The sequence below is a fragment of the Liolophura sinensis genome, chromosome 2 (assembly GCF_032854445.1).
Source record: "Liolophura sinensis isolate JHLJ2023 chromosome 2, CUHK_Ljap_v2, whole genome shotgun sequence".
Lineage (NCBI taxonomy): Eukaryota > Metazoa > Mollusca > Polyplacophora > Chitonida > Chitonidae > Liolophura > Liolophura sinensis.
Window position 1 is genome coordinate 25,084,050 of NC_088296.1, and position 60,948 is coordinate 25,144,997.

The 60,948-nt window shown below is 40.3% G+C and overlaps 2 protein-coding genes across 2 annotated transcripts; both read right to left on the reverse strand.

Moving 5' to 3' along the window:
* Positions 1–12,777: 12,777 nt before the first annotated feature.
* LOC135462719 (uncharacterized) lies at positions 12,778–44,862 on the reverse strand. The gene is made up of 6 exons (XM_064739940.1): positions 43,478–44,862; positions 36,941–37,255; positions 26,201–26,674; positions 25,511–25,611; positions 19,771–19,871; positions 12,778–16,915 (listed from the first exon to the last, which is right to left on the reverse strand). Exons 1-6 carry the CDS (start codon positions 43,908–43,910, stop codon positions 16,729–16,731), a joined length of 1,611 nt encoding a protein of 536 aa, XP_064596010.1. The 5' UTR covers positions 43,911–44,862; the 3' UTR covers positions 12,778–16,728.
* Positions 44,863–48,562: 3,700 nt separating this feature from the next.
* Positions 48,563–55,743, reverse strand: LOC135463187 (uncharacterized). The gene is made up of 6 exons (XM_064740503.1): positions 55,537–55,743; positions 53,760–53,771; positions 51,309–51,407; positions 50,082–50,177; positions 49,493–49,578; positions 48,563–49,116 (listed from the first exon to the last, which is right to left on the reverse strand). Exons 1-6 carry the CDS (start codon positions 55,565–55,567, stop codon positions 49,021–49,023), a joined length of 420 nt encoding a protein of 139 aa, XP_064596573.1. The 5' UTR covers positions 55,568–55,743; the 3' UTR covers positions 48,563–49,020.
* Positions 55,744–60,948: the final 5,205 nt, after the last annotated feature.

Consider the following 60,948-nt stretch of genomic DNA (forward strand, 5'->3'; position numbering starts at 1 on the left):
AATTAAAATAGGACATTCTTAACTGGGTTAGTTGAATAGGCCTAGATACGTTTCAGGTCGAAGGTATAGACTTATTAATTACTACATAATATACATGTAGATAACTAGGGATTCGGGGATGAGATTGGCCAGATGAATATGACACGTGCAGGTTTGGAAGGAGGGTCTGTGCCGTGGAATGGATGGAGACGGGTGAGGAGGGAAGAAGTTGTTGGGGTGGGTCGGGGTTATGGGGGAGAGAAATGATGAAAGCACGTAATGAAGACGTGCACGTGGTTGTGAGAGTATTTGGATTGCTTGAGAGAAACATGATCTGGATTCCGTAGTGTGTCGCGTGACAGGACAAATTAACATGTCAACACACGTGGATGGACAATGCTCGATTCGCATGCACGCTGTTCTGTAAGTTTAGCTCTTTCTCGTTACGCCGTCCTGCTGCAGTATAATGATTGATTATGAGCTAAAGTGGTTTCGCTCCGTTCTGGTTTGCATGACAAGTGAAGATTAGTTTATAACGAAGTTAGTATTCATGTAAAGAGATTTAATGTAATGGACAAAGTAAAGGATAGAATTAATCCTAAATAAGACGTAAAGTGGAATATTCTGAAAGCTGAAAAGCCGTGTCTATTCTGCATGCTTATACTCGAGCAATCTATACATAAGCGTGAGAAAAAAGAAAAGAAGAAAAAAAGAAACAACTAACTTGTGGCTGAGTCAGTACCATGAATCTCGGACCACTGGATCCGATTTAACCAAGCGTTTGTGACCTGAGTCAAAACTTCCGATCTCCTCACAAGGCTAAGTGTTTGGTACTGGAAAAATGAAATTTGAAAAAATTTGTTTTCCGATTATTTTTATGAGGTGGACAAAATCTTAATTTACAGCGCTTTGAAATAAGCTCCAAAATCTCAATTCAAATTTTGACTTCAATCAAAAATGCCTTTAATTGTGGAATCGGCCCTGAAGTCAGACTCTGGCAAGCTTGACAGAGTCTGTGCCGCTGAGAAGTAGACCTGAATCCGTTCAGTGCAAGTCATCCTAAGTAGAATGAAATTAACTCGTACAGTGAAGTGATGATGTTTAATTTCATGACATGGGACTAGACATTCTCGTGGTTTAAGACCTGATTTATTTTAAACCGCTATACTGTGTTTGACAGGTTAATTTCTATAAGCTTGTCTTACATAAGGTCGATTAAAACTGACATAACACTTAAACTTTGTATAGGTGCATTTACGAGTTAACATGCCATGGCTGTACTTTATAGGGTTGGAGGTAGCCGTGGCCGGGGTGATTAGCGTACCAGCGCAGCGCAATTACCCAGAACCCTTTCACCAATGCGGTTTCTGTTCATGTCCAGTTCATGCTCGCTTCCTCTCTAGCCGTACGTGGGTAGGTCAACCAGCAACTTGCGAATGATACTGGGTTTCCCTACTCTGCCCGGATTCCACCCACAAAAATGTTACGTGGAATACTTTAAACTGAGTACGGTGTAAAAAGCTAATCAAATAAATAAACGTCGAGTTCTACAGGTGTATATGCTTACCTCAACGTGTGCAAAAGTTATACATTTATAGTGTATCAATACTTTCTAATTCCTACATATATGGTCTTATCGCTGTTTCACAAATGCTTTAGATATGTATTTATTTATTTATTTGATTGATGTTTTACGCCGTACTCAAGAATATTTCATTTATACGACGGCGGCCAGCATTATGGTGGGAGGAAACCGGACGGAGCCCGGGGGAAATCCACGACCATCCGCAGATAGCTGACAAACCTGGTATGCATTTAAATACTACGTTAAAATTCGAGGAGATATTCCTGTTTGTACTGATATTTCTAGAAAATACGATTGTATAAATAAATGAGTGAATAAGAAATAGAGTTAAGCCGTGAACGAAGTGCTATGATAATAGTGTTATTGATAAACTTCATATACACTCAAAAAAATATTCTGTTAATTTTATCAGAAAATCTGTCGCCTGAGTGACACTAGAATGTATTCTGTTTTATAACGCAATATTACGTCATATTCAACAGAATATCCTGCTAATTCAACATAAAGATTCTATTAGACTAACAGGATATTATGTTGAATATGACAGAACATTGTGCTGTAATAACACATTATTCTGTTCTAGTATCACTCAGACAGGAGACATTCTGTTTTCTGAAAATTAACAGAATACTAGTAATTTGTTGAGTGTAGGGAATATTATTAGATGAGACTTAGCTGCCTTAGTTACATATAATATCACCTACATGTAATTTACCCTTTTTAAATATTTCTGTTTTCTAGTGGAAATCTTCAAGACTTAATTGGATAATTGACGCTGATTGGCTGGCAGTGAAGACAGGAATTTAAATCCTTCCTTTAAATCCCTAATTTAAATGCTTCAGCCTTGTTCACGCTTGAGTAAATCTGCAATAACTAAAATTCAGTTTTTGCTAGGCATAGTCTGGGCTTGCCTGTCTGTCACATCAGCCTGTCACGGGCGATTCTATTGCCCTTTAAAAGTATATTCCTCCTTCGGGCTAATGGATACCCAATTCTAAAGATGGTCTCAGAAAATCAATTACATATACTTATCAGATCATTAAATCTCTCGCACGACACATACCAATCAGCCAAGAGTACGCGGGCGCGTGCATGGCAGAACATTCCGCTCGCGTGGTTCATTACATGCCCGTTTGGCGATTCCAGTGAGCGTGAAATGAATGGTGAACCAGATACCCTGATGAATATGCATGAGGGCTGGAATTCCGCGATTGATTGGTGGACGGCAACTATCTGGACGACCCGAATAGACACGCCCACCCCCTCAGTCAGCTCGTCCGTTTCAGGATAATTGGCTTGGCATGTGGCTAATTGCCGCCTAACCTCTTCGATCCACTCAAAAGTGGACTCGGGTTATTATCGGAAAAGGCTGAGAATTGTGACACCTGTATTCAGCTGCAAGGAAAGAAGAAATGATTCGGCGAAGTGAATTAATGGTTAAATACGTATTGATGATCCGAGGCAGGACTGTATATATGTCGGACTGATCCGAGTCCTGGAAGCGTGTGGATCTTCATTGGCTTCAGTGCATAAGATTTTCCAGCTCTTGCTGTTTGGACTGCGGCCTTAAATCATGATGTGTGTGTGTGTGTGTATGTGATATACCTGCCTAGTACTATATAGCTGTAAACCTGATGTCGTATAAGTGAACAATCCTTCACTACTAAAGCCTTTAACAACAATGAAATAAATAAATGAATATAACTGCAACAAGCAGCTAAAGATATGCTGGTGTTTCTGTTGCTGTCAATTTTTTGACGTTCCATCTTTTAACATTGGCCGTTCACTTAACAAGTGCTTTTAGAATAGGCTTCTTGCATGGTTTATAAACTATCCTTGCGTCTGGGACTATAACCAAACAAACGAAGGATCGCGCAATTCAGGTTGGAAATTACACTATATGTCATGACAAGCCTGAAAAGTGACTGTACCTCATGGTACAGAATGTTCATACAGGCCTAATGCTGATTTATGTCATTTACCTGTATATCTGTCTTATCTATTTTACCTATATATAGAGCGTTCTTCGCGTCTGTCCGAGAACTTTTAACAGATTCTGTTTGTATGAATCCGCCTAACTTCTTACCTTTCTTATTCCCTTAGTTCTTTGTAGATGTATTTGTAAAAAATATGAAAACGTTATTAATTTCCTGTCGGAACAAGAGGAATTATAGTTTCATTTTGACATATAACAAATTATCCGTTCTTAGATATAGGAATATACCGAAAGGGGCCTGCACATACACGGCGTGTATACCGATCTCCTTTACCTTCCAGCATTTGTTACAGACCGTTTATGTTATGTGACAAATCGATCAAAGTCACCAGTTACATGTATTACTGTGTGTTACTCTAGTTATGGAAAGTTAATCTATTAAATACCTTCGGCTTAAGCTTCTTAAGTTTTACAGTGACTAATAATTTTCTCGTAAGAATAAATATTGACAGAGTGTCCAGGCTCTGGCGCTCTGCTTCATGATTGTTTCTAATTCTGCTTAACTCGGGACTAAGGGTCGGATATTCATCGTGTTGAATTAGATCACCATCTTGGATAAATGAAAAGTTGAATATGCAGTGAAAGCGCAACTGGGTTCATTTCATACTTTACACATACTACCGGTACTTTATATATACCACCGGTACTTTATATATACTACCGGTACCTTATATATATACTACCGGTACCTTATATATATACTACCGGTACCTTATATATATACTACCGGTATTTATATGTAATGCCGGTACTTTATATATACTAACGGTACTTTATATATACTATCGGTACCTTATATATATACTAACGGTATTTATATATACCAACCGTACCTTATATATACTAACGGCACTTTATATATACTAACGGTACTTTATATATACTACCGGTACTTTATATATACTACCGGTATTTTCTTGTTTAGTGTTATGTGTTGAACCTTGTATAGGAAGTTGACCTGGCGATGATAGACCTGGAACGTCAATTTTGGTTGACGGATGAAATACGGAATTGTTGTTTTGTGATTTATTTGGTTTTACGGTGATTGACCTACACTAAAGAGGCCTAGCTGACGGTTGGGACACATGGATGTCTGTGTAAGCGCGTAAATTTTTTGCCACCGGACCACTTTTCCGGGAAAACTGGTTAATTTCTACATGCAGTTGGTCACCATACCTCATGCAGGGAAGACTATTTATGAATGATTTAATGGTATAGGATGGTATCATTCCTTGCAGCTGCCTTATCTAGGTATATTCTTACATGCATGCAAAGCTATATGTCTATCATTCCTTACACTTCATGATCTAGGCCTATTCTACGTCCATGCAAAGCTGTATAGGCCTATCATTCCTCACACCTCAGGATCTAGGCCTTTTCTACATGCGTGCAAAGCTGTAGGCCAATCATTCCTTACACTTCATGATCTAGGCCTATTCTACGTCCATGCAAAGCTGTATAGGCCTATCATTCCTCACACCTCAGGATCTAGGCCTTTTCTACATGCGTGCAAAGCTGTAAGCCAATCATTCCTTGCAGCTTCATGATCTAGGCCTATAGGCCTACTACTTCCATGCAAAGCTGTATAGGCCTATCATTCCTCACACTTCAGGATCTAGGCCTTTTCTACATGCGTGCAAAGCTATATATGTTTGATCTCATTTGCACGCTGTCAGACTACGCGAAGTCATACACCCTTTATCACCATTAATGATAAAAGCTTGAATTTGAGGAATTCGATATCTATGCCTCCTTTGTGTGACACAGGTCGATCGGCGTCTAACAGCACTTCATGGTTCTGCAATTCTCTATTACATGCTTTATTGGCGATATTACACAACTGACAGCAACACCCTGTACACAGCCAACGGAAATGTATGTCGGGCAAACAAAGGGTGCTACTAAAAGCAGAATCACTTAACAGGAACGGGTAATGGATGGTGACACAGCGTGTAGGTTTTACACGCGGGGAACAGCGTGAATAATGACTAAATTGGCTGGGCCTATTATATAAGATTGGTTAAGCCGGCTGTTCAACATTTACACATAAAATGTCCAGATTTACCGTATTGCCATTGATATAGCGGTCCATTATTAGCAGTGTTCGTCTTGAGGGAAGACTTGTCCTAAACCGTATACATAAATACCTTATTTAATAATAAATTGCTAGTAATTTTTTTCGCTGGCGTTTTACACCATACTCTAGAATTTTTCGGGCAGTATTTTGAGACCAGATGAATATGCCGAAAGCGGGTTTTCTGAAACGCTTGTAGACGGCAATTGCTTCCTTTTACATCACCTTTACGTCAAGGGGGACAGTTTCAAGTATAGCAATACACTGAAGGGTCCTTGTATTTTCGTGCATGAATACTTATCTCACATTGTAACGTATTTGATGGATTATTTGTGATAAAATTGAGTAACGACTTTAATCAACTTCACAAGTTATTACTACAAAAACTATGGTGTGTTACGGATATTCCATCAAACACCTATGTATATATATACATGTATATATATATGTGTATATATATGTGTATATATATATATATATATATATATATATATATATATATATATATATATATATATTAGAAAGAGTCTTCGTTATTGTTGGGGGGGGGGTGACGTCATATAGGTGTCATAATTGCAAATTTGAATCGCACGAGCTTACAGTCGGTTACACGGATCGATCCAGCCGACAAGGTATATCCGTTGAAAATTGAAAGACCAGTTTCAAAAACAACCTCCAACAAAAGCCAACAAAAAACTAAGAACCTATATGAAGTGAAAAATTTGGACGGAATCATGCAGGGAGCAGCAGTAGACAGTTTTCAATGATGATGGAAAGAATGATGAAAATGTTCAAAGCGAATAAATTAAAACAGGATGAAAATAATGTGTCATTCTGGCAAATAGTTATACTATTTATGTTACTCCTCTAATTACAAGTCCTTTAATTTGTAGCTTATATTCAGCAAACTTTATCAAATTTCATAGTTCTTACCAACATTGCATTTTTTTCGTCAGCGATACGCCACAATCTCTATACAAATATATGTTGGGTGCCCACATACTGCAAAGAAATTCAGTTAAAACATCAAGGTATTTGCTGGGCATGCATGTGCTGTTTCGATGGACATTTTGACCAGATTTCCACACGTTTATGGTGGTATAAGTCAATGAATCTACTCGTTTGATTTGCATAGGACCCACATTCATAAGATATTTGTCGGTATAAAGATAGACATCTGCAAAATTCGAAAACTATAGGTTGTCCGTTTTATTGAAAAGATGTAAGTTTCCTTGTGTTCGGGTGTGACCAATCAAATGCGTGATTGTGGGATTCAAATTTGAAACTGGTGAGGGCATGGCCGTATTCTTCACATGCATGAATTCCTTTTATATGGGGAAGCAAGATGGCTATGTGAAATGTCAGAGATGAAGACACAACAAGCACTACTGAGTCAGTCACATCGATGTATCCGCAATGATACGCTATTACACTCAAAAAAGTAATCTGTTAATTTTAATAAAGTCTGTTGTCTGATTGAAACTAGGATGTGTTCTGTTATTATAACATAATACAGTGTCATATTCAACATAATATCCTGTTAGTCTAACAGAATATTTATGTTGAATTAATAGAATATGTGGGTTATATATTATAGTCTAATAGAATATTTATGTTGAATTCATAGATTATGTGGGTTATATTGAACAGAATAATTTGTTGCAATAGCAGAATACATTCGAGCGTCACTCAGACAACAAGATTTCTGTTAAAATTAACAGATTAATTTTTGAGAGGAAGACTGAAGTGAAACCAATACGATAAACCACTTACAGCATAGGGAGTAAAACAAGAGCAGTGAGACAATGAGACAATGAGACAATGTGGTATAGTTGACAAATGTTTACGCGTTATATATACCGGTGAAATCTGACCTCTTCTCGATTTACCTCACAAGGCCAATTTCTAAACTAACTTTTCAGTTAGGGTTTATTATAAATTAAATGATAGCGAATTACACCCCTCCCGCAAACACCATGACTTAGGTCTCTAAACAGAATTAGGTTAAAAGACAGTGAACGTAGTGATGTTACTCACATCGTATTATACGTCACTGGTCTAGAATCAAAACAGATCGATCTTAATCAGGTTGTGTATATTCATGTACTGACAAAGGGGCCACAATGAATGAATCATTGAATTAATGTATCGATCAAATTCATCGAATTGTTTTCACACCGTCGGAAACTCACAGCGATAGGTATGTAGAGTGTAGCCACTATTATGTAGGCAATTCTGGGAATGTCTGTCATGCAGTGGGTTGCCTCAAGGCTCTACCTAGCCCCGGGATCACGAAGCGATCTTAGACTAAGTCAACATTTCAGATCACTTCATAATTGTTATTTCTGATTTATTTATTTGATAGGTGTTTTACGCCGTACTCAAGAATATTTCACTTAGACGACGGCGGCCAGCATTATGGTAGGAGGAAACCGGGCAGAGCCCGGGGGAAACCCACGACCATCCGCAGGTTGCTGCAAGACCTTCCCACTTACGGCCGGAGAGGAAGCCAGCATGAGCTGGACTTGAACTCACAGCGACCGCATTGGTGAGAGGCTTCTGGATCATTACGCTGCGCTAGCGCGCTAACCAACTGAGCCACAGAGGTCCCGTGTTATTTCTGATGTAACAAGGTCAAAATATTGCTCGACTACATAAAATTCTGAGTAAGTTATTGTACAATAAATTTCAGCCAAAATATAACGAAAAAGAACATATTAAATTTAATGATTAAAATTTTGACCTGAGACTAAGATCGCTTCTTGATCCCGGGGCCTTGTGTCCTTCCACCATAATGCTGCCCACCGTCGTATACGTGAAATTTCTAAATACATGTACCTTATATCTAGAACCACGACATTTGCATGCAGTCATAGTATCAGTACAGAAATGTATATACGACCTGACTTATTGCTCAGTGTGAACAATGGATGGCATCGATCTGGTATCTGTCCTATGCCCCAAACATGTGGGAGGAGGAGTACGGGACTGTTCCCTTGTGTGACGAACATATCACGTGATGACAAAGATTCCCTGGATCGAAGTTGGAGCGCGGAGCATTGCATGGAGTTCAAGGAGCTCAAACGGTCGACGACTGGGTCGACAGAGATTCTACATCCACCATCACTTTTCATCTGTCCAATTGATAAGAGCCCGGATGTTCTGGAAGACGCAGATAAGCCTGGAAAAGGCCGAGGAGCGTTTGATGCTGGATCCGCGTCATTGTTGTAGTATCCATCAACTTGACAAGCAATCAACATTAGCATCATGGGACGGATATGTCGAAGTGGCCGTCCAAGTGTATTATCGGAGAAAATCATAGATTATTGGCTTTGTGTGGAGCTGTTATGCAGCTAAAATGCTGCATCGTATATATTCTTTGTCGTCAACTTCCATTCAGTCTGGAAATTATAACTTGCAATAAGGGAGCAAGTTAAAAACAAAAGATATATACAGTTGGGTTTAAAAGACATTAAAGAAACGCTCAGTCTCATGATTGTATTTGCTCAAGTTTTTCATATAAACACATGCAAGAGGCATTCTTTCTATAGCGCTGTATATAATGACAGACGTGCTACACGCCTTTGTCCTTGTATACAAAGGGATCCCTGTGTTATCTTGTGTTACTAGTATCAGAAATAGTTTATAGAATTGCATCGACCATTGTGAATTAATATATAACGCCGTATGCCATATTATTTATTTCAATAGTTTAACCGTACAGAAACGCCTATAGTACAAAACGCCAACAGAATGGAAGGGTATTCGCAAGGTGATTCGAAGTAGAAGTTGCTGATGACTCATCATATGATGACCATTTAATGTTCCACACGTTGTCTTAATTATCTTCGAGGGGCCTCCGTGGCTCAGTCGGTTAGCGCGCTAGCGCAGCGTAATGACCCAGGAGTCTCTCACCAATGCGGTCGCTGTGAGTTCAAGTCCAGCTCATACTGTCTTCCTCTCCGGCCGCACGTGGAAAGGTCTTGCAGCAACCAGCGGATGGTCGTGGGTTTCCCCCGGGCTCTGCCCGGTTTCCTCCCATCATAATGCTGGCCGCCGTCGTCTAAGTGAAATATTCTTGAGTACGGCGTAAAACACTAACCAAATCAATCAATCAATCAATCAATCAATACCAATAGAAGATAAATACAATCCGTTCTGTGTCAGTGTAATGTATCTACAGGTTTTGTAAAACACCAATCAAATAAATAAATAAATTAATCTTCGTGGACGATCCTTTTTTATGGATAGCTAGCAAGGCGCAGTGATATAGACCTACACAGCGTTTCTGTACAATAATGTACTCTAAAGAATCCTCCCATCCTCATTCATGCTTTTTTTCATAAAGCAGTGTAAACTGTAGGTACTACTTTGTTTTTACTTGTGCGTTGTATAGGGTATATGTCACACACTCAAAAAATTAATCTGTTGATTTTAACCGAAAGTTTTCTGACTGATTTTAGAATGTATTCTGTTGTTATAACTCAGTATTTGGTCACATCCAACATAATGTCTAGTTAATCTAATAGAATCTTTATGTTAAATTAATAGGATATGCGTGTTATATTTAACAAAATACTAGTAATCTGCTGCAAAAACTATACATTTTAGCATCACTCAGACAACAGACTTTCTGTCGTTATTAACAGATTAATTTTTTGAGTGCATTTTGCGGTGCGTATGTTGATGTGCCCATACATAACACAGGCAGAACACAAGCACTGTAACATAAAAATGATGTCTTGTTACATTCAGTTCATTAACCATCGATAAAAGCATGTAGGCGAAGGTTGAGCCTCTGTAGGAGAAATCGGCTAAACACATGTATGCGTGCATCTGTTTAGGACGGTTGGCAGACTGCATCGATAGTATAAAGTGGTACGACTAGTAAATGTTTTATCGTAAAAAGACCAAAAGCCGAATGATTGATTTTGTTTTGGGATTGTTATATCATGCTATACGCTCAATTAATAATTTTATTATTATAATAAGAATTGTGGCAAGTTGCAAACTACTGTTTGCTCTCAACACTTTGGCTGGACCTGAATGTCCTGTCCAGCAGCTGACTGATTGATTTCCCTGATCACTGATCGAAATGAGGAATGTTTCACGTATATACGACGGCCGCCATGCAAGCCCTGGGTGCACGGAGGAAGCCGCGCCGCGGAGTGAATGGAATAAACCTCTCGCCTTTGGCAAGAGACTGATAAACTTCCACATCCACACAGAGAGCTCAGTATCTATGCCATGTTGTTAGATGGCTAGTAAACTCCAACAGACCGGAACATAAGTTTGAGGTTTGTCGATCCTTTATATTAATTTTCTGAGTGTACTGTCTGGGCTACATGTGTGTAGACGGATGCACGCTACAAAGATCATGGCGACCAGGGCTGTAAGCGCCAGCGTCAAGTCATCAGCATATACACATACCATGTAGCGGTGGCAGGCAGGCTGTGCGATCGAACATTCTTCTATACAGAGCGTGTCCATTGTTTATGTCATTAGAAGTTGTATAGATGTTGCTGTCATCGACTAAATTGCTCTGTCATTATTCATGTATGTTTGATCACGAAAACGGTCGTCGGAATCATTGGTTGATGTAGCGAAGACTTGAGTCCATGTCTTTGAAAGCAATTGAGCTGTATAGATTCAACACGCAATGAAGGTATTATTGGCTAAAGTGCTTGTACATCAGAAATAGGTTTCACGCTGAATTTATTCCCAATGTATTGTATAGCTCTATCAGTTGCATTCCAGCACACGATTCTGAGGGTCCGTGCGTGTGTTGTACAGTCAAGTATAGGTGAAGCATAGTATGTAGTTTATTTGTTTGGCGCCGTATATTCCAGAATATTTAACTTTTTAGCCACCACTGTATGGTGGGAATTAAGAAACCAGGAAGAGCATGCGGGAAAAGCTTCCGTTAGTTGCTGTAAGACCTTCCCAAGTATGAACGGAGAGGAAGCCAGCATGAGCTGGACTCGAACTCACAGCGACCGCACTGGTGAGAGGCTTCTGGGTCATTAGACTGCGCTAGCACTCTAACAAGTCGGCTACGAAGGCCCCAAATGAGACACGCTATAAACTAATTGCAATGAATATCATGCCACGACTTATTAAAACTCCGAATTCCCTTTGTAGCTCTACAAGAACAAAGAACTGCACGGAGCAAGGAGTACAGAATTTGGACCTTCCGAATTTGGAGCAATATATTACATATATATCTAACTTTCAACTTTCCGAAGTCACAGAAAAATGTCGCAAACATCGATTCAAAGTGTTTTGGTTACTTGACTTTAGTGTTTAACGCCATGGTTAAGAATTTTACACCAATATACACTAAAAAAATTATTTTGTTAAATTTAACAGAAAATCTGAGTGATGTTAGATTGTATTCTGTTATTGTAACACAAAAATGTGTCACATTTAACATATAATATCCTGTTAGTCACCACAAAAATGTGTCACATTTAACATATAATATCCTGTTAGTCACCACAAAAATGTGTCACATTTAACATATAATATCCTGTTAGTCACCACAAAAATGTGTCACATTTAACATATAATATCCTGTTAGTCGTAATAGAATCTTTATGTAGAAATAATAGAATATGTGTGTTATATGTAACAGAATAATCTGCTGCAATAATAGAACACATTCTAGCATTACTCAGACAAGACTTTCTGTTCAATTTAACAGATTAATTTTTTGAGTGTATGGCGGCGGTTTGGATAGTTATAAACCTTAAGTTAAATTGACAAGAGGCTGCATTTCACCGGTTACGTGTGACCGTTTGCCAAGTATTGTACTCTCGTCGCTGCTCTGGTTTTACTATCCATGCTGTAGGTCTTTTCTTATACTGGAGCAGGAAACAGCAGATACAGCCAGGAGTAAACTACCGCCTGTCACACTAGGTCCACATGTACCCGACAATCCGCCACATATAATGCCGTGGTCGAAAAGGGATCAATTGGCTGTGATTAAAACAAAGTTTTAGACGATAAATATGTAATATGTATGAAGAAACACGAGTGTGACGTTGGTTTCAATCTCTATTTGGCCAGGTATGTAACCAATTATACTGGATTTTCAAGGAAAAAACACGTGACACAAGAATAAGATATTATATATATGTATAATAGGCACTTTTATTCGATCAATCTGATAAAGATTTTATATGCAAAATGATTCAATTCAGAGTCACAATATTCTGTTTTTTTTACAGGTGACAAAAATAGGATTCCCCCCGAAGACAGCACTTTGAATGCATGCTTAGAGATTATAGCATTTTGATACCTGGACACCAAGGAATTGCGAAACGATTCTAGCTGGTGTCTTAAATCATTTGTCAGCGGGAATTCCTGTTGCGTGGTTACAGATCTATAACGATTTCAAGGACAACACTGAAGGACAGATGTTTCAAATGTAACACCACAGAGTACAGGTTAACAATTTCACACCGAGAGAGAAATGTTCCGCATTTCACTGACATTTTACAGAAACATGCAGAATATCTGGTTCGATCAAACATACACTCTTAACTAACCTCTGAAGTTTGCGTAATGTCGCAACGCTACGTCAAGCGCATTTACCATAGTGAGGTAGGTTTTCACAGACGTTACGCCTGTCGTTTGATGCGATTGCTTCGTAAGACGGACCCCAGAAAGATAAGTCCTTCCAAGTGGAACTTATAGTTAAATCCCAGACAGACGGTGTGGTCCGTGTAGTGTTGTAGCGGAATGAACTTGAATTTCACCTACTTCTAACTGTACAACCAGTCTCAAACGAATAATATGGCAAGGACAGGCTAGGCTGTCCTTCATGAAATTTAAGAAAAAATTGATTCCTGTTTTTCGCACGGAAGTTTAAGATGCACATGAAGAGAAGGTGGAATGTTCTATTTGAAAAACACATTCATGCCGTTAACCTTAACAGCATCTGCACCTATCGTAACTATAGCAACATTTTTTCCAATGGGAAGGCCTCAATCACCCCTGAGCACTGGAATGGAACCACCCACGGAAAGCCAAGGAAAACTTTAAACTCTACACGATTCCGCTAAATAAAGTTAATTTCATCAACAAGATTTCATAATATAACAATCATTTACCAACATGTTCAACAGAAATAAAAAGATGTGATTTCTTACTTTACATTCTAAAAGTTTGTGCAACAAACAGTTCCATCGAAACGTTCCGGGACCACTTCTGATTAACATGCAGATAAAAATCTGGGGGACCATTTCAAACTTACACTGCAAACATTATAGTAACACTTTGAACAAGACTTTTCAAACTTCAAACCACTTAACACAAACGACTTTGTAAACACTGATTACAAACAAACCTATAGACTTTCTTTTTCACAGGGAACAAACACTTGATAGAAACATGTTTCTAAACACTTGTGATAATGTCTAAACTTTGTGGAACAAACAATTTGCAATTCAATATACAGTACAATTGATGAAAAGTTTTTGTCCTTTTAAACATCACTGTTCAGAAACAAACTAAGTTTGAGGGACTGGTTTGGATAAAAGTCTGGGCACCCCTACTGACATTCTAGAATTCAGTTAGTTTCTCTGCGAGACAAAATACAGGACAATATTGTTACCTACATATACATATAAAAATTACCACATAAATCCGCTCTAGAGTAATTCCACACATCAACATCAAATTATTTTGGATATATTAAAGACTTTAGGGGTCAAAATGTTTAACATTTTGAGCTCTTTACTGTGCCAACCTCGACAAGAACTGAAGTCATCCAATGTAATATGAATTTGTGAAATATAATACATTCTAATTAGAAACCTTGGTGTAACGCAACATGAAAATGTATAAATGACAACAAAAAATCTGAAATTGTGAAAATGTGTCTGATATTATGAATATTTGCACGTTTTAAAGTCATCTTTTGAGATGACCTAGGCTCAATTAAGGTCATCATTTTAGTTTCATCAAAACAAGTGAATGACCCAATATTTTGACTTGCTATTATCAATGTTTGTTTGGGTGCCCAAAATAGTGATGCCCAAACCCTACATACAGGATTCAAAGCTACCCTCGATCAGGCCCTCAGTTAACAATGTGCTAAATGTGGAGATCTCCGCGTTTCACTGAAAACCAACCTCTTCATTGGATATGAACAAACTGCAACAATGCGAAGACAATCAATGTCTTTTTTTCACCACAATACAATATGTGAATACTGAATAACCCTACCCATGTGAATATTGAATAACCCTACCCATGTGATTATTGAATAATCCTACCCATGCTTACCCACCATTATTTCCCATCAAAAGTGCATTCTACCATGTAAACTGTAATGTCTTCTGTTGTCCTCTCCTTTTGTAGGCAATGTGGCAAAGTCTGTTTTAATGTTTTAAATGCAGAACATTTAAATATTCAATGTTAAATGGTAGATATACAGTAACACTGCAGAAAAAATTGAGCAACTATGAAGTGTGAGTCAAAAACAGGTACATGTACAGATACATGTACAGATACATGTACAGGTACATGTACAGATACATGTAATTATACATACATGAACAGAAGATTTAAAACATACTGAATTTTGCAATTGCTACATGTATTAAAAAGAATTCCAAGCACCGTTCTGAAGAATTACCAGAATTCTTAATTTTCAAATTAAAACTTGCCATTTTATAAAAATGGGAAGATGAGGATGAAGAGAAATGAATTCGAAATGAACCAGGATTATGTGTTTAAAAATTAATGTAAAACTTTAAATAGTATATAAATTATATGTCATGCTTACTGATGGAAATTTAAAGTAAGTTGCTCTGAGACAGCTAAAGTTTAAATAAAAGACCAAGGCAGATGGCATAAAGAGTCCATTCACTTCAGCTGCAGGTAAAAACTGCATACGTTTTTTATACACAATTGATAATCAATAGGTAATACTTGCAAAAAAAAGTTCACTTAGGAATTTTCAATGTGTCAGGAGTAGGAAACTCTGATCGTCTTCACAAAAGGGTCCATATCACGTTATTAAAAAGACGTCATTTTCTGTTATAGCGTTACCCTCTATGAGTACGTGTAAGCTTAAGGTGTAACATATCGGTAAACAATACAAAACACAGCTTTCAACCACTTTGTTACAGGTGGGGGAATATCTTACCAGTTCGCCACTGAACACAAGAATTATCAACTCATTCAACATTTTTATAATGAATTGACATTTTTATACAGAAAGGACAGCTGAAGTGAATTTCCCCATTGGTCATTTTACTGGGGGAACATTGGTCATTTTACTAGGGGAACATTTATCCCCGTAATGTAACGATAAATGGTCATTCTTCCTGTAAACAGTATTCACGGACATTGTGCATGAAAAATTCCCCTTGAAAATGTCCCAAAATGAAGTCATAAGACAAATGCTGGGATAAAAAGACAGGAAATTATCTCATAATTTTGTCATTTTTAGCACTTCTATTAAAGTTAAATCCCAATCAAAAAAGGAAGGATTCCAACCAGAAAGGAAAAATCCTATCCCTGCCAATAGGCATGTCCATTAACCATGTCTGCTGAATTTTATTTATTTATTTGATTGGTGTTCTACGCCGTACTCAAGAATATTTCACTTATACAATGGCAGCTAGCATTATGGTGGGTGGAAACCGGGCACAGCCAGGGGGAAAACCACGACAATCTGCAGGTTGCTGCCAGACCTTCCCACGTACGGGCGGAGAGGAAGCCAGCATGAGCTGGACTTGAACTCACAGCGACCGCATTGGTGCTGTCTGCTAAAACACTATACCATACGATCATGACTATAAAAGTGGGAGTGGACAATCAAAGAGTCACACAAGATTAGAACCAAGTCAGAACTGATGGGTTGGAGACGGAAATGATGGCTATGACATGACTGTTGACTGGACGGAATACATGGAGTAGTGACTGGAATGCTTCACTCTTCAACGATTGGATGATTTGATGTCATGATGCATGAAGTACCAATGAAATGTGATATTAAAAAGGAGACACATGAATCCTAACCAGATTCACCTTAAATTATGATATCCTATAAACATCAGTAAAAATGCAGTAAAACCGAGACTAAAACGAGTGTGCTGGTCTCCTCTGTAAGCTGTTCTCTGCCATGTGGGACCTCAGGCGAGACACTAGTGGCTTGGGAGGGGTACAAGGTGCATCCAGAGACAGCCGTACCTTCGGCGACTGCTTCACCATCACAGACTTAGGTATGGTCATAATGTCCGACAGACTGCTGGCAGTATTTCTGTTTCTGGAAAGATAAGGACAGAGAAAAACATTTTAAATACAGCAACAAAGGATGAGTTAAAATGATTTTCTTCATAGACACCTTTCATGTGTGTTTTCTTGTTTTTTGGTGTAGGAATACAGGCACATGGTTGGGAAACCCTTTTCTCAGACTGAATGTATGCACCTGCATATACCTGCATCTAAACTATGCATATAAATTACATGCATTTCCATTTACATGTACCTCCCTACTTCTACAGAACAAAATGTGTTTCACACCTAGTACTTGTGTGCGAACGATTCTGCTTCTATTCTTCATTCAGCACAGCTTGACCACAGACTCGTACAAAAAACTCCTGTGATAATTTAGTGCATTTCTGCCAATCCCATGTTGTAAAACCCTCTCAAGCTGGCTGGATGATCGTATACAACATTTAGAGTCATCAATAAACTTTGAGTCCACACTTATTGACTTTCTAACCATTATGGTCATAAGCTAAAATTGTCAATAATCCTCAAATGCAGCACTTCGGTCGCTACCTGCTGTCGCCACGGCAACAAGACAAGCGCTGGTTGACGGAAGGTGGTCGACAGGAAGGAAATCCTTTTCGCTCGGCAGAAATCAATGTGCTCTGGAGATTCCTTTTTTTTCATATACGCCTTTTTCAAACATACGTACGTGTTTGTGGACATATTTTAAGTTTACCGAAAGTGTGTGTAGCCTCCTACGTTGTACCTATTCCCATCATTTTAGTTTACAGAACGAGTTTGAGAACAAGCAGTAGTACAATGTCTTGCACCAAGTAGTATTTTGACAAGGGCCAACTGTTTGGTAGAAGACAAACCTGCCATATAAATAACATTGTAACTGTTTTTTTTTTAATAAAACGAATACCTTGTGGAACATTTGCCATTAAAAAAATCAGGAAACTTTCAAAAACTTTGTAAGTCCTATTTCTCATAGCTTTTTGCACAGAAGGTGTTGTCTAGACTGTTGCACAGAAGGTGTTGTCTAGACTGTTGCACAGAAGCTGTTGTCTACACTGTTGCACAGAAGCTCTTGTCTAGACTGTTGCACAGAAGATGTTGTCTACACTGTTTCGCAGAAGCTGTTGTCTGGGCTGTTGCACAGACGCTGTTGTCTAGACCGTTCCACAGAAGCTGTCGTCTAGACTGTTGCACAGAAGCTGGTGTTTAGACTGTTGCACAGAAGTTCTCGTCTAGACTGTTCCACAGATGCTGGTGTCTAGACTGTTCCACAGATGCTGTTGTCTAGACTGTTGCACAGAAGATGTTGTCTAGACAGTTCTTGAGAAGCTGTTTCTAGACTGTTGCACAGAAGCTCTCGTCTACACTGTTCCACAGATGCTGTTGTCTAGACTGTTGCACAGAAGCTGGTGTTTAGACTGTTGCACAGAAGCTGGTGTCTAGACTGTTGCACAGAAGCTGGTGTCTAGACTGTTGCACAGAAACTGGTGTCTAGACTGTTGCACAGAAGATGTTGTCTAGACAGTTCCTGAGAAGCTGTTGTCTAGACTGTTGCACAGAAGCTGGTGTTTAGACTGTTGCACAGAAGCTGGTGTCTAGACTGTTGCACAGAAGCTGGTGTCTAGACTGTTGCACAGAAACTGGTGTCTAGACTGTTGCACAGAAGATGTTGTCTAGACAGTTCCTGAGAAGCTGTTGTCTAGACTGTTGCACAGAAGCTCTCGTCTACACTGTTCCACAGATGATGTTGTCTAGACTGTTGTGCCATAAGGTGATGTGATTTACATTAAAATTTGCAAAAAAGTGATTTACAACACTTTGTGAAAGCAAATCCAGCATGGGGGAATGTCTCGTTTTTGATATAACAGAACCTCCTAATATCAGGGGGAATCTCAAAAACCGCGGATTCTAACATTTCTAATGTGAGTACATGTACAACTTTCTTTCACATAAATTTAGGTAGATTATACATTAGGTACAATGCATCTGCCTTGTACATGTATATTATGCTAGGGGTTTGTTATGCCTAGCAGAATGCAACTTCCCTATAGCTAGTCTCCACTGCACATAACACATGTTTATATATCATCTGAAGAAGCTCGTGCCACATGCTGGAGAAGTAGGCCAACTTCTTGGGTGGAAATTGTTAACTGAATCATGGGAAATCTAAACGGCTGCTACAAGAACTGGCCCACACCTTGGAACCGAAACTCTGTATTTAAAAACCATGATTTTGTTAATCATTGTTCCTGTGTAGTTAAGAACCCATTGGCTATTTTAGAACCCAAGCAACTATAAAACAGTTACTGTCACAGACAATGTTAACTTTTTACAAAACTCTCCGTTGTCGTAATTTTTTAAAGTCTCTTTCAACACAACCACACATGCATCAACCATTTCTTGTTTGCTGCTCAATACAGAGAAGAAAATACACGGCTGCAGAGATATGTCACAAAATGTGTTAAAGATGGAAGAAAAGTTTAAAGTACTGTGGAGACGAGCTAAAGGAAGTCGCATACTTTTAGGTAATGGGCTTCTGGTCGTACTTCACAATTTTTTCAGTTATAAGACAAGTAGGAGTCAGTAGGTGTGTACTCAGTGAGCTCATGCTGCCAAAGTGCTGCCTCCACTAAAGCATCATACTGAAGACACCCGACATGACACCCCATCCAGTTAAACTATACTGACACCTGGGCATCCAGTCCTGTTTCCTGTAGTCTTTGGTATGTTTGGTCCAAGGGCTTCAGGCTTTGAGGCAGAGGTTCTCACCATTACGCCACTGAAGCAGTCCCTCATATTAGTACTGTACATGTGGTCAATGTGCCGGTGTGCTTTCTGCTTAGTCAAAGTGTTTTCCTGTAAAACTTGACCCTTAGGCAAGATACTTACATGTCTCTGAGGACCCTCATAGGCCCTGAGTCAGACAAGGAGAGATCATGGCGACCTGTCGGCGTATCAGGTAACCCTGTACCACTCATGTCTGCAGGTATCTGTATAATAAAAAGGAACATGCAGTTAGTATTTAGTTGTATATTTGACCCATGCAAACACTCAAATATGTTTCACATACGTATCCAGCATTACGGTGAGAGGAAACACGAATATCCTCAAGCAGTTTTTTAGACTGCAATTATTGCTAACATGTTTTACACAGATTGAACAGAAGACAATAAGAGTTCTCAGACCAAACACACGACATTCTTCCATACAATATTATTGAACCTTACAAACCTTGACACAAGAGTTAAACATAATGGAGGTTTATCAAATGATGTAGTGTTTCAAATTTTATGAATATCAAAATTCAAAAAAGTTTATTTATTTATTTGTTTAATGCCATCCTCAAGTTTTTTTTTTCACTTGGTTGTCAGTTTGATATGTGCTGGAAATAAGACAGCCTGAGGTAAACCATGGGGTCTTTTGTATTAAGATGGCCGATTTGAACGCCATATTGGTGGATGGTGTGGTTATCCATAAACACAGGTGTAAGTCTGCGACAACAGCCTCGGGGACACCCACAACCCCTTTACTGTCACCCAGGCACCACAAACACACGTGTAAGTCTGCGACAACAGCCTCAGGGACACCCATAACCACTTTACTGTCACCCAGGCACCACAAACACACGTGTAAGTCTGTGACAGCAGCTTCGGGGACACCCATAACCACTTTACTGTCACCCCAGGTACCACAAACACACGTGTAAGTCTGCGACAACAGCCTCGGGGCCACCCACAACCACTTTACTGTCACCCAGGCACCACAAACACAGGTGTAAGTCTGCGACAACAGCCTCAGGGACACCCATAACCACTTTACTGTCACCCAGGCACCACAAACACAGGTGTAAGTCTGCGACAACAGCCTCTGGGACACCCACAACTACTTTACTGTCACCCAGGCACCACAAACACAGGTTTAAGTCTGCGACAACAGCCTCAGGGACACCCATAACCACTTTACTGTCACCCAGGCACCACAAACACACGTGTAAGTCTGTGACAGCAGCTTCGGGGACACCCATAACCACTTTACTGTCACCCCAGGTACCACAAACACACGTGTAAGTCTGCGACAACAGCCTCGGGGCCACCCACAACCACTTTACTGTCACCCAGGCATCGCAAACACACGTGTAAGTCTGCGACAACAGCCTTGGGGACACTCACAACCACTTTACTGTCACCCAGGCACCACAAACACACGTGTAAGTCTGTGACAACAGCCTCGGGGACACCCCTAACCACTTTACTATCACCCAGGCACCACAAACACAGGTGTAAGTCTGCGACAACAGCCTCGGGGACACCCCTAACCACTTTACTGTCACCCAGGCACCACAAACACAGGTGTAAGTCTGCGACAACAGCCTCGGGGACACCCACAACCACTTTACTGTCACCCAGGCACAACAAACACAGTGAGCAGGGACTTCAAAAGTGAATGTCATCTGTTGTGTGTACATTGTACTTCCTGGTTTCTGTTATATTAACACTGTACACACAAACCCTATGTATTTCGCTTTCTTGTTCACATTTTTGCTTCAGTCATTTTTTTTTTTTTGTTTCACTCCTCCAGTAATGCTGGTGAACTCTGAACACTTGTGTCACTTTGCAGTGCTTCTAAATTCAGAGCACCTGACAGCTGGTTACATGAGCATGTTACTGTATAGGTTTTCTGTGTCTGATCCCAGACCTTTGACAACTACTTGACTACATCAACATGGAGGAAATATCAGACAACAACAGAACCCAGGACAAAAGTTCCCTGTATCGGACCAAGCTTAGAAAACTTGGATAGATTTCCAATACGGGTTTAATCTGGGGACAGGAACCAACAAAGGTTCGGAAAGTCGCAAGGAAATGGACGCGCATCCAGCAAACAAAAGGCTGCTGAACAATCAAGTTTATGGATTTTCCATATGAAATGTCACAAAGCAAGTGGACATTGTGTAAAATGTGTTCAACCAGTGGTACAAATGAATTGGGTGGGTAGTTGTTGGGTAAAAATTGTACTGCTCTAACTGTACAATTACTTACACGAGAATTCTGTTGGTGGAAAGCAAATTTTTGAAAGTCGATTTCTGACTTTATAACATACTAGTAACACAAATGGGATTTTCCGATGTAGAAAGATGGCAGAGTAATGAAAAGGTGACGGTCAAATCTTTTAACTCAACAATCATGACAGTACTAACATGAGGAATTGGTGTTTCACTTAAACATGGAGCTTTTTGAAATATTTTTTGTTGGACACCAAAATATGTCAAAAAAGTATTTCATTGCTCAGTGATAATTTCAAATGTGAGCATTTTAAGAAATTGCTGCATCTAAACATATTTCAAATATACATGTATGTGAAAGCAGAGATCAAAAAACAAACCATAGGACAAAACTACTGCAGCAGATATGAACACAAAAAAAAGAAAAACTGATAATGTAAAATCCGCTAATGGAACTGCACATCCTGAGTACTACTTTACTCAACGCGAAAATACATTCAAGCACTCCTGTACAAGACCAGGCCTTCAACAATCGCATGTCAGGTTTGCCACAAAAGTTGTCTTGGGAACCGTTTTCTGTGTTAATACTTGTACTTGTGCGTTTGACACGTGTAGATTCCTGGCAATGGAAGTTGTCTGTATTGAGCTGGCGACCTAGAACAATGCTGGTGACCTCCTAAATGCCGGAGACAATTTGAAAGGTCTCCATGGAACCCAAGGGCCAGAGTCTTAGCTGATACATGCTATACATTTGTGTATGTTTGCTCATCTCTTCTTGATTGGCATGGATCAACGAGAAAACAATATTACATGTATTTGTACAGCCAGACGTGTCCAGAAATGCACATCTAGATTCTGATGTATGGTTAGGGAACAATGCTTGTATAGAGTGAAATCAATGATTGCAAATCCATGTCAAGAATAGACAGGTGGGCATGTACAGGTGTATGAGGAAAAATGCTCAGTGTACACACAATCATCAGGGTCATAACACCAAAATCATATTAGTATGTATACATGTATGTCGATTTTGCAATAAAAACAAAAATGCATGTAATAATATGTCTGACAAGTTTTTTTCATAAATATGGCGATGTACATGTGTAGACTAATACCTGGGTTCAATAATAACAACAACAACAATAACAACAATGAAGCTAAGGCATCGCCACGGATTAAAATGCAAAAGGTTAATGACAAAGATCCACGCAAAGTGGGTGGAAAGCTGGTTGAAACCATTTCCATTTATGTGGTGATGTATCAACATTATTATTATTAATATCTAAGTATTACAGAACTATTGTAACAGATTAAATGTGCAGGTACATTTGCAGCTCATGTACATATACATGTATGTATCAATGTTCCAAAGTCAACTATCACAACATTGTTGGGAAGTCAACTCTGGGGGGCAAGAACTATCAAAGCAATGTTGGGAAGTCAACTTTGGGGGGCAAAAACTATCACAACAATGTTGGGAAGTCAACTCTGGGGGGGGGGGGGGGTAAAAACTATCACAACAATGTTGGGAAGTCAACTCTGGGGGGGCAAAAACTATCACAACAATGTTGGGAAGTCAACTCTGGGGGGAAAAACTATCACAACAATGTTGGGAAGTCAACTCTGGGGGGTAAAAACTATCACAACAATGTTGGTAAGTCAACTCTGGGGGGCAAAAACTATCACAACAATGTTGGGAAGTCAACTCTGGGGGGCAAAAACTATCACAACATTGTTGGGAAGTCAACTTTGGGGGGCAAAAACTATCACAACAATGTTGGGAGGTCAACTCTGGGGGGCAAAAACTATCACAACATTGTTGGGAAGTCAACTCTGGGGGGCAAAAACTATCACAACAATGTTGGGAAGTCAACTCTGGGGGCAAAAACTATCACAACAATGTCGGTAAGTCAACTCTGGGGGGGGGGGCAAAAACTATCACAACAATGTTGGGAAGTCAACTCTGGGGGGCAAAAACTATCACAACATTGTTGGGAAGTCAACTTTGGGGGGCAAAAACTATCACAACAATGTTGGGAAGTCAACTCTGGGGGGTAAAAACTATCACAACAATGTTGGGAAGTCAACTCTGGGGGGGCAAAAACTATCACAACATTGTTGGGAAGTCAACTCTGGGGGGCAAAAACTATCACAACAATGTTGGTAGTCAACTCTGGGGGGCAAAAACTATCACAACAATGTTGGGAAGTCAACTCTGGGAGGCAAAAACTATCACAACAATGTTGGTAAGTTAACATTGGGGGGCAAAAACTATCACAACAATGTTGGTAAGTCAACCCAGGGGGGGGGAGTGCAAAAACTATCAAAGCAATGTTGGGTCATGTAGGGTATGAACCCACCTTAGCCTTAAATTTGGCCAGAAGTAAAAGATGACTGAAGCTGGCAATCACTCCCTTTATCTTCTTTTCAGATAGCTACCATTCATGCATTTACATGAACATCTAGGATGAATGAGGTAAACTGCGAAGAGGCCATGTTTCACTGTGTATGTGTGACCATTTGCCAGCTATCACTATGTCGTCGTTGCTCTGGTCTTACTATGCTGTACATCTTAATTATGTTGTATTCCTGCATAAACCAGGATTCTGATGATGGACTAAGCATCCCCGAAGCCTGGTACCTTTGCATTGTTTTAATGTGACTGTATGTTTAATGTGATGACAACACAGCATTTTGAGTAATTCTAGACCAGTGACGTCTCATAAATTGCGATTACCATCACTGCATATTTTTTTACCTAATTCTGCTTAAGCCATGGTGCTAGGGGATGGGTAAATTGCTATTTATGTATTTACGTGAACAGTTAGAATAAAACCCTGACAGGTAATTGACACGAGGCCGTATTTCACCAGTGTGACAATCTGCCAGCTATCACTCTGTCGTCAATGCTTTGGTCTTTCTCTCTATCCTGTACGTCTCAGTTATGATGTATTCCTGCATAAACCAGGATTCTACTGGTGAACTTAGCATCCCTGATGCCTTGTTCGTGTTCATTGTTTTAATGTGACTGTATATTAAATGTGATGACAACACAGCACTGGAAGGCATTCGACACCAGTGACGTCTCAGAAATTGCAATTAACATCACTGCACATTTTTTTTTACCTAATTCTGCTTTAGCCATGGTGCTAGGGGGCGTGTGATTTTGCTACTATACACGCATTTACTTGAATAGTTAGAATAAAACCCTGGCTGAGGTAAACTGAGAAGAGGTTGTATGTTACCAGTTACATGTGACCATTTGCCTGCTATCACCCTGTTATAGCTACTCTCTATAACATTTCTGCAACTTTTTAATTTGCCTTCGGAGACAAAATTACTTCACACAAAATATAATTTTATCAGTCTACCCAGAATAATATTCTCAGAATACGTTTCAATAAACACCTTGGTGCGAAAAGGTTCAAGAATTACAGTACAGGTACTTCCACCAAGGAGGTTATATACTGCTGTCGTTTATTTGTTTGCCTGTCTGTCTGCATGGAAAAGGTCAGTTATGGAGCGACTTTTGATTGATCAAAAAGTTATATTTTAAGACATTTATTTTCTCCAAAATGCACTTATTTGGATGAAATTATAGGCCATGAACGTTTACACATGACTCACCTGAGGCGAGAGATTTTCCTGTGGGATAATGTTCTCCTGCAGTTCTGCTACACGGCTATACTTGCTGACAGATGATTGGCCGGCCCTGCGCACATCTCCCGCTGTCAACACCAAACACACACATGTACAAGAAAGATATGACTGAGCTGCCATCCATACTGATGAGCACTATTTGGTTTGAATTTTTTTGGCCAGTGCTCCAGAAGTTATTAAAACAGAAGTAAACCATTTTTCATTGTAGGACACATCTACCTGAATTAATATTTTCTTGAGGCCACAAAAACGGCTGATGACAGTGGGATTTATTTTAATATTTTGCCACGAGGATTTCAGATATTTAAACAAGTGGTCAGGAAGAAACTGTTTTGCTTTCACCATACCCATGGTATTAAAGTGAGCATTTTCCTAAACCCGTCTTGAAGAGACTGAAAATTATTATGAGCTGACAGTCATGACAGTGGTGTAAGTACTAATACACGTACATGTATATGTATATGTAGTTTTACAAATATACATGAAAATCCCACTTCTGACACCAAAATCTCACACATCACTGTTCAATATTTGATGATATAACACTACAAGGACACCACAAGGACACTACAAGGACACCACAAGGACACTACAAGGACACCACAAATATACTCAGCATGATATTTTCTGAATTATACAGATCTATAGAAAACTTACCTAATTCTCTTAAGCACTGTAAATATTCTCCCTCTTCAATCCTCACGCCCAGACGAATGTTTTTCGCACGGCACCTCCTAAGTAATGTCTTTGTTACAAGACCATTTTGAAAAATGTCCAATAATTTTCCAGAACGAAACATCCGCCACAAGTTTGTCAATTTCTTCACCGATGTGAAGCGCAATGTAAATTTCACGCTGCCAAAAGAAACATCTTCGATATCACCATGTCGGCAAAGAATTTTGAGCGTGTGCATGATCTCCATGGAGTCTTTGATAATTGTGTTTGTTTGACCTAGCTCCTTCTTGAACTGTTCAAAAGAGGCTGGTGTGTCGTCACGACGACGGATATTCTTGTAAGCGTTTTTTGCCATCTGTAGCATCTGTTCCTCTACCTGCTGACAGGTGCAAGGTGGAGGTTTCCGTTTTGTTCTTGGGTACACCTCATCAACGTCCACACTAACACTCATCTCACCTGAAGATAGAACAAAGATGTGATTAAAGTCAAAAAGGTAAAAAGTAAAACACAAGACAGAGTATTGTAATTCTTCAACCTTTTGTATGTTTGTAAGGTGTTTATTCAAGCATATTCTGAAGGAATTATTCTGTGTAGATTGTGTAACTTATAGTTTTTGTTAAACCATGAAAGTGGCCAATTCAACCAATGTAGTTTTGTCTCCAATATCAAATTATACATGTGCATTAAGAATCGCCCTGAAAGTTGCTCAGGATAGGATTCTCTCCCAAACAAACAACGTTTACTTGAAGTGATCTGAAGTAGTTTCGGAAGACAAGATGATACAGGGAAGTTTCAGCCCCCAAAATAAAATTCTGACCTTTATTTGCCCCTTAAAAGCATTTTTTTTCCAGAAAAAGTTTCAAGGTTGCTTGAACAGTGTTTGAAGTTACAACATGTACAAAGAGTGTCAGCAGAGTTTTCCGTACATTCTTGTGACACATCAACGTCCTGAGCGCCCCAAGGGCAGCCCAATGACACGCTGTACCCAGATTATACACTCGCCACACCCCTGGTTTAGTATTGCACCTGTAGGCTAGAGCCATTGCCATGCCAGGCTTTATTAGGCCCATCAGATCATATTACATGTGAGTGTTTGTCCAGGTAAATGAACCACAGGGGCAAACAAAAGTGTTGACAGTGTGCAACTACGACATGGCTGACCGAGGCAACTCATTAGCTGCTCAACGAACATAGCACGGCAGGTAAATATTGGTAATGTACCTGTAAATGGTGGGTTATGAGCCATGAAGTCTTATAATCACATACATGCATCTACATGGGCCTTTATACAGACTCAGACTGGCTATTGTGTGAATATACTACACACTAAATGTGCATATATGAGGCCACCCTTAAAAATATGTTTGTTGGGCATAACCTTCCTATTGGGAATTTTATGTTTTATTTTTCACTCGGTGTTATTATGAATCTCTTTAAAATCACCATATTTTCCATTTTGGACAGAATAAAAGGAAAGAAATCATAGGGTCGGGTTACGCCCAACAAGGACATTTTTAAGGATGGTCCGACAGACCACAAATCTGTATCATGATTCAATCTTTTACACTGGGATACTGCACACATCCTGCTTAGTATGCAGGTGTGTTCAAAAATCCACAAACACATGTGATGATGTATAGAGGGGTGTAACCATCAATAAAAAATATGTCTATATTTGTCCTCATCAACAAACATTGGCAACATCTGATTGTGATTTGCCTATAAATGAAGAATCATGTGCACTGTGAATTAAATTTGACTTTATTCATTTCAGTCTATTACTATGGTCATTATGGTTTAAGTTTTGGACAAAATTGTTATTTCTTGACGACCACACTCTGTCAAAGCAGATGTATGACATAATGTTAAATGATGTATATCTTTATCCCAATAAGAAAACTTGGTGTACGAGATCACGCCGATTTGCTTTGCAATTTTGGGTTTAATGACGTGTGGCTGGCTCAAAGTATTGCAAACCTCAATGTTTCTCTGTCTGTGGTGAAACTAAGGTTACAGCAGAACTCTACAGACTTCAATATCACACTAAATGTTCCCTAAACACAACATTTAGGCTATGCTAGTCTGAAAACTGCATTTTAAAAAACTAATATGTTAACTGGTTTTATTTAAAGAAAAAACAAAAAAACCATTTGACCTGTTGGACCTTCTGCTTATCTTGTCGCCCGCAGAGCCTTGGCTGGGAGATGTCATGCTGTGAATACCTGCCAAAACCATGCATTAGGCCTAACCACTGTGTGCTTTTCCAGAAGCTATCGTGTGACTTACTCTGTCATTACCCCTACACGTACACCTCTTAATTAGCACCCTGGAAATAAGACGAGTAGAAGAGTTTTACAACAAATATTTTGAAAGATAGTCTACCGGAGTTGTATTAGACAAGGAAAAGCTTGCACAGCACAGTGACTGGGTGATACGATGACTTTCACGTATCCGCCACGTAGATGACACAAATTCACTTTTGTCTGGTTTGTCGGACACGAACTGGACATCCACCGATTTATGGTAGTACATGTGGAGAATATGAACCGGTTTTGGAGTTAGCAGACTATAAACTTTTATAGCCAAGTTGAGCAACACCGACTATGACACGAGGATCCATGCAGTCGGGCCAGCCCATGGTAAGCTTCACTGACGACAACAGTCTGTCACTCGGCACCGGTGAAGCTAACGAGCGAACTAATCTTTTATGTTTTAAAAAAGTATCACTGGCAAACATAAATAAGGCTTGAATTATATTGACTGGAAAGCGTTTGTCGTAGAAATGCAGTTTAAAATTTGTCTTGGTCCCCGTAAGCGTGTCATGCTTCAAGGTACCGCATGCTGTGGTGTATCGTGCGCACAACCGCCTGTAGGTCAGGTGTGAATTAAGCCGGAGGGCCGCCCTATAACCTTGTTGCCGCTGTGGGGTAAAGGCTAGCAGCTCTCTACAGTTCATGTCACAACCTGCTGTTCCAAACAAACACGTAGCTAAACAACTTCAGGGAGTGAAAATCCAGATGGTTTTTCAGTTTGGCTTTTTTTTTTTGAGGGAAATTCTAAGGTTTGTCATTCGGTCTTTTCTTTTAGTTATGGCTGAATTAGCAAGTCTCATACGACTACGATCGAGTCCCCTGTAATCAAAGGACATCTTTGATCAGATCTGGTCCACAGTTTGCAAATCTGTGCCATTTGTAGGTCATGTATGTAACTTTAAACTATCCTGCCTTTTGTTACTGCAGTTGCAAGCCCGACCTGGGCATGGAATAATCTTGAAATTGTCTGTAAGAGTATAGCGATTGTTTCCTGCTGTTCATGTTGTACAAAGAGGGAAGGCTCAGATGTCTACAGTGGATGTACTGCTGTGACACCACCAGGTTGACAGTGGCTCCATCCTGGGAACTAGATTTTTTGATGTTTGATGACCAAATTCTGCTGTTTTTCTTTCGTTTTCAACCGTTTAAACGATCGGAATTGATTCAGGGAACATCAAACTGTCTGCAGTTTGGAAGGCTCAGCTCCTGGGATCTACTTTAGGTATAAATTCACGTAGAATTGGAACGATTGTTTGAGCACATTTCTATGTGACTTTCAGTAGTTTTTGTTTTCAGTCTTATCTGAACATTATTGATGTTACTAAATTTAGATTCTGTGTCTTGTCCCGTCAATTACAGGTGGAGACATATAGGTGGCAAAAGCCATGGGCTGTACCCGTAGAAAACAGAAAATGTGTACTGTGTAATGTATAACTCACTTTCTGAGTTCAGAAGGTCGCCATGTTTTTAACAGAAATGTCTTAGGATCTCGCATTACACGGGAGCTCGGTGCTAATTTTCACTCAACAGCCTATGTTTTAACCTAGCGGCAGCATGCTTGCTACATTGAATATCTGTTTCATTGAAAGTCAGCATTGGAAATCGTGTCCCCATTTGCAATAACTTATAGCAAAAACAATGAAGAAACTAAAAACACCGAGTAAAAAGTGTTACTTTGAAAGCTTGCCCTTTTATTGGCCGTGAAAAGCAGAAATTTCAAAGGCCAGTGTCCGTAAATGGGTGTTAATTTGATCATGGCTACTCTGGTTTGGCGAGTGTAGTGGTGCGTATACTGAAATGCGAATGTCGCTTACCGAATGAAGAGTTTCATTTTATTCCTGTTTGCCCAATGTTCAGTAATTTGCGTAAAAAATACATTATACTTTTTTCTTGGAAACATTCTAATTGGCAGAAACTGGTTTCATTACTGACAGAGAATTCCAAATCTGTTATTAGAGGTTTACGTTTTTTTCTTTTCAAAGCGTATAAAAGCTAAGAGATACTTAGTGTATAGTAATGTATACGAGCTATAGCCCATCGCCATGCATGATGTAGTTGTCTGTACGCCCATGCACCAACTGGTCTTGTGCATGATGTAGTTGTCTGTACGCCCATGCACCAACTGGTCTTGTGCATGATGTAGTTGTCTGTACGCCCATGGACCAACTGGTCTTGTGCATGATGTAGTTGTCTGTACGCCCATGGACCAACTGGTCTTGTGCATGATGTAGTTGTCTGTACGCCCGTTGACCAACTGGCCTTGTGCATGATGTAGTTGTCTGTACGCCCATGGACCAACTGGTCTTGTGCATGATGTAGTTGTCTGTACGCCCGTGCACCAACTGGTCTTGTGCATGATGTAGTTGTCTGTACGCCCATGGACCAACTGGTCCTGTGCATGATGTAGTTGTCTGTACGCCCATGCACCAACTGGTCTTGTGCATGATGTAGTTGTCTGTACGCCCATGGACCAACTGATCTTGGGCATGATGTAGTTGTCTGTACGCCCATGGACCAACTGGTCTTGTGCATGATGTAGTTGTCTGTATGCCCATGGACCAACTTGTCCCATAAAGTAGTATTATATCACAGGCCACAATACATGTACTAATGTGTTCTACTCAATAACCAATGAAACAAGATCTAGAAAAACTATTCTCATTCCGGATTGCCGAGCACCAGGTGGGAAACAACAAACCCAGTGTGACCATAAAGCATAGGGTTAGTCAGCTACCAGTCTACTTGTCCAATTGGACAGGTCAAATAAAAAAACTGGTAGAGATAAGAGAAAATGAAATCTGGACACCCTGCTATGATAAAATGGCCTCAAAAAGGTATCTTTGGATACCTTTTTTCACATTTCCGTCTAACCCCCTGTCATAAAGTACAGGTACGCTCATTTACATAATGATGGATGCTTGGCAATATTAAAACTGACGGGAAAAGATCCAGAAAACACATTACCATTCAAAAGCACTGCCAAAGATCATGAACAGAAATATAGGTACATGTTGTCCCTTAAATGCAGGCACTATTGATTTGAAGGAGACTGTAAGTTTACACAGCATTCTAAGTTTATTAATCATTAATAATTGAGAAATGATTAAAATCGACAGAGGGAGACGTGTACACAGACACAACAGGGAAAGGTCCGCCTGACGAACAAGTATCACACCAATATTCTGGAACACTAATTCTTCCAAGACTTTTGCGCGTTACAATATTAGCACGCTTCCACTTTGTTTCAGGCGTGTGTTAGACGCGGGAGTGTGATAGCATGCCTCTAATCTGAAGTCCAGGGCTAATTCTCCCAATCAATACAATCCTGTTTTCAGCACACGTGGCGTCCATCAGCGGCTAGTAAACAGGTATTATAATCCGTCCTGAGCGCTAAGCAGTACATTTACCTGTGTCATTTCCTGCCACTTCATTCAACACTCCACCTGATCAAAAGGTGCACTTCTGCTAGGAATCATTTCCTATGAAATGACCACTTCTTTCTGTCACTAAAGTGCATCCTACTCTACATGTATTAAACTCATTTTCTGTCCAGAATAGATGGCGAGTGCTTTTCATTTATTTTGTATCTAAAAAGTTCCTAATTATTCCTAATACCATGGAATAGTTTCTGTGGGGTTTCTTTCATCTACATAAGATGAAACTCTTTCTTTTTCCAGTCAAGCAGTATTGATGTAGTAGTGTGAAAATAATCAAATTAATACTCTAGATTGACAAATACATGTATCTTTTGTATGATACAATTAGCAGGGGTTGAAATATTGTACCAGGACCTACTGGCCTCAGATCACTAAACCAAAAACTTCTAGCAGTCAATTTCTTTTTCTAGGGGCCTCACCGTTTGATGTGCAAAAAAAAAAACATGTCTTATTTCACCATGAATGAACATAATTATTCTGCACTCCACCTACAGTACTAGCAAAAAATATGAATAATAATTTTTAATTAAAAAGGTCGAAAATTATAGTGATCAAATTAATGAAACATATGGAAATATTATTGAGTACGGTGTAAAACAGCAATCAAATAAATAAATAAATAAAATTTAGGAGATGCTATTTAGCAAAGTGCACAGCTTCAGCAGATTTATGGTAAGTGGTATTACACACAAATAGCTACAAAGGATTCTGACAGCTGACAGCATGCAGGTGACACTCATTACCTGTCGGTATTAAAGTGGACAGAGAACATGAATCCTTCAGTTAACTGACCAGTGAAATGGACAGCTCAAGCAGGGTCTTACAATCTGCTCTTTGAAATACAAATAGATTTAACACGGGCAATCAATGAGTATAAAGTGGCACAGAAATGATGTCTTAGTTTTTTAGTGGGACCTGTCACCATTAGGAATGAAGGCCATATGGTTGTACTTTTACACATCGTACAGGAGCAAAATACTGATGCCTACAAGTTGGCCAAGTATTCAGGTAGAGTGCTGTATGCTGGAAAGATTTACGCAATTTCGCAGTTTGAGCGGCATAGCAGCAAGCAAAACAGAATGATCCAATGCTGCCTCACTGGAACAAGGTGCAGAAGACACCAAACGCAATCTATTCACAGTATAATAAACACAATACTTAGCCCTGTTAAGGCCTTTCATGTTTATGCCTGTCTGAATATGAAAGCGAGTTAGCTGATTTTAAAAACTTTGGAGTAAAGAAGCTGTACATGTACTTGTACACAAAGGAGCGAATCCAAGGCAGATCCTCAAATTCACTCAGCAATCACAGACACATATTACTCTATACATTGAACAAGTTACAGGTACTGGTATGATCTGAACCTGGCTGGGTTAGATGCTGGGATTTTAATATGCGTCAATATTTGAAGAAACGCTTAAACCGCCCGTCTTGTATTGGCATTTTTCATTTCATTTTTTGGGGAAAAATTTTTTTTCAGACATAATTCATCTGATTTGACACCTGTTCCATTTTTAAGGCTTTGACAGAGCTTGACAGGCTTTAGTTCTAACCGTGCTTAGTTACTGAACAAGGTAGAACTAATGAACACCATTAAAATGGACAGAGAAATCAATCCAGCATATAATAAGGAAAAGTGACCAGGCCATGCAGTGGTCAGCTCAAGTCGGGTCTCGATCGGTCTTTGGATGAAAGATGTGTCAATTACAGGAAATCAGTTAATGCTAGCAGGGAGTCAGCTCTGATGAGTTGTGAATACAGCGATAAAGGTGACCATTCAAAGAGTTTTCAGGTGATCAATATTTCTTTCACTCTACCTGCACAGGTACCTGTACTTGTCGACTCTGTTGATTAGGCACGTTAGGCACCCTTCTGCCAAATTGCCAATCCATGTACAGTGGAATAATTCCTTTGTGGTATGGTACATGATGTAAATGGCTACTGCTACAATGAGGGACAAACACGTATTCTTAATTTGGCCACCATTTTAGATGGCTAAATTGGGCTCAAAACACTTTCATTCATTAAGAAAGCTGAAACTAATGCCTTATATATAAAATTGTAGGGCCAAAATTACTAATAAATGTTTATGGAATGCTTGAAGATAAATTTATCAGGAGATATTCCCCACAGTTTGGGTTTTTTAATATGCAATCTTTCATTTGCCTTTAAAGAGTTCTAATGATTCAGCAGCTAACAGCAACAACCTGTGCAAAAAAATTTCTCGTGGTACCTTTCTGAGACAGTTAAATTGCACACCCTTGCAAACTGAATCGAAAATGACTAACTAGCAGTTCACCTAATGCAAGTATTTTCCCTTCAGTTCAACCAAGGTACCTAGTCAGGCTTCATGCTCTTCTGTATCTTGTTCAGTGACGTCAGCCAGCCCCACTGCGCGTAAGCATCCGTGAAAACACAGTGAGCGTTCGGAAGAAGTACTAGTATTATTTTCAGACAAAAATATCCACAATGCTCTTCAATGAGATAAATTTGTTATATCAGCGTGTTGCATGGGTATATGGCCTGATATATCATCTCGAAGATCAAATTTGCCCTTTGGACTCGTGAAAATATTGATCATCTCAACGAAATATCAGGCTGTACACCCATGCAGTACGCTGGTGTATTAAAACATATTATTTTACTGAAATCTCAAAAAATTAGACAACAAAAAAATCTGCATGAACCATGAAGGTTTCCTCCCGACACAATGCTGGCTGCTCTTGTATACTGAAATATTGTGAATTATTTTTGAGTACGGTGTAAAACACCAAGAAATAAATGAATGAATGAATACATTATATTCTGTTGCTGGTGACATGGTGGTAAAATATTTATACAAGTACATGCACATGTAGTCACATGGAACCAAAAGTTCTCAACTTCTGGTAAACGCCTTCATCACTCAATGCATTATTATTGCGTATTAATTTACGGGTTAAACGTGCTTAAAGATGAAAGATTTAAAGGCACTTCATCTACCTGAGGTTGCGTTCTTGTTCACGCAAACAGGTGAAATACCAGTACCGTAACTGGAGAAAATAACCCCTTTTAACAGCCAGGTATTCGAAATTCTACCAGGTACATGTATGATTGATGACCGAGGGGAGCATGGTGCTACCCAACTTAGCGCTTAACAATATTGCACACACTCGGTAACATGAAAGATCGACTTTTCCCCCCGCCTTAAAACAGCAGTCTACCTTCAGGACTTCCAGCAGAGCAAAGTCATGATAAATTTCATAATGAATCAAGGGAACAAAGGCTGTCCAGCATACCTGGGAATGCTATACCCTTCAAGCTCTCAGGTAAATCGTTAGTGCTTCAACCAACATGGTCGCCACGGAAATGAGGTCCCATCCAGTCAATACAGACTGCTTGGGTTAATTTCTTATTTACTAGTCAATCGGCTGCTATTCATATCGCGTGTGGAGCTCTTTTGTGTCTCCATGGCGGGCATTTCAATAGACTACGACTCGTGAAGTTTCTTTCCGACCTCTGCAGCACTAGTTCTGTGAATTGATTAGCTGGTTAAATGGAGATCAATGAGCAGGGCAATTGAGATGAAGTACTTTGATCAAATGCAACTCTATATGCTCAATATTAGCTCAGGTGTATACGCACAGTATGTAAATTAGACAACATACCTGCACAGGTACTGATAACGTGGAAGCAAATCCTGAGCTAATGTTGATTGAAGAGGAACACTGTTCATAAGAAAATAAATGATTCTGTTCACAAAATTTCAGGTTGTTCGAACTACAAAAATCCCCCATAAGTGACAACACTTTCAGCATCGGCATAGCTGAACCAGTTCAGGCCATTATTTGTGTGGGTATAAACCCAGCAAATCCTCACAAAATGGGTATTCCCCTAGGGATTTTTGGTAGAATATCTCCTTTATTCCCCTTTCTTTCTCAATTAATGAAATTTTCCTTAAAATGCTCTTCATTAGCCAAAAAGGATTCCCTACCGACTGACCCCATTTTATTTTCTGATAGGCTTGGGTTACCTCCAAGAAAGAATATATCATAAATTTGTTTTTTCCCTTTCTTTCATAGTTTTCATGATTTTGGCTATACATCAATCTACCCGCAAACCTTTACTTAGTTATTATTGTGTGCTTGACTTCTGTTTTTTTTTTAAATTGCAGCGCAAAAGTCTACAGGTCACCTCTTGCTATAATTAATTTCAGCTTAGAAGATTAGCATGTTTCTCTGCTGAGAAAGTTATTTTTGTTGTGAATTGCACATTTTCTGATAAACTGCAATGATTGTATTAAAATGTGACATGTCTAAATAAATGTACAAGTGCCACAGACACCTGGAACTGAACGAACAGCTACATGTACAAGTGACACAGACACCTGGAACTGGACGAACAACTACATGTACAAGTGCCACAAACACCTGGAACTGGACAAACAAATACATGTACAAGTGCCACAGACACCTGGAACTGGACGAACAGCTACATGTACAAGTGCCACAGACACCTGGAACTGGACAAACAAATACATGTACAAGTGCCACAAACGCCTGGAACTGGACAAACAAATACATGTACAAGTGCCACAGACACCTGGAACTGGACGAACAACTACATGTACAAGTGCCACAGACACCTGGAACTGGACAAACAACTACATGTACAAGTGCCACAAACACCTGGAACTGGACAAACAAATACATGTACAAGTGCCACAGACACCTGGAACTGGACGAACAACTACATGTACAAGTGCCACAGACACACGGAACTGGACGAACAGCTACATGTACAAGTGCCACAGACACCTGGAACTGGACGAACAGCTACATGTACAAGTGCCACAGACACCTGGAACTGGACAAACAACTACATGTACAAGTGCCACAGACACCTGGAACTGGACAAACAACTACATGTACAAGTGCCACAGACACCTGGAACTGGACAAACAACTACATGTACAAGTATGAGAATAACCTTACCTGATGCCCTTTTGCGTTTTCGTCTTTTCGCTTTTTGTTTATCCTCCACCAAATCTGCGAGATACCCTTGGAGCGTCTTCCTGAGCGAGCCAACGAACACAGTAAATGCTCGGTCTGACCGTCGAATCAGATTATTCAAAAGTTCTTCGTTAATGGCTTCTCGTGTGTTTTTCTCTTTGATTCGGCTGACGTCGGCCGTGGTCAAAATTCTGTTTGCGATAAGATCGTTAAAAATGTCCTCTGAGATCATATTCTCCACCAAGGTGTCACGGTATTCCTGGAGTTTCTGTTTGTGGACTGCGCTCATCACACGCTCTGAAATCAGACAGGAAAATACTGTGAAGAAATTTCATCTGGAGGCCGACAAAAAAAAAAACAGCCTGGGGGGGCTATCAATACAGTACATAAAGCCTTCATCTCGTAACTTTTTTTTCAGAGTAACAATCCCCAATTTCCTGGTAACACGCATTTATTGTCATAAAGCGATGTAAATTAGGAGAAAAATCTCCCAAAATGTTGTGGTTCCAGGAATGTTTTCATCGGAGCCCACTTTCATACATACGTGTAGTCAGGAAATCCTGGCTTTTCACCTGCTATTGTCTATTAACACAATCACACATGCCAACATGTACAGATACAGGGAACACAACGTACATCTAACAGCTGATCTACATTTTGAACCCACTGCACATGTACATGTAGTTTTCAAAATTCAAACCATATTATAAAAAACAAAAAACACTGCCATTCAGTATTAAAAGAATAAATGCACATGATTTCAATGCATGAATTCAAAAATTGAAATAAGTTTAATTAAGAGGGAGCCTCCGTGGCTCAGCTGGTTAACGCAATAGCACAGCGTAATGATCCAGGAGCCTCTCGCTGTGAGTTCAAGTCCAGTTCATGCTGGCTTCCTCTCTGGCCATACATGGAAGATCTCTCAGCAACCTGTGGATGGTCGTGGGTTTCCTCAGGGCTCTGCTCGGTTTCCCCCCACCATAATGTTGGCCGCCGTCGTATAAGTGAAATATTCTTGAGTAAGGCGTAAAACACCAATCAAATAAATAAATAAATAAATAGATACAGTTAATCAAGACAAGATGGAATGGACAAGTCTTGTGAATGATGTGCCCATTTTCTACATTATTTATACGGTCGGCCAGAGAAATGTTCTCTACTTGTACAACACAGTGTTTAATCTGTTACTCCTCCTTTGCCCATTCACCTGTCCTATGACCTGATTTACCTGTAATCTAATACAGTAACACATGTTCACTGTATGTGTATCTTCTCTCACAGACAGCCCAATCAGTCATAACAACTTGACCTTTCAACTGGTCAAAGTTTCAGGTTGCGACGTCAGTATTAAAGGACAACTATACACTGATATTAAACTTCAAATCCAGTAACATGTACACCAACATATATGTAAGCACATATATAATACCTGTACTGTACAAGTCTGAGTATACCACCTGAGGGCATCCTTCAAAAATTCCTTTTTTATTTGATTTGATTTATTTATTTGATTGGTGTTTTATGGCCAACCAAGAATATTTCACTTACACAACGTCGGCCAGCATTATGGCAGGTGGAAACCCGGCAGAGCCTGGGGGAAACCCATGACCATCCGCAGGTTGCTGACAGACCTTCCCACGTACGACCGGAAATTCCTTTTTTCAAATGGCTGTAACCCGATCCTACAGTATCAGGGCTTTAGCTATTAAAACTTGCAAGTGAGGTTATTAAATAGGAAAGCTGCCTGCCACTGACCCTTTATACATGTATATACATGGACGCATAAGTTTAGTCAATAGATTTTACGTTGCAACTAATGTGCCGGTAACTACTGAACTGAATGACTACATGAAGTAAACAATACAAAACCAAAACATGGAGATGTTTTAATAATATTAGGAACTAAAAACCAGATACAAACAACTGCTGGAAACTGCCCATTTGTTGCCTGAATAAATCATGAACACAGTAATTGTGAAACATGACAATCGATGTCCGCAATTGTTAGCTGGCGTTAATTATGGATGTTCCTTAAACAGGCTGTGAAATGGGCACGCTTCGTCACCTATCTGATCTCATGAATATTTGACGAGCTTTTCAAAGGTGTGTGCATTCAGGGACAAAACACAGCCTTCTGAGTATTGAGCATTGCAGGGCTAAAGTGGGCCTGACATCAATTCCATTGTACATGTAATTGACAGGAATAACAGTCTCGCAGGGGAGGGGGGGGGGGGGGGTGGTGGTTAAAAAGATACATCTACATGCCTGCATGTGGATATACATTAACTGTTACATGCACATGTACAAACACATTAGCTCATCAATCTGATCTTAAGACTGTTCAAAGGCTTCAGTTCATGATATGTACATGTACATGTTGTAATTGGTCCTTTCTTTGCGAGTCTTCGCACTGAAATTGTGCTCTACAATCTGATTCCTAACCAAACTGCTGAGCCTCATCTTATGATGACGGCAGCCAATGTTTCAGGTTGAAAAGGGTGGGGGGGTGGGGGGTGGGGGGTAACTGAAAAGACTCTGCACTGCCCACCTCAGCTATTGGCAATCAAGGGGGCACAGGTACATGTAGGTTCAAACATGATAGGTAGACTTCCCCACAAATGGGCATTTGACACTGCTTACCTGCAGGTATGGATTTATCTGGAACTCAATCAAGGTACAGTAGATGTAGAAAATGTATAGTACAGGGTTCAGGTGCGGCATGTTTTCAAATCATGTCAGGGATCAAAATGTTCAAAACAAAAATCATGACCTCAAATTGAATCCAAATCATCCAAAAAATATTCATAATTTCAGACGCATAAATGATGGATCACATTTTATCAAGTTCCCTGTTGTTTCACAAAGACATAAATGGGATGTCATACATACATGTAGCTCACCTTTCAATCATAACGGACGATCTAAATTTATGTCAAGGTCATTACTCTTGTCTGAAGAGCTAGGAATATCAAACACTTTGACCACTGCATGTTGGGGAGGGGGAGGGGGAGGGGGGTCTGTGGGGGTAGATGTAGAATGTACAATGGCTAAATGGTGTGTATGTACATGTAAACCATCTGTCCAGCACTGAGCACATGTAAACCAAACCATCTGGCTTTCTCAGTGAACAAAGCAATACTTAATATTTAACGTGTAGTGTTTGAAATCCCTGTTCATACTGTATTCAATGACATGTGATGAACAGAGGTGTAAATTCTTGGCCTTTTATAGATTAATTGCAGCTGACTACGAAACCACAAAATGGACATGGACTACATACCGGTATCACTCAGGAAAGAACTGGCTTGTACGTCAATAAGTATACAACTGCAGACAGATGTGCATTGGCGATTCATAAAATGTCTTATAAATATTTGTACAGTCAGTACACTAGAATACACGAAATTTTCCCAAAAATTTGGGTTAAATTTATCAGGCAATCTTCTCCTTAATTTGGGCTATTTTGAGTATATATGTAGTAATTAGGACATGTTGCACATACATTTCTTCTATACCTGTATATACATATATGTACAGCATGTCAAAGTACATGTATGTACAGGTATAATGTATACATGCATAGCAAATGAGCCTGCTTCAATTCAGATGCGAGTCTTAAATATGATATCATTACAGGTGTAATTCATTATTGGTACACTAATTATATCTGGATGATCAACCTGCAGATCAAAGGGTTTTGGAAATTAATGAAGTGTGTTAATTCCTTTAACCCAATCACTAATCAATAAGTTTCCATGGCAACTGATTGAAATGCCACACCACTCCAGAAACATGCCAGTAGCACATGTACATGCCCAGTTTTATATACCTTACAAAAACTTTGCTGTCTCAAGAAATGCTACGGCGCACTGTAAATGTTGGATTAGGGCAAAAATAATGGTACATCTATTGACTGAAATCAACCCACTTAGCCAACTTGAATGTTTCTGGAAACAGGGCCCAGAATGGATACATTTATAGTGTTATGTATATCACCTGAAGTTTAGCAGTTTTCACAAGTGACACATTTTGCTTGATTCTGACCGATTTGTCCACCTTACACATGCTAAAAAGGCCACTAAATAAGACTTTTTTGTAGTGTGAGTAATTTCTTATCAGAAAAAAACATAAATTTTAGCATCAAAAGTATCACTTTAAGGCCTTTATGTGCGTCTGAAAGTGCATTTTTATTGACCATTGACTTAAGGTTAAATACAGCATTTATATTACTTTGGGTATTTTTAAATGAAAATTTATGAAGCTTTAATTGCATCATCGGTGAAGATTCCTGTCACAATAGTACACTGTATTACAAACAGGTTCAACCTACAATGTAGTGGTCATTGTTCTACATCTATACATTCCTGCAGAAGTAAATCTACATGTACAGCTACCAACACCTCTCAATAATGAATAACAGGTGAAATGAGCATCATGACAATAAGCACAGGTGTAACGGAGGGAGGAGTGTCAACAGTCTAGCCAGGAGGCTGATGCCCACAAGCTGAAAGCTGGCCAATGTCAAGCTATCATGGCTTAACAGAGTCCATTTCTCTTCTACCAACACTTTGCCATCGATGAAACCATCCGTAGCTCACTAGCTGCCCACTTGACTGGGTGTTGTATAACCCGTACCGCCATTATTAAAAAAAAATTCTTTGTTGGAGGGTAACCCAACCAGATTAGTACAAATAGGATTGGTGGACCGGCAATTTTTATTTTTTCTTATTTTTTTTCTGGGTAGTGATTTAAGAGAATCAACATTTAGGGAAATGTGAAAAAACAAAGATCCACCAAACAGCCAATAAAACCTTTGAAGCTGGCCCTCTTCAGAAGGATTAGCCAGGTTACATCCAACAACCATATTTTCTACTCTGCAGGCTGTCCCCCCCCCCCCCCCAGGCCTGTCCTATGATAAGGCACACACGGGATATGAAATCTCCATCCTGAAGCTACAGGTATTATTGTCAGACCTGTATCAATGGTTGGTGAACAGCTGAAATCAATCCAAGTATTGTAATACCCCATTGTACATGTATGTCAGCAATATTAATCTAATTTTAAGCGCATGATGGCGCTTTATATGAAAGCAGATGACGAATCAATCTGACTTTTAGCGTACATTTTACACATAATCCAAAAGTTAGCTGAATATACCTGCAGACAGTAACATTTATAAACAAATGATCATTTAAAAAAAATAGCTTCTGCTACATCTGCACATGATGCTACACATACATGTATACAGAACTGTTTCATCTCATTTTCCTTTGTTTTATCCCTTATATGATGGCAGTGAGGTTTATAGGCGCAGAAAACCAGATAGACACAGTAACCCTTCTACCACTGGTAAAGTACTGACAAACTTTCCCACTGTTGTACATGTACATATACAGATATGTACACCAAACTGCCGTAGGACAGTTGGTCTTGAACGAACACTAGGCTGCGTTCTTAGAGGTAGCCAACTACCTGTCCACCTGTCAAAGTGGACTTGTGATACAGAAAATTTACCGCAATCTGGATACCCTGTTTTCAGTGTTGTACTTCTAACATGTGAGAAAATGAAATCTGGACACTGCTCAAACGAAGTCAGCTGAAAACAAGAGGACACCATCTTTCACGTTTACATGTACTTTCTGATGTTCTGCGCTGCCTGTGGCTGCTTGTTGTGACACAGGCATGCGGCAAAAGCAAGGAAATTATTTACTTCAAGGTTTTTGTATGGTTCCCTTTATTACTGGTGTCGGCCACGGCAACCTACTTCTTTACTATATAGGAAAGTGATTTTGCATGTCTTTTTTTCAGGTGTTGCAACTCAATATCCCGCAACTGTGATGTCCTGTACCTTCCTTTCTTCCTTGTAATTAGTCACAGGTGAAGATAATTACTGGATATGTCAAAAACAATTACCTGAACAAGACTCAATGACAAATCAAAACCACTAGCTTGCTTCCTCTGGCAGTTGGCAGCACGCAAGCCATCAGTTATTTCCAGAACCATTTTCAAGCACTTTTTTTCTTTTCAGAGTCGTTCAGTGTTATCATGTATCAAATTTTCTAGCATCAAAAAGGAATGCCTTTGGCAGCAGTTCGATTCATCATCTTTTGGCAGGGCAGTGGGTAAGAACGGAACTTACATGCATCTAGGATTTGAATAATGTATGTAAAGTCTACTGGCAAACTGGCAAATGGAAACGACACCTTTAATGGCATACCTATAAAGTGAAAATGTCTGTAACTTTTTTGGCCTCTCACTAAATCCTTCTTGCAATGATTGTCAACGAAACAACGAAGTAAAGAGTAAGTTGCTGACATGCGGTATACTGACATCAATTCATTAAAGAGTCTCCTTTTCACAATTAACATCTAGGAAGTGGGTCAAGACAAACAAAGGTATCAACCTTGTCTTTACAACTCCCCAACTACTTCAGCAAAGAAAATATTTACTTAAGTTAAGAATAAAGATATCACAATAAATACCTGTAAAATTCTTATATGAACATTACTCATAGCTCACCTGAGCGTTTATCTGCATCATCATCCTCAGAATCGCCTTCCGAATCTGGATCACTGTCCTGCTCCTCTGCTATTTCCGTTTCAACTGGGCGATTTTTAGAAGACTTTGAACGCGTTCGATGATTTTCTACACTTTCAGCTTCAAACTGAGCGGCGTAGGATGCTGGGGAGTTTTTTCGTCCTTTTCCTTTGCCCCTGCCAGTACCTGGGCTTTTTGAAGGACTTTTCGAAAGAAAATTATTATTTGGTGGTGCACCTTTCAGTGCGGAAACTGTTCCTTGAAGTTCTTTAAGTTTTTCCTGTAGAAGATTCCTTTCACTATTACGTTTTTCAAGATCTGCCTTCTCCTTTTCAAGACGTTTGATCTGCTGCATAATGGAATGACTAGACAATTCATCGCCATGGTCAGAATCCTCGTCTGACTTCTCTGCCATGTTATTTCTGTAATACCCGAAAGAATCAACTGGAGCATCTCTGAATATCAGACAGCCCTCTCGAGGAGAAACTCCGCTCCAAAGCCGCCGGTAGCGATCCAAAATTTCGTATTCCTCTCCTGTGGCTGCATACTCAAGGAGTTTGGAATCCAGTTTGACCTTGTAAAATCTCCCTTTGAAACAAATCTTCTTCGTAGGTAATTTCCACAAGGTGAGTCCTCCTCAAAACACAACTTTCATTCCACCTGTTTTTTCTATGTACAAGCTTCTCTGTTTAAAATCACAAAATGTCTGCATGCAATGCGATAGCAAATTATGCTATGTAGGGGCCTACACTTTTCAATGTAGACAAGCAATTCAACTTGCTCATAAACTTTTGTATTCAAACTGGAACATTAACACCTGTGTTCAGTATGCAATAACAACAACGACAACACTGGAGCAATGCTTAACAATCTTCAAAACTGTCAGTCGTTTAAAACAACAATACGGAGATTCCGTCAGTCGAGGACATCGGCGAGTGGAGCAAGGGATGAGCTACTGACTTCTACCGGCACGTACGGTATCGATTCAAAACTTTCAACATCCACTCGTCACTCTCACCAGGCAAAAACGTCAGTAACTTGTTAATCAATCCTTCGTCAACTTACTTACACAGTCCAACGTCCAGGACGAAGTGCAGAAAATTTTTACTACCCTCAGTTGTCGTAGTAGAAATCTAAAAATAGACTGCTGTTTGGTGTCAACTGAATGTAACATGTCCAGACGTGAACTTTCGTGAAGTTTATCCGTTCACGAAATCCGCAGCGTATATTGACTCCAGTCCTTTCGCTGCGGGGTGCCCCGACAGAATAGTACCTACATAATTATCCATTCGTTCAGCTTACCCCATTGTAACGGAGAAATTAGGTATTGATTACAGCCATCAAAAGAGACCGCCAAAACATTTGAAACCATCATGGCGGAGCGGCCTCGTTCTGAGATTCGGGTTGGAGCATTTTTACTCTTATTGATAGAAGAGCTCTGCAGCACTCACACCAGGGACACGCCCACCTTTTCCACGTGCTTTGTCCCATGCGATAACATATAAATCGATTCGCTTGGATTTATTCAATTATTCTTGATTGACAGGTAAATTGCCAGTAAATATATTTGTTCCTGCGTTCCTGTCTGGTGTCAAAGGGGCAACGATATCGATATAACCAGCTTGTGTCTTAGACATTGATTCTCGTCTGCACTTGGAAAGTACCGGTACCCCATGTACTGCATATATATAGGTGTACTGACGAAGAAATCGGCTATGAACTGAATTGCTGACACAAGATTGAGCATGTCCAGGAATCAACTATTCAGGCTGTATTTATCGGTGCATATGTTAACTTCTCATTATGAAAAACATATACCGCACAGGGAAGTTTACAACGAGGTGCCAGGGGTTGTCATATAGGTAACACATTCACCCTCTTAATTAGTACACTAGTACACTAGTACACATTTGTTATCTCCACCCCCACAAATACAATCCCTCGAACCAGCCCCCCCCCCCCCCCCACATCCTCCCCCGCACCACACACACAACCCTTGGCACGCCACACGGCTGTAAACATACATACATGCTATATTGTTCCGTCAGTGTAATAGGTGCTGTGAACAATGATCTGAGAAGCGTGTCGACAGTAATTCCTACTCGTGAAACGAATGCGTGTATATGTGCGTGGAAGAGGCAATACAAAGTTTCCAAAAATGTTTTGTATGACAGCGTATGTACAAAAACGAAAATACAGTTAAGTTAACGACACACTGTAGTTTGCATATTATCCAACGTCCCGAGAAGTTGTATTGTACATGATCGGGCTTAATGTGCCACATTTGCCAGAAATATACTGCTTTGAAGACGCAAATAGGCCTACTCTCCATTATAATAGAGTCAAGCAGCACACACTATGGGAAAAATAAACTATAGAAAGTTTTCTGACCTTTAGAGTAAAGCGAAGAAACACTACATATATGTTATAAATTTTTTTTTTTTTTTTTGACATAACATGACAAAATGTAGGTAGTTTTCGACTGCTTTGCAGTGGTCGCGCAATGGCTGTTGGGTTGGAAGTGGATATTTACATGTATTTATTCATTTGATTGGTGTTTTACGCCGAACTCAAGAATATTTCACTTATACGACGCGGCCAAAATTACGGTGGGAGGAAATCGGGTAGAGCCCCGGGGGAAACATACGACCATCCGCATCTTGTTGCAGAGCCTACTCACGTGGAAAGAGAGGTAGCCAGTGACCGCATTGATGAGAGGCTTCTGGGTCATTGAACCACGCTGGCACTCTACAGGTACCACGGCCACGGAGGCCCCGGATGTTGATTAATTGTTCCCAGCTTTCTCTGTCCTGATTTCAGGATTATTATGGATGTAAATGCAGTCTGAAAGTCTATATTACTCTTAAAGTGAGGATATGCTCTTATCTTCGGCTACTATATTAACACTAGTCTTAATACTATGTTGGACAACTTAAAATTTCGAGGGCCTCCGTGGCCGGGGTGGTTAGCGTGCCAGCGCGGCTCAATGAGCCAAGAGCATCTCCCCCAATGTACCAAGTCCCGCTCATCCTGGCTTCTCCTACCGTACGTGGGGAGGTCTGGCAGCAACGACGGATAGTCGTGGGTTTCCTCCCACCATAATGCTGGCTGCCATCATATAATATAGTCAAGAAATATTCTTGAGTACGTCATAAAACACCAATCAAATAAATCGAACAAATACTAGGCCTACAAATATGTTGGAAAACATTTGAGGGCGTCCGTGGCCGAGGGGTTAGCATGCCAGCGCGGCGCAATAATCCAGGAGCCTATCAGCAATGTGGTCCCTGTCAGTTCAATTCCAGCTCATGCCGGCTTCCTCTTAGGCCGAACGCGAGAAGGTGTTTCAACAACCTGCGGATGGCTGTGGGGTTTGAGACGATAAAAATGCAGTTAAACACAGGAACCAATTAGCCAACATGCAGCGTTTGCCATGTTATGTATAATCACATTAGTGTATATAACTTGTATCATGTCCATTATAAGTTTAATGCTCAAACGAAGGCTTTGTCACATTTAATGTCACATATACATGTAGCTTTGCTTAACATGAATGATAAAAATAGTGGCATCCCCTCAGTGATCTGAACAGACGGAAGGGAAGTAAACATGTACTCATCCACAAAAGAGTAACCTGGCTCAAGTTGTCTCCCTTACTTAATGACGATTCAATGGCTATATCTCTGTTATTTAATTTCTCTTTGTCAGTCGGCCTTTCCTGTCTACTTATAAATTTAGATGAGTAAAACCCCAAGCATAAATACATACATAGATGTATTCACGTAGAATAAATTCAGTACCTTTTTCAGGATTTTCATCAAACTGTTTTAAATACCTGATTCGCCCCCCCCCCCCACCCCGACAGTTCAGCTTAAAAGCTTAGCCTATAGTGTCTTCAACGAACAGGACGTCAGGATTGAATTGCTTGACCTTGACCATGGTTGAGAGGAACTAAGTTTTTGTTCTGACCTGTTTTCCTTACAGGTTTTTCGGTCATGTTTTTAACTGCGATTACATTGCTATTTTTACTTCTTTTCAAGGTGAAATTCCCATCTTTATGAAGAACGTTTAATTCTGCACAGACTAAAAAACCCACAGTTAGCCTCAAAAAGTGCATTTTTATAAAATACTACTTTTGGTACTTAAACTCATATTTTTTCATTTGGTTATCATTTTACCTTCCATGCAAACCTTAAAGCTTCAGAAAACACCTTTCTCAGATGAATAGTCCTGTCATAATGGGGATAAATGAGCAACTTTATTATGGTTACGGGCGAAAGTTTGGGCATGATATACTTATAGGCGGTATATTGTGCTGAAGGCATGCCTCAGCACATGTTCTGAAGGCGTACCTCAGCACGTGTCCTAAAGGTGTACTTTAGCACGTGTCTGAAGGTGTACCCCAGCACGTGTCCTGAAGGTGTACCTCAGCACGTGTCCTGAAGGTGTACCTCAGCACGTGTCCTGAAGGCGTACCTCAGCACATGTTCTGAAGGCGTACCTCAGCACGTGTCCTAAAGGTGTACCTTAGCACGTGTCCTGAAGGTGTACCTTAGCACGTGTCCTGAAGGTGTACCTCAGCACATGTTCTGAAGGCGTACCTCAGCACATGTTCTGAAGGCGTACCTCAGCACGTGTCCTAAAGGTGTACCTTAGCATGTGTCCTGAAGGTGTACCCCAGCACGTGTCCTGAAGGTGTACCTCAGCACGTGTCCCGAAGGTGTACCTCAGCACGTGTCCTGAAGGTGTACCTCAGCACGTGTCCTGAAGGCGTACCTCAGCACGTGACCTGAAGGCGTACCCCAGCACGTGTCCTGAAGGCGTACCTCAGCACGTGTCCTGAAGGTGTACGTCAGCACGTGTCCAATTCTGTACGAGCACCAACCGTCGTAAACCATTTTCTCACTTAAGAGTGTTATTGAGTGTTTTTGGAAGGGGCGTCGAATATCAAATATATGATCAAATAACGAAATGGCTGGCTGGAATTTAACTTGTTTATCTGAAAAAAAAAACAAACGCTTATACATATAGTTTCACCAGTTCTCCCTCCGCACCCCGCCCACTTCCAACAACCGAACACACACAGAACTGCAAACAACCGTGCTGAATACTACATGAGGGAATTTGAGAACCGTTATTATCACAAACTCTATAGGGATCAATGACACCGTATTGACAATTTCTGTGATTGACAGAAAGTTTAGCAAAATACACGTTCGATCTATATCACAAGAAATATCTAACAATGCTCTTTTGAAATTTTTATTCAAACATTGTTCTATTCAACGGCAATAAACACAGTCTAGTTCCTAGTGACAATATTTCAGCTATACCTTGGCGATATAAAGTCTAAATTGAAAACAAAACTTGATATGCATGTAGTACAGAAACTAGATTCTCATGTCATTTATTTTTAAAAAAGCCACGAAACCCAGTGACAGCCGTGACCCTTTAAAAGCAAAGGTATTGTCAGATACACCGTCTCGTCCCAGACGCTCGCATCGGATTTGAGATTTCTTCCTGGTCTAATACATGTGCTGGGCCTTCGTATTGGATACAGTGGTCATATTGCATGCGGACGTCGTACTGCACATGGTCTGTGATCCTGTTCCCTGCAGTTTCTGAAACAGACATCAGGAAGAGTACCGATACGAGAGGCAGCACAGATACCACAGAGACAACACGGACACGAGAGACAGCACAGACATAAGAAACGGCACAGATACGAGAAACTGCACAGACACGAGAAACTTAACCAGAGTCCAGTGACAGCAGAGATACGAGACACAGCACAGGTACGAGACACAGCACAGGTACGAGACACAGCACAGACACGAGAAACAGCAGTCACGAGTGACAGCACAGACACGAGAAACAACACAAACACGAGTAACAGCACAGACACGAGAAACAACACAAACACGAGAAACAGCACAGACACGAGAAACAGCACAGACACGAGAAACAGCACAGACACTAACTCCTAGTTTTACGTACCGAGAAATACACCACGGTCACAATGATCAAAAAGAAAGCCGATACAGACATCAGGACAACACCGGCGATTTGGTTGCCACAAGAGGCTGAAATGAAACGTATTTAATTAAATTAAATGTTAAACCACTAACAGTTGACAAATAACTGAAAAGCTTAAGTCATATACGAGTTCACTTTGCATGATTTATTGGTGGCTAACTTTATGTAACCTTAACCTTCTTACATACTTTTGTCTTTGGGAGCTAGTGTTAAACGTTGTTTTGGAAATAGATCTTGCGATTATCGACTTGGAACGCCCTTTACGGACTACGAATGGGATACGAATGTCGGACATGACGCTCATATTTATTTTCTTTTTGATCTGTGTTTTTCGCCGTACTCAAGAATATTTCACTTATACGACGAAGGCCAGCACTATGGTGGGAGGAAACCGGACATGGGGGGAAACAGACGACCATCCGAAGGTTGCTGCCAAACCTTCCCACGTACAATCACGGGATAAGCTGGGAGGGGGAAAAATTATTTGGCCTTAGAAAAAGTGGAAGATGAGTGGGTGGAAATAAGTTGGTATGTTTGACGAATGACTTACTTGGCTTAGCAACTATGATCGCGAACTGAATCAGAGAGTTCAATGACAGTACAACACCCGTTATGGCGAATCCTAGAACACGCCGAAAAGCACAATCTGAAAGACAACAGATGAGGGTAAAAATACTTCATATAACAGGCTTGGTCATAGTGTCACAGTTCATTTTGAAAGTTATATTAAAAATATGGTTTGAAGATTAATCTGAAAAATTACGTAAAAAAAGAGTGAGTGAGTGAGTGAGTGAGTGAGTGAGTGAGTGCTTGGGGTTTAACGTCGTACTCAACAATTTTTCAGTCATATGACGACGAAGGAATCCTTAGGGCATGCACGTGTAATGTGCCGTAAAAAAAGAAAAGAAAAAAATGAAGAAAATGAAAGATAAAGAAGAAAAAAAAAAAAAAAGGAAGAAAGAAAGATGAAGAAATATTAATTATTATTAAAGAAAACATTTATTTACTTATTTCAACGTTGTTCATTTTTTTTTCACTCATACGATAGCTCTCTGTTTTTCCGGTGTAATACCGGGGTTAAACCACCGACCTGTGGCAAGTTACAAACGAAGAGAAATGCACACAACACGGCCGGTAGTCTTAAATTAACGTAAGATTGCTTAAATGACAACACGAGCGTTGTGGACTGCTTATTGTCACCAATGCCCAACTAGCGCTGTTAGCGCGGGGAAATTTACACATTCGCTGCATGCCCAAAGCAGGGATTGAACTCGTGCCCCGCGTTTCTCAGCAATTGAAAGGCAAGCACCTTTGACCTCCAGACCACGGTCCTTACAAATGCATTGTAATTCTAATTCTAATGCATAGAATACAGTATCTGTACCTGAAATCAACCATACATCTGAGATTATTTGCTCGGAATGGTTTCTTTCACGGCCAATTCGGCGAATACAATTATAGATCTATAGGTTTACGGACTTTGAAAGATGAAATGTAGAAAACTGTGTGTTAAATGGCTACACAAACCTGAGGTGACGTCACTGGTCCCAATATGGCCAGATAAGGCCACTTTAGAATCCAATGTTTCAAATGCGTTTTACTAGGCAGAAAAAATACAAAAACAAACAAATCGAACTCTTTTTCTGGAATGTGTTTAATTGTCTTCAATCTGACATATAGTTCACATTAGTATTTTCTTTGCCTATCTCTGAAGTTTATTTAATTTTTTTTCTTTTCTTTTAAGAAAGATGTCGAGTAGGAAGAAGTGCTAACTTACGGCAGCGGTGGTACAGTACCATGATGACGAAATGCACCACGTGGGCGACAAATATCAGGCACGTGATGATTAACAAGGATAGGTAACCTTGAGACGTGGCTGCAAAGTGAAATAGGCGATTACAGAATTATCTGGGAACGTAATGCTACATGCACTCTAAAAAATAATCTGTTAATTTCAATAGAAAATCTGTTGTCTGAGTGAAGCTAGGGAGTAACATATGGCTATTATAACATAGTGTGTCCTACTGTGTCCTATTCAACATTATAGTCTGTTATAATCCAGTATAATCTTTATGTTGAAAAAAACAAACACAAAACAAAAACAAAAATGAATACATTCTACAGATATATCGTCAAGCAGACAACAGAAAAAAATAGAATGTTTGTGCTACATTGTATATTTAACAGAACAATCTGGTGCTATAACAGATTACGTTCTGTATGACATCAGGCAGACAACAGAATTCCTGTTAAAATTATCCGGTGACGTATACAGCCCAGCAACACTACAAAAGCTTGGTACATGTTCGCAATGATTTTCTGCTTTATACGATGGAGTAAAATACTGTAATTATAATACAAAGATTAAAGCAGAGAGAGTAAAACCAGAACAACGACGAGAGTGTGATAGACGTACAGCACAGAGAGTAAAACCAGAACAACGACGAGAGTGTGATAGACGTACAGGACAGAGAGTAAAACCAGAACAACGACGACAGTGTGATAGACGTACAGCACAGAGAGTAAAACCAGAACAACGACGACAGTGTGATAGACGTACAGCAGAGAGAGTAAAACCAGAACAACGACGACAGTGTGATAGACGTACAGCACAGAGAGTAAAACCAGAACAACGACGACAGTATGATAGACGTACAGCACAGAGAGTAAAACCAGAACAACGACGAGAGTGTGATAGACGTACAGCACAGAGAGTAAAACCAGAACAACGACGACAGTGTGATAGACGTACAGCACAGAGAGTAAAACCAGAACAACGACGACAGTGTGATAGACGTACAGCACAGAGAGTAAAACCAGAACAACGACGACAGTGTGATAGACGTACAGCACAGAGAGTAAAACCAGAACAACGACGAGAGTGTGATAGACGTACAGGACAGAGAGTAAAACCAGAACAACGACGACAGTGTGATAGACGTACAGCACAGAGAGTAAAACCAGAACAACGACAACAGTGTGATAGACGTACAGCACAGAGAGTAAAACCAGAACAACGACGACAGTGTGATAGACGTACAGCACAGAGAGTAAAACCAGAACAACGACGACAGTGTGATAGACGTACAGCACAGAGAGTAAAACCAGAACAACGACGACAGTATGATAGACGTACAGCACAGAGAGTAAAACCAGAACAACGACGACAGTGTGATAGACGTACAGCACAGAGAGTAAAACCAGAACAACGACGACAGTGTGATAGACGTACAGTACAGAGAGTAAAACCAGAACAACGACGACAGTGTGATAGACGTACAGCACAGAGAGTAAAACCAGAACAACGACGAGAGTGTGATAGACGTACAGCACAGAGAGTAAAACCAGAACAACGACGACAGTGTGATAGACGTACAGCACAGAGAGTAAAACCAGAACAACGACGACAGTGTGATAGACGTACAGCACAGAGAGTAAAACCAGAACAACGACGACAGTGTGATAGACGTGCAGCACAGAGAGTAAAACCAGAACAACGACGACAGTGTGATAGACGTACAGCACAGAGAGTAAAACCAGAACAACGACGACAGTGTGATAGACGTACAGCACAGAGAGTAAAACCAGAACAACGACGACAGTGTGATAGACGTACAGCACAGAGAGTAAAACCAGGACAACGACGACAGTATGATAGACGTACAGCACAGAGAGTAAAACCAGAACAACGACGACAGTGTGATAGACGTACAGCACAGAGAGTAAAACCAGAACAACGACGACAGTATGATAGACGTACAGCACAGAGAGTAAAACCAGAACAACGACGACAGTGTGATAGACGTACAGCACAGACAGTAAAACCAGAACAACGACGACAGTATGATAGACGTACAGCACAGAGAGTAAAACCAGAACAACGACGACGGTGTGATAGACGCACAGCACAGAGAGTAAAACCAGAACAACGACGACAGTATGATAGACGTACAACGCAGAGAGTAAAACCAGAACAACGACAACAGTGTGATAGCTCTCTGACTTGAGCAGAATTATACGTATGTAAAAGTATGCAGTGATGTTAACTTCAATTTATTAGACGTCAGTGGTCTAAAACTACTTAAAATGCTGTGTTGTCATCACATTTCAGTACTTTACTGAACCCAACCGGATAGGTTTACGCAAATTAAGACATGTACATGGTGTTGATTTACAGACCATCTGATCAGAAGGCAACATTCGTCTTAACAAGGATGTATATACTCACTGAAGCAGTCAGCTGTAACAAAAGATTGAAAAGAAAATTAAGTATATGAGTTGTAGACTACATAACGAACAAATATGCAATATGGGGTTTGGAAAAAACACTTTATTGCTACAATAATTTTAAGAAAGAATAAACATTTCCCCATCCAAGGATTTCAGCTGATCACACAAACATATCTGGAACAAAAATTTTGAAATGAAAATAACCTGTTAGGATTCTCACAATATTGAAACGCTTTGTACATTCCTAATGAAGTATTACCCCTTTAGGGAGATAATATACGCCCAGATTTTTGGTAATGATCCATATGTTCTAATCACATCAAATTTTCTCTATTCACCGAAAGTGTAACTCAAATTATGTTTCCTTTCAGAGAATATTAGCGTATTATTTATCGTGTTAAAATGATATAAGGTTTAAAAGATTGAAAAAATGTTGTGAAGCGATTCGTATTATAAATTGTACGACCTTCATTACCCATTTTGTCTCATAATTTGTGCTAATAATTATTTGGACTGTTCTTTGATTCCCCCCCCCCCCCAAAAAACCCCCTCCATTTATAGCATTTTTAAACAGTATGTGTTCAAAACATAACATATAGCGTAAGTGATTATGCATCAAATTCTATTTAGTAGTGCTTATATCACACGTATTAAGTTTGTGAACGCCATTAGCCGTTTTTGAACGTTTTAACCTAATTATGGATATTTGTCATTCGTACATCACTCAGTCCCTGGTCTGATTTGTACATACGTTATACGCATGCTCAACAACAATTAAATGATGGAACGCTCTTCTGAATGACTATGGCAAATGCTGTCTAAAAATACGTCTGCCGATTTTTGAACATTATTTTTTCACCGAGCAAAGTGCCGTTGAATGTTTGAATTGTTAAGTGGAAATAATGGACCATATTTATTTTGGATTTATTTTTTTATTTATTTGATTGGTGTTTTACGCCGTATGCTCAAGAGTATTTCATTTATGCGACGGCAGCCACCATTATGTTGGGAGAAAATTGGGCTTTCCCCTGGGGAAACACACTACCTTCTCCAAGGTTGTTGGTAGACCTTCCCATGTAGACCGAGGCCATATTTTTGTCTACTTCTATGCAAAAGCATTTTTCTCCACAAACCAAATTTGTTATAAATTTTATTGTATTACTGATGTTTAATATGCAAGAGAACCTATAGACCTGTAAATCTGATATTGCGCTGATTGTAGTGAAAAAACATGATACAGTGTAGAAATGTCTGGTATTTCATTGCATATGGCCCATAAAGCCTACCTTAGAAAGAAAACCCATACATCCATGTAGTGAGGTTAGAAAAACATTAATACTTCAAATACAATTTTAGTGATCTTTCGGAATATGTTTTCTTCATTGCTTTGTTTTGTCCCACGGAAAGTTTGCAAAATCATAAAATATAATACAATACTTATACAGCAGAGAGAATAAAACAGAGCAGTGATGATGGTGTGATAGCTGGCAAATGGTCACGCCTAACCGGTGAAATACGGTCTCTTGTCTATTTACCTCAGTTAGTGATTTTATTTGACCTGTTTAGGTAAATGCTTAAATGAAAGCAAACTGCCCTGTTGCGCATGCCTGGCTTGTGTCGAATTAAGTACAACAGATGCAGTGACATAATTGCAACGTCTTAGACGACATAGATCTGTCGTTGTGTTGTGTTGTCATTACAAATAACCTACAATGACATGAAAACAGCGCAAACGGCCCTGTATCAGAATAACTCACGAGAAAAATGTTAGTTACCTGTACTTGTTTCGTTTGATGGGGAACTCATGGCGAGTTGTAGAGCTGGACAGAGGACAACAGGAAATCTGCTAACAGATAAAAAGAATGTTCAGTATTACGAGACACTTATCAAATACTGGCTACAAAAGACTACGGTATTGTATGCAATATATACAATGTTGCCCACAAATCCTGTAAACCATAAACTTTTCGTATTCATAACATTTCCACAATGAATACACGGTCGCTTGGCAACGTGATTTACCCACATCGGTATGGTCTAAAACATCCCTACAGTTTACGGAGAGGCTAAGTAAACGCTTAGTAGTGTACGAGTCAGACAATGCAGACAATATGGTCATACGCCAAGCAATGTCTTGCTCCAGTCGTTTCACGCGAAATAGGATGGTTTAAGGTGAGTGTGATATACAAGCGTCTTATCGGGAGCGTTCCGTGTTGTATATCAGGGCAAGTTTGTTATTAACTGAAGTTCTGAATACACACGGTGGGCTATAGTTGTCGGTTTAGCTGAAAGTCGAGCGCCCAGTGCCCCGAACAGAACTATGAGGTTTGTACACAACTGACCCCGGGCAAAACTCTGAGGTTTGTACACAACTGGCCCCAAACAGAGCTATGAGGTTTGTATACAACTGACCCCAAACAGAACTATGGGGTTTGTAGGCCTACACAACTGACCCCGGCCAAAACTATGAGGTTTGTACACAACTGGATCCGAACAGAACTATGAGGTTTGTACACAACTGACCCCGGCCAAAACTATGAGGTTTGTACACAACTGGCTCCGAACAGAACAATGAGGTTTGTACACAACTGACCCCGGCCAAAACTATGAGGTTTGTACACAACTGGCTCCGAAGAGAACTATGAGGTTTGTACACAACTGACCCCAAACAGAACTATGAGGTTCGTACACAACTGGCCCCGAGCAGAGCTGAGGTTTGTACACAACTGGCCCCGAACAGAACTATGAGGTTTGTATACAACTGACCCTGGGCAAAACTCTGAGGTTTGTACACAACTGGCCCCGAACAGAACTATGAGGTTTGTACACAACTGGCCCCGAACAGAACTATGAGGTTTGTACACAACTGGCCCCAGGCAGAACTATGAGGTTTGTACACAACTGGCACCGTTCAAAACTATGAGGTTTGTACACAGCTGGCCTCGGGCAAAACTATGAGGTTTGTACACAACTGGCCCCGAACAGAACTATGAGGTTTGTACACAACTAGCCCCGAACAGAACTATGAGGTTTGTATACAACTGGCCCCAGGCAGAACTATGCAGTTTGTAGTAGTTCTTTAGCTAATTATGAATAAATAACCAATTTGGAATCTAATCCCTTACAAATATGGTAGCGGTAGCGACCGGTCATCAGCGTCAAAGCTTAATTCTGATTACAAAAGGTGTCCTCCATATCCACGGCATGGAAATAGTACTCACCACAAGGTGAACTCCGAAAACAACTGGTGTGCACAAATGTATAGTGTATCGCAGGTATATCCTATATGTGTGTGTTTACTGATCACGTCAGGTGTGCCTCCTGTGTGGGCTCACCTGGCACTGTGCTTTATAGCCTGTACGGTATGCGTGTGTACTGAAGCGGATCCCTGGTGTGGCACTACCTATACTATACAATCACTAATTGCGCAAAACAGGCATCGCTTTCCAGTAGATTGCGAAAGGGGCTTTGTTCGCTAAAAACACAAAGTCGCTCTCAAGTTGCTCTGAATTCGTTTCTTGCGCAAGTCAGGAGCTGGCCGTTGGCTAATGTAGGTCGAAACGCTCACCCGTCAATCGATGGGAATCAGGCGGGGAAATTTCATAATGCGTCTTGGTGACAGTAAACAGTCAGCGACGTTTGTAAGATAGTATGGAGCTTAGGCCCTAAACATATATCTTGGAGTGTGTGTGACTGTTCGTGTGTAGCCTAACGTTCGTTGATGACCACTTGTCTTTCACCGCTATTGTGTGCATATCTGTATGATACACGAGTTCGCGTTTTCGGGTCTGTAGCCTACATTGCTTGACCATTCAGTGAGCAGGGTTTGCTTGGATGAGCATTAGTTTAGCCAGTTCGACTTTTTCCTGTGTTTTCCTTTTTCCAAAGAGTGACATACTTTACCGTACAAGACGACACTGTAAACTTATGTATTGGTAAATTCGTCAGTGACTTGCCGAAAGTCAGTTGTTTACAATTTGCGATTCCCAGTGAAGCAGCACTAGATAAAAGAGCGGTGGAAATCCGTCCCACCAGAAGAAGGCACATTACACGTTTTATGCACTCTAAGAACTCCTTCGTCGTCATATGACTGGAAAATTGCTATACGATGTTAAACCCCAAGCATGGACTCACTCACTTACTGTAGTAAATAATTTCATGCTGGCTTCCTCTCCGGCCATACGTTGGAAGGTTTGCCTTCCCTAATTTCATAACCGGAAACCACTGCAAAAAATAGCTATAGCTGGAATCGAACTCGTGACCTCTTTGGTCAAGGGCCTGATAGTGGCGGTAGGCCAGTGGCTTTGCCATGTAAGCCAGAAAGGTCCCCAACACGGAGACCGAAGGCTGTATGACTATGTTACAGACTGGTTCTGTTCGTCGATAAGATTCACTCATTCTATGGGATCCGAACATATCGAGGAGATTTACATATCCGAAGGTGCTTCAACGATTCATAATAATAAAATAAAATGTCGTTCTTAGTTACATGTACATGTAAGTCATGGGGATATTCTCATAAAACAGATTTATGTCCTAACCAGAATATACATAACTATTTTTTTTCCTCCAACACATTAGGTTTAGCTCTTCTTTTTCTCCAGTGCAAGCTGATTTATGTTTCACCCCGTTTTCAAGAATATTTCCATTTTCAGGGGCGGCCGCCAGCATTATGGTGGGAAGAAACCGAGAGAGCCTGGTGGAGCAATCCTCTGGCTGCTGGCAGACCTTCCCAAATACGATATTATAACGTACGGAGAGGCATTCGGAAAAACCCCATAAACGATGTCACAAATATTTATTTATTTATTTGATTGGTGTTTTACGCCGTACTCAAGAATATTTCACTTATACGACGGTGGCCAGCATTATGGTGGGAGGAAAGCCGGCAGAGCCCGGGGGGAATCCACGACCATCCGCAGGTTGCTGGAGGCTTTCCCACATACGGCCAGAGAAGAAACCAGCATGAGCTGGACTTGAACTCACAGCGACCGCATTGGTGAGAGACCCCTGATGAAAATTGCATCAAAGATAGCAGTGTACTGTACAATCACTTGTATATGTCAATCATGGCCCTTCAATAACCCCCGCACACATATTTCAATGCCAAAAAAAAAGGAAAATAAAAAACGAGCAGAAGTGATGGTGACGGCATAATGCATACTGTGATTGGACTTAGAACTGTCATTATTTCTTCATTTTGTGCTCAGTGCACATAGTCAAGAATAATGCACTAATCAAGTCTAGAATAGTGTACTAATGTGATGGCGATGAAGCTTATGCTTGTGTATACTGGATGGAGGAAACTAGATAGAGGCAAAGGACAGGTAAGAACCACGTCCTTTGCCGGGTGTATGGATAGAGGAAACTAGACAATGTTTATGGAGAACCAACGTTTTTGGCCTTGGATGGAGGAAACTGGGGACAGGGTTCTGTAAGTACCACAGGGATCTGTAAGAACCACTTCTTTTGCCAGGTATATAGGAATTACATATATGGAATTGTCCGACAGGAACCACCGACTTTTGGTAGGTGTAAGGATAGAGGAAACTAGACAGGTCACGATAGGAACCACTGTTCTCTGTCAGGTGTAAGGATAGAGGAAACTAGACAGGATACGATAGGACCACTGTCCTCGGTCAGATGTAAGGATACAGGAAACTAGACAGGTCACGATAGGATCCACGGTTCTCTGTCAGGTGTAAGGATAGAGTAAACTAGACAGGATACGATAGGAACCACGGTTCTCTGTCAGGTGTAAGGACAGAAGAAACTAGACAGGATACGATAGGAAACACTGTCCTCTGTCAGGTGTAAGGATAGAGGAAACTAGACAGGTCACGATAGGACCCACTGTCCTCTGTCAGGGGTAAGGACAGAGGAAACTAGACAGGATACGATTTTAACCACCGTCCTCTGTCAGGTGTAAGGATAGAGGAAACTGGACAGGACACGATAGGATCCACCGTCCTCTGTCATATGTAAGGACAGAGGAAACTAGACAGGACACGACAGGAACCGCCGTCCTCTGTCAGGTGTAAGGATAGAGGAAACTGGACAGGACACGATAGGATCAACTGCCCTCTGTCAGGTGTAAGGACAGAGAAAACTAGACAGGACACGATAGGAACCGCTGTCCTCTGTCAGGTGTAAGGACAGAGGAACCTAGACAGGACACGATAGGAACCGCTGTCCTCTGTCAGGTGTAAGGATAGAGGAAACTAGACAGGTCACGATAGGAACCACTGTCCTCTGTCAGGGGTAAGGACAGAGAAAACTAGACAGGATACGATAGGACCACCGTCCTCTCTCAGGTGTAAGGATAGAGCAAACTGGACAGGACACGATAGGATCCACCATCCTCTGTCATATGTAACGACAGAGGAAACTAGACAGGACACGATAGGAACCGCCGTCCTTTGTCAGGGATAAGGACAGGGGAAACTAATCGGGAAACGATTTTAACCACCGATCTCTGTCAGGTGTAATGACAGAGGAAACTAGACAGGATACGATAGGACCACCGTCCTCGGTCAGATATAAGGACAAAGGAAACTGGACAGGACACGATAGGATCCACCGTCCTCTGTCGGGTGTAAGGACAGAGGGAACTAGACAAAACACGATAGGAACCGCCGTCCTTTGTCAGGGATAAGAACAGGGGAAACTAATCGGGAAATGATTTTAACCATCGATCTCTGTCAGGTGTAATGACAGAGGAAACTAGACAGAACACGATAGGAACCACCGTCCTTTGCCATGTGTAAGGACAAAGGTCAGGACACCTTTGTACTGAAACCAATGTCCTCTGTCGGGTGTAAGGACATAGGAAACTAAACAGAACACGAAAGGAACCACCGTCCTCGGTCAAGTGTAAGGACAGAGGAAACTAAACAGGACACGAAAGGAACCACCGTCCTCGGTCAGGTGTAAGGACAGAGGAAACTAAACAGGGCCCGAAAGGAACCATCGTCCTCGGTCAGGTGTAAGGACAGAGGAAACTAGACCGAGGAAACACCTCCCTTTCTGGGTCCACATCAGACATTTACATGTTACTTGAAGCGTAATGTCACTTTGGCCTAGAACTCATTTCAAGTCGTTTTAGAACTTATTTGCCATCAAGTGATTACTCAAAATGAGACATCTAGCTCTGAAATAAAGTCAATAATGAAATAAACCTGAGTTGC

Excerpts from the sequence above, each read along its gene's own strand:
- LOC135462719 (XM_064739940.1), bottom strand. The coding sequence starts at position 43,910 with ATGGCAGAGAAGTCAGACGAGGATTCTGACCATGGCGATGAATTGTCT. Across the intron at positions 19,872-25,510 it reads AGGAAAATCTCTCGCCTCAG|ATACCTGCAGACATGAGTGG; the intron begins GTGAGTCATGTG and ends TTTATTATACAG. Across the intron at positions 16,916-19,770 it reads ATGAGGGTCCTCAGAGACAT|AAACAGAAATACTGCCAGCA; the intron begins GTAAGTATCTTG and ends TTATCTTTCCAG.
- LOC135463187 (XM_064740503.1), bottom strand. The coding sequence starts at position 55,567 with ATGAGTTCCCCATCAAACGAAACAAGTACAG. Across the intron at positions 50,178-51,308 it reads GGTACTGTACCACCGCTGCC|ATTGTGCTTTTCGGCGTGTT; the intron begins GTAAGTTAGCAC and ends GTTGTCTTTCAG. Across the intron at positions 49,117-49,492 it reads TGACCGTGGTGTATTTCTCG|AAACTGCAGGGAACAGGATC; the intron begins GTACGTAAAACT and ends TGTCTGTTTCAG.